General features: G+C 39.7%; 2 protein-coding genes and 1 pseudogene across 2 annotated transcripts; all 3 read left to right on the top strand.

Annotated features, from left to right (window-relative positions):
• The first annotated feature begins 40,134 nt into the window (after positions 1–40,134).
• LOC115681139 (probable glutathione S-transferase) lies at positions 40,135–41,723 on the top strand. The gene is made up of 2 exons (XM_030604984.2): positions 40,135–40,569; positions 41,135–41,723. Exons 1-2 carry the CDS (start codon positions 40,261–40,263, stop codon positions 41,480–41,482), a joined length of 657 nt encoding a protein of 218 aa, XP_030460844.1. The 5' UTR covers positions 40,135–40,260; the 3' UTR covers positions 41,483–41,723.
• Positions 41,724–41,874: 151 nt separating this feature from the next.
• On the top strand, positions 41,875–43,903 carry LOC115681137 (glutathione transferase GST 23-like). The gene is made up of 2 exons (XM_030604983.2): positions 41,875–43,179; positions 43,355–43,903. The coding sequence occupies exons 1-2, from the start codon at positions 42,871–42,873 to the stop codon at positions 43,718–43,720; spliced, it is 675 nt and encodes a 224-aa protein (XP_030460843.1). The 5' UTR covers positions 41,875–42,870; the 3' UTR covers positions 43,721–43,903.
• A 766-nt stretch (positions 43,904–44,669) lies between these two features.
• On the top strand, positions 44,670–46,815 carry LOC115681135 (probable glutathione S-transferase; annotated as a pseudogene).
• Positions 46,816–72,089: the final 25,274 nt, after the last annotated feature.

Below are 72,089 nucleotides of genomic sequence, written 5' to 3'. Positions count from 1 at the left end.
CATCCATATGAAAGGGCAAAGCTAAAGAGCTTCTCTATCATTAGATTTGCATCAAGAAAACTTTTCCTGGACCTTCCAAGCTACTTCAAGAAGAAGACTTACATGCAGACGAAGAATCTGTTCGGTCAAGTTTATTCGAAGAGAATACCATTGACGTTATCATAACTGAGGTAGAAGATACCTACGCACTGGAGTAGGAAGATTCTCTTGAACCTTTATTACTAGTTTTTTCCATTGCATTTTGTTGATTGCCATTTCAAATTTCTTATGATTTCATTTGCAATTTCAGTTCAGTTGCAATTTACATTCCTTTTGATAGAGATGTAATCGCATTTTTCAATTCAATAAAAGTGATCAAATGTTTTGTTAAGGACATGTAGAAACAAAACCAAACCTATGATGAACATTATCCTCATTCGTGAGGCTTGAGGCTCTGGGTTTCTATATTGCTTCTCATTGCGAAAATGATTTTAAGAGCAAGGAAGTCTGATGATATGAGGACTAGCTTTGTCTTTATGTTCTTTCAAAATAAATTTCAAAATGAATTTCTAAAAGGTTTTTCATAGGACCGCGTGTGTTACTTACTTTGTATGCAATTACTAATCATGTTTGTTACATGTCAAGCATGAGCATTTACATATCCATAATAGGTTCATATGTGACCCAAATCTTTCCAAGGAGATCACTTGCGATATTGAAGTGGATAATGAGGATGGGAATGGATCAGAAGGGAATGGATCCGTCATGAAGAATCAAAGCCACTCACGTTAGAGAAAACAATCACTATTAATAGGGGTGTCCACAAAACCCACGCCGACCCGGCCCGACCCGCGCTGGCCCAGCCCGACCATAAAACTTGAGGTATTTTGGGGTCGGGCCTAAATCTTCTTTGAATATGGCCTTAAAATTTAGGGTATCAATGGGTAAGGGTAGGGTCGGGCTGACCCATTGACACTCTAGGCAGACCCATTTCCCTATCTCTATATCCCTCCCATTCTCTCTCCTCTCTGCGCGCGGACTGCAGGGATGCAAAAACCCTAGATCTAAGCGTATGCTCACGGCGATCTCGTTCCTGTCTTGGTGGATTGAAAAACTTTGTAGGGTATCGATTTGGTCGCCGGAGGCAAGAGCAAGAAGATCAAGCGTACGGCGCTGAAGTCCGACGATTTCGTCAAGTTCTGTCGGTGACTCGACAGTGTGGTTTTGTCTTCCTTTGCAAGTGGTTCGTTTCATGTGCAACAGCGTCCTACAGGTGCGGGGTTTCTTCCTCTCTCTCTCTCTCTCTCTCTCTCTCTCTCTCTCTCTCTCTCTCTCTCTCTCTCTCTCTCGATTTTCGATGGTGGTCGCTTCGAGTGGGTGATGTCCGTAATTGGGGTCGTTTTTGTTTCGAGCAAGGTCGGTTGTGGGATGGGGGTTTCGATTTTTTCGTCAATTGGAACGCGTTTATAATATCTTTCTTGCCTCACCCCTCTCGCTCTCTCGCCGAGGTTGAATGCCCTTCTTCTTCTTCTGTTATGGCCACCTAAGCGCTCCCTCCCTATCTTTCTCACTACCCTTTTTGGCCTCTCAATCATCACCGCTTCCTCCAAAGGTAAATTCCTATGCCCACGATTGATTTCGGGTCGGCTTCCGGAGATCCGATGAAATTCGTGTCCAATTCGTGTTCCTCCGTTCGTTGCATGGGTCAGCTGCTTTTTACCGGGTGTTCGTCTTTTTGGGTTAGCTCGTCGGGCTTTCAAATTGTTGTCCTTTTGGCGATTTTCTTTTAGCTGGTGATTATCTTCTCGCTTTTGTGTTTATTGTATTTTTTAGTCAGTTCGAAATGGTTACCTTGACACGCGATTCTGTACTAGTATAGCTGTAGAAGTTTTACTAGATACCAATAAATTCTTTTCTGTGAACATATCACCCATTCATCTTTTCTTCTGATAAATTCCTTGCTTTTTGTGTTATGCATGATACTGGTATCACTCGAATAACAAGTTAACGAGTGCCTTTTTCCTATAAATGTTAGCTGAAAAGTTTGGTTAAATTATATTATAGGGACTGATCATCCAATTCCACACTTGTATGATGTCAATACATTCCAATGCTATCTTTCTGCAAGTGTCTCAGAATTTGCAGTTAATGCGGCGATTAACCAGGTAGATCCCCTGCTTTGTCTTTTCTTTTCTTATAGTTTCTTATTGTACTGTGGCTGAATGGCAGACAATTAAGAATGTCGAGTTTATGTTCATGTAGGTAAGATATTCTTCTAGTGGTGGCATGTATGTTACAGCCTCTAAAGATGGTGCTATACGATTTTGGGATGGGGCATCGGCCAACTGTGTTCGCTCCATTGTGGGTGCACATGGGGCAACTGAAGTAACTAGTGCTAACTTCATAAAGGATCAGAGGTACAGACAACAGAGACTTGTTTTGTAAAACTATTTTAGTGGCTTCTGGATATTATAGTTCACAACTATTTTGGGGGTGGCAGATCCTTTAAAACACCCTTTTGTTGTGTGCTTTTGTTTCTTTCTCTGCTATCTGTTGAGCATCATTCAATTCGTTTAATAGAAATATGACATGTAAATGGGTGGGCTGTGAACAGAATAATAGGATAATCCCTGAAGCTTGAACAAGATAGGAAGCTGAAAGACAGTGCGAGAATTAAGTCTTCTGGTCCTGTTATTCCTCGATGTTTGTTTACTGTAGAGTACAACTTTTCGTGCAATATCTAGAAAATTTGGGAGCAGTCATTGTTCTAATGTGGTAATTTTTTTGTATTTTGTGTTGTTAGGTTGTATCTTGTTGCACTGGGCCGCATTAAGGGTTTGCTAGGGATTTTCAACACCAATCAGCAACTTAGTGACCTGGAATAACATAACATTTAATCTTTTTCCACCAAAATCTGGTGAGTTTTTTGTTCAATTAACAACAGAAAGTGCTATAAAGTGCTATGATGATGGTTTACCTAAGACTTTCCTACTTCAGATGTTTTAGATTTGCATGATTTATCTGCTCTAGAACCTAGTTGTTAAATATGTTGGCAAGTATATGAACTGTAGAAGGCATTACTACACCATTTGTATTTGTCAAGAGTATGTTTAGGACTATATTTCTGATTGTGATAATACTTTCCAGGTTCTAAGTGTCATAGATAGAAGGATTACTAACTGTCTGAAGTGAGTGATTCTAGTGTCACACAAAGAATGATGAGATCTTCAGCATGGGAACACTTTAAACATATTCCTGGTGAAGAAAAGGCTAAATGTATATATTGTGGGGCATGTATTGGTTGTGCTAGTGGTCAAGGAACTAGTTCGATGCATCGTCATTTAGCTAGATGTAAGGAATTCCCATATGCAAATGTCGAGAAAAGGCAAAAAAGTGACTCGGGTCCTTGGAAATTTGATCAAGATGATAGTGGAAAAGAACTAGCGATCATGTTTATTCTTCATGAATTGCCTTTCAAGTTGGTAGAGCATGAGGGATTTCGGCGATTTGTGAATAAAATCCAGCCAAATTTCTTAATCTCGTCGCGCAACACTTTGAGGCACAAATGTTATGATTTATACATGGATGAAAGACGTAAGTTGAAGAAATATTTCTTGGAGACATCTCCAAGAGTGTGTCTTACAACAGACACATGGACTTCTTATCAAAATTTGAGCTATATGTGTCTCACTGCTCATTTTGTTGATGCCGATTGGAAGTTGCATAAGAAAATATTAAATTTTTGTCAAATCCCGGGTCATTCTGCCGAGATAATTGGAAAAGCGGTTTAGAAATGCTTGATTGATTGGGGGATTCAAAATATTTTTTCTGTCGCCGTGGATAATGCTAGCTCAAATGACTTAGGAATTTAATATTTGAAGAAGAGACTTAACTCTCGGAATTTTTTGATATTGAGAGGTGAGTTGCTTCACATGAGGTGTTGTGCTCATATATTGAGTTTAATTGTGAGAGAGGGGCTGAAAGACATAAATGATTCGATTGTTAGAATACGTTCAGCTGTGCGTTATGTGAGGTCTTCTCCTACAAGGCTGAGACGGTTTAAGGGTTGTATTGAGCTAGAGAAAATTGAGTCCAAGAGTCTTGTATGTTTGGATATTGAGACTCGTTGGAACTCGACATATATAATGTTGGAAGCAGCTTTGAAGTTTTAAACAGCTTTTAGTTCATTGGAATTTCAAGATGGCAAATTTGTTGAAGAGCTTTCCAAGGTGAAAGGTTTGCCCACTAGTGATGATTGGGAGTATGCTCGTCACTTTCTTCCTTTTCTAAAGTCGTTTTTTGATGCGACTTTAAAAGTTTCGGGTTCTTCTTATGTCACTAGTAATGATATGGCGAAGGATGTGTATGGGATTTATATCATGATTGACATATGTTGTGAAAATGAGGACCCGACTTTACAGAAAATGGCTAAGAGAATGAAGATCAAATTCAATAAGTATTTTGGCAATGTGAACAACATCAATCTTACTTTTTTCATTGCTTGCATACTTGACCCACGGCATAAGTGGGAATATGTGAAGTGGATGATTAATCGTGTTTATGAAAGCAAGCAGGCGGAAACTTTACAAGATAAAGTAATAACATCTCTGACATCTTTGTTCGAGCAATACCGCACTAGTGTATGCCCCCAAAGCAACCAGAGGCTAAAGAGCACAAGGATGATTATCGTGTCAACGTCTCCGATGGTTGGTGTTGATATTATGACTGCAATGTATCTTAGCGAAACCGGACAATATTATTTGGAAGAAAAATCTGAATTAGACAAGTATTTGGAGGAAGGATGTGAACGTTATAGCGTTGGGTTTGATATCTTAAGTTGGTGGAAAATAAATTCTTCAAGATATCCTATTCTTTCTTCCATTGCTCGAGATATTTTGGCCGTGCCCGTCTCAACTGTAGCATCAGAGGCTGCATTTAGCATAGGAGGTCGTGTTCTTGATGTGTTTCGTAGCTCTTTAACCCCAAACATGGTGGAGGCTCTTATATGTGCTCAAGATTGGTTACGATCCGCGCCACTTTCACGTTCGATTAAAGAGGACTTAGAAGAACTCGAAATCTTTGAGTCAGGTGAAAAAATATGGTTGTAGAATATTAATACCCTTCTATGTTTCAATAGATACGTTAATTCTCATTTTCATCGTGAATTTAATGCAGAGTTGCCAACTACAACCATGGAGCCAAACTCGATATCAATTTCTCTAGATGATTGATGAAGTTGGAGATTGTCATTTTAGGTAACTTGTTAGTTTTAATGTCCTCATTTTTTCAATTTAGCAGATGAACAGTACCTGTGCACATAAAGTGTTACTAGTTGTCTTTATAAGCCACTGTTTGGGAGGCAGCAACTAGAGCTCAGCTTGCTCTAGATATTTTATACGTTGATGAACTGAACTTTGGGTTTCAGTTTGTCCATCTACTTGCACAAGTGGTAATATAATTAAATACATTACTAGATTTCCTCCAATGCTCTTCCTATTTGCTTTGCTGTGTTTGTTCTATTTTTCTTTTCGAGGAAATTTTGGATTCTGGAATGTGTTGGGTGTTGTTAGTAACCCGGCCCTATCTTCCAATCAAAGAAATTAAATTTGTGATGGTACTTTTGAAATTTTCCATATTATGTGTTAATTTCATGTGGTGCCTTCAATTCCTGATGATATTCGTTTTGAATTGTCTAAGTTGATTGATAGGGACTAAAGCAAAATTATCACTACCAAGAGAGGAACTCCTGGTTATTGTGCCCCATAATGGCTGAGTGCTGTAATTACTGAAAAGATGGATGTGTACGGGCCGAAGAAGAAAGATGGTTGGACATTTTTTACCAATGTAGTGAGGATATGTAATTAGATGGACAACAGGCTACCAACATGGTAGAAATTGCCGAATGGCATTTGAAAAGTGATTTCACAAAGAGGCCTTCAGTGTCAGCAGTCATCAAGGTATTGGATGGTGCTATGGAAATCCAATCTGATCTGGCTTGCAGCTTCGAGGCTCTGCTATAAGTCAAAGAAACTCAAAGTGTATACACGATTGATTTAAAGAAGAATTTTCACTGAAAAGTTTTTGAAAGTTGTAGATAATGAATTTGGGCTCCGTAGTCTGATTTATGTTTACTTACTTCAGTAAAAGCTCACATGCAACATACCAATGACGTGATTGAGTAAAGAATCACCTCGATTCATTTTCTATATCAAAGTTGAATTGCTTACTTGCAGTTTCGTGCTCAGCTATGTCTAGTTAGCATTGTAAGAATCATGCAGCTTGATGCGTATGCTTAGCCAGCAGAGCACATGGATTGTTCTCGAGAAAGTTTTCCGTCAACCTCTTCACTGAGTCTGCTAGGTTAACTCACGTATTTTATGTTCTGCCAGGCGAAGACGAAAAAAGAGCGACAAAATTTGTTGCTGTGCAATTAGACAAGATTTTGTAATCTAATTAACAATTCCAAAACGAATATAATATGGAAAATTTGCGGTGGGTTCACAATTCCATATTATCTGTATTTGCGGTGGGCTCAAAATTCCAACCTATCCCAAAAAAAAAAAACAAACCCGTGACCCAGCCCGGTCCGACCTGACCTGACCTGAGCCTTGGCGTGTATGTTGAACAGGGTATTAGGCCGGGTCTGGGCTGGTCTAGTGTGACCCTATTGGTTTCGAGTCAAGTCGAGTATCATGAAAGCCCGACCTGACCCGACCCATTGACACCCCAAACTATTAATCTGGGTGATAAAGAGAATCCCAAAGAGGTTAAGATTGGAGAAAGTCTTCCCTCAGCAAAAGTAGAAAGGATCACAAATTTGCTCAGAGAATATCAAGATATATTTGCATGATCTTATGCTGACATACCAAGCCTTGATCCAAGCATAGTTGAACATGCTTTGTCAATCGATCCAAGTATTCCACCAAAAAAGCAAAAACTGAGGCGAACGAAGCCGAACTTGGCAAAGAAAATAGAAGAAGAAGTGATGAAATTACTCAAAGTCGGTTTCATTGAAGTAGTACCTTATCCAGAATTGGTTGCCAACATAGTACCCGTAATGAAGAAAGATGGTCGAGTACGGGTGTACGTTGATTATTACGACCTAAATAAAGCAAGCACTAAGGATGATTTCCCGCTTCCACGTATTGATGTATTAGTGGATAGCACTGCTGGGTTCGAAACATTTTCATTCATGGATGGTTTTTCAGGATATAATCAAATCCTCATGAAGAAAGAGGATAAGGCGAAGACGTCTTTCATAACACCATGGGGCACATTTTGTTATAAGGTGATGCCTTTCGGTTTGAAAAATGCTGGTGCCACATATCAGAGGGCAATGGTAACTTTGTTCCATGACATAATGCACCAAGAAATCGAGGTATATGTGGATGACATGATTGCAAAATCCAAATAAGGAGAAGATCATGTTGAGGTACTTCGCAAATTGTTCGAAAGACTTAGAAAGTACAAGTTGCGATTGAACCCCAATAAGTGTGTATTTGGGGCAAAATCTGGCAAACTGCTAGGATTTGTGGTCAGTAGCAGGGGCATCGAAATAGATCCTTCCAAGATCAAAGCAATATACGACTTAAAGACTCCTTCTACAGTAAAAGAAGTGATAAGCCTGTTGGGGCGATTAAATTACATTGCTCGTTTCATCTATCAGCTTTTTGAGACTGCTAAACCATTATTCAAATTGTTGAAGAAAAATGTCAAAGTAAAGTGGGATGCGGAATGTCAACAAGCCTTTGATAAGATCAAAGAATATTCGGTATGCCTACCAGTGTTGGTACCATCAATTCTTGGAGTTCAGCTGATCTTATATTTGACGATTCACTATGAGTCATTAGGAGTGGTGTATGTACAAAGAAGACCAAATGATGGTAAAGAACAAGTCATTTATTACTTAAGTAAGAATTTTACAATATCATAAGTGAATTACCCAGCAGTCGAGAAGACATGCGTTGCATTGATTTGGGTATTACACAGATTAAGACAATACACCCTTCATCACCAAATTTTGCTAGTGACTGAGAATGATCTGATCAAGTACCTTCTTGAGAAATCCTCCTTGGTCGGGAAATTGGCAAAGTGGCAAGTCATGTTATCTAAATTCGATATCAGAAGTTCATCCCAAAAGTCAATCAAAGGACAAGCAATAGCAGACATGTTGGCAGAAAATTCACAGAATATTGCCAGTCTTGAAGAATAACTTGATGATCATATATTGACACTGGTCGACGATAAATAGACCATGTATTTTGATGGTGTAACTAATTTATTTGGATCAGGAACTGGGGCAGTACTGATCTCTCCAGAAGACCAACACTATCCAGTATCTGTAAAATTGGTATTTCCATGCACCAAAAACGTCGTTGAATATGAAGCATGCATTCTCGACTTATAATTAGCCCTTTCAATGAAGGTAAATAGGTTGTAAGTCTATGGAGATTCTATGCTCATCATATTGTAAACAACTGGTGAATGGCAAACTCGAGATGCCAAGCTAATTCCTTATCACAGTACTTAGAAGAGATGATAGAAAACTTTGAAGAAGTAACATTCGATTATCTCCCAAGAACTCAAAATCATTTTGCAGATGCTCTTGCAACTTTGTCACCCTTACTACAAGCTGAAGATGGTATGGATATAAAACCATTTAGAATCAATATTCTTGAACAACCAGCTCATTGCATGATGGTTTAGGCAGAATTTGACAACGAACCATGGTATCATGACATCAAAAGATATCTTTAATCGGGAGAATTTCCTAAAGAAAGCCGACCAGGTGATAGGAAGTTTGTAAGAAAGATAGCTAATAAATTCTTCCTCAGTGGTTAAATCCTCTATAAGAAATCATTTGATTCAACCCTACTAAGATGTGTGGATTCTACAGAAGCTTAATATATCATGAAAGAAATTCATGAGGGTGAATGTGGACCGCACGTGAATGGACATCTTCTAGCCCGAAAGATTATGAGATTGGGATATTATTGGATGACAATGGAATCAGATTGCATCCAATACGTGAGATATTGTCATCAATGTCAAGTTTATGGAGACAAAATCAATGCACCACCAAATGAGCTATATCAAATGTCTGAGCCATGGCCATTTTCAATGTAGGGCATTGATATGATTGGTCCAATCAACCCCAAGGCTTCAAATGGGCACCGGTTTATCTTGGTTGCTATTGACTATTTCACTAAATGGATTAGAGCAAACTCCTACACGAATGTTACTGCCAAGCATGTTGCAAGATTCATCAGGCCGGACATCATTGCTAGGTATGGAGTTCCAGAAGCAATAATTACGGACAATGGCTCAAATCTAAAGAACAGGATCGTGGATGATTTACTCGAACACTTCCACATCCGACATCTGCACTCATCTCCATATCGTCCAGAAATGAATGGATCAGTTGAAGCGGCAAATAAGAATATCAAGAAGCTATTGGCCAAGACAGCTGAAAACTATCGTGATTAGCATGAAAGGTTAATGTATGCTCTGATGGCATACCGAACTTCAATTCGAACATCAACTGGAGCAACCCCATTTTCATTGGTTTACGGAATGAAAATAGTGTTACCTGTTGAAGTAGAAATTCCTTTATTAAGGATATTATCCCAATTGAAGCTTTCAGAAGTTGAGTGGATTCAACAAAGATATGAACAACTCAACATGATCGATGAAAAGAGATTAAGATCTATATGCCATGGACAAGCCTATTAGAGGAGAGTGGCTAAATCCTTTAATCGAAAAGTGAAATCGAGAAATTTCAAAACAGAGGATTTAGTAGTGAAGAAAGACATCTTCAACAATTTAGATCTTCGTGGCAAATTCACTCTGAATTACGAGGGTCTATACATTATCAAGAAAGTTCTTCCTGGAGGAGCATTGATTCTTGTAGATATGGCAGGAACAGAATTGGCCTATCCTGTGAATGCAGATGCTGTCAAGATTTTCTACCCATGAAATGAAGATGAACATTCAAGAAGAGATTTGGGTTACTTCAGATTATGTGCAATATCATGCATACCATGCATTTCATGAGCATGTTTATCTGTTTTGCAGAAGAAAGCAAAAATAATCCGAACCAATTGATGATTTCAGAATCCCCAATGGAGTTATTAAATAGTAAAAGGAAGTATTATTTTCAATTGATATTCCCTAATGTACTTTCTTTTTTTATCATCCCTAGGGAAACAAAGAAAAGGGAGCAACAAAAGAAAAATCTCCAATGGAATCAAAGCAAAAACACGCAAACAAGAGGGATCTTGGTAAGTTGATCAGACAAGTATCCCTAAATTGTGAGTGCATGTGTCGAAGAAATTGCCTTTTTAAGAGAAAAACGAACTTCTTTTTCCCTAAGTGGAATGACACTAAATTGAACAAAATAAAACAGATTGTTTTGAAAAGGAAAATACCTCAGAAATGTTTCAAATCAAAAGTTTTGAAACATGCTGTCTTTGAAAATGCACTAAACATCAAAATTCCCTAAAAGGGATAATTTGACAAAAGATTTTGAAAAATTTCATAGAAAAAGTTTGGATTAAATCGAATGGAAAGACCTTCAAATGATGAAAGGTAAGCCATATCCACACACGTCCCCTATACACTCAAAGTCAAAATGTAGAGGTGAGTGAGAAAAACTCATTCGAAAGGAATAGGGGATGTTCGCAATGATTACATGGATTGAAATGATGAAAGGCAGTCATTTCACTATCCCAAACACATGCTTATCTCTTGCAAACCAAATTTAAGCCGAAACAGTGGAGAAGTTTTTCCAAAACAACCCTGTTAAGAATCACCCTACATTGGGGCAAATCAGGAGATTTGTGATTGTTAGCTATGGAGAATAGGATCAAGAAAGATTTTATTGCATACTCTTGCATCAATCTTTCTGTGATAACTCCAGATGAAGTCATATGGAAGCTCAAGACATCCCAAGAAGAGGAAGAAGAGCACTTCATTTCCTATACCAAAACATATTACCTTTGGCAAAGCCCAATTGAACCTGAATATTCATTTCAAAATCCTAAATTGGTGATCATCCCTTCACACTGGAGCATGAGCATATGATCCACTTTAATAGATAAGAAACAAAAGGGAATGCCACTGAGTCCTTAGAATTCAAAAAGGTCAAAGGCAAAGAATCAGGGGCATGAAAAAGCAGTGTGCCTAATAAAAGCAAGGCCAAATGCCCAAGGAAAATGAGGAGGAAAAGAGAGTTCAAAAGAAAGATCCAAATGACAAAGCAAAGTCAAGATCATGAGAGATCATAGATCACAACAAGTGAGAATGAGCAAAAAAAAAGAGATGGTAATGAATGTTTAGGAGACTCTGATATTCATAAAAGAAAGACCCTTAGTAAGCAAAAAAAAGAAAAAGAGAAAAGGTGGTGATGCCAAGAAGATCACCAATTTCATAAAAATCCTGAATTCAAACAAATGAGCCTTTTGAGCCTACCCAATACCAACAATACAACTTCTCCCCAAAGACTCTTCAGATTGGGATGTTGAGAGTAGAAACATAACTTTATGACAAGAAGTCATCACTCAAAGAAGTGTATGCAATAATATTTTGTCTTGTCCTCGAGGTTCTTAACTTGTAGACCCGAAGTCAGATATGATAAAATCCTATTTCTTGGCCTCCAAATGTCTATCCTTTGAATAGCCATTGACCAAGTCAATATTACAACCTTTTAAAAGACCTTATCGGATCAAATGGATTGTATACATTGCGAACATCTCCGAACACCCAAGGATTGGTTAAGAAAGATAAAATTGAAAGATATCATACTAGTCCCCTTTCAATCAAATAAAGAAAAAACCAAGTTCATAGATTGAAATAAATCCTTTCTAATGAAAATCTTCCAAATGATCATTTCAAGCATTTCTTGAAAGATTACAAGCATTTTGTTCAAATAATTCCTTGAAAAGGAAATTTGATTGTCTGAAATGCATTAATGCAAAGAATGCATATTTCCATACCAGGTTTCAAAAGTTTTTGGTTAGCTTAAAACCAAAATTTCAAACAGTTTGTGGTAAGCTAGGAAAAAACCATGCTTCAAATAGTTTTGATTAATTTCAAAAACTACTTTTCAAAATAGTTTTTGGTCAACTAAAAAACCATACAAAGGTTAGTAAAACCTCAAAATCACATAACTCATGGTCAAGGCATTCATTGTTTGAAGTCTTCCCAAAGTCCTACAGGCGAGGAGCCACTAGGCAAATTCAAAGTCGTACAGGCGACGAGCCCCTAGGCAAATTCAAAGTCCTACAGGCGAGGAGCCCCTAGGCAAATTCAAATTCCTACAAGCGAGGAGCCCCTAGGAAAATTCAAGTCCTACCGGTGATGAACCACTAGACAAATTCAAGTCCTACAGGTAAGGGGCCCCTAGGCAAATCCAAAGTTCTACAGGCGAAGAGCCCCTAGGCAAATTCAAGTTCTGCAGGCGAGGAGCCCCTAGGTAAATTCAAGTCCTATAGGCGAGGAGCCCCTAGGTAAATTCAAGTCCTACTGGTGAGGAACCACTATGCAAATTCAAAGTCGTACTGGTGAGGAACCACTAAGCAATTCAAAGTCCTACTGGTAAGGAACCCCTAGGCAAATTCAAAGTCCTACAAGCGAGGAGCCCCTAGGCAAATTCAAAGTCTTACTGGTGAGGAACCACTAGGCAAATTCAAAGTCCTACTGGTGAGGAACCACTAGGCAAATTCAAGTCATATAGGCGAGGAGCCCCTAGGCAAATTCAAAGTCCTACTGATGAGGAACCAATAGGCAAATTTTCAAATCCTCCGGCGAGGAGCTCCAGGTGTTCATGGTTTGTGGATTCCTCCTTAAACCACGAAATCAGAATAACCATCCTAATCATCACCACCACCAATTTACGCCCTTGGATAAGCAACAAAGAGACGCTCATAAACAGGTAAGTTTCTCTCCCTCAATCATTAAGAACCTTTCAAAATATGTTTTGAAAACAGAATCTTTGGATTTGATCATGAATTTCAAAAGCAAGATCCCTAATCAGTTATTGTGAAATTTCCATCTTATCTTGTTCATTGAGTCGACTGAAAACTCAGGTGTCACCTTGTCTTTGAGATCAACCTTTAACGAGCTCAATCTCAAATAGGGGCAGCTGTTGACACTTGATTTTTAGCTCATTTTTTTAATATTTTCAAAAATCTCAAAATTAGGACTAGGAATCTTGGCCAAGCCTAGAAACCTATTTCTAAACCAAAAAATAATAATTTTTTAGCATTTTTCCTTAATTTCTTTTAGTCAAAATAAGTAAGAAAATCAAGAAAAATAGCAAATGGAATCAGAAAATTCCATAAAAATAGTCATTAATCTTATTTCAAATCCAATTTCATGAACACATCATCAATTTTGAAAAATCTCAATCGGGTATATGTTTTTCCCAAAATTGGGCAAAATTAAACCCGAATTGAACAAAAAATGCAATTAAATTTTTTCTAGTCATTTTTAAGTCATAGTGTCTTCACAACAAATGATTCTGGGACCTTGAATTACATAATGGTCAGTCCAATTGCACAATTTGTCAAAGAAATCAGAAAATCCCAAAATTTAATTGAAAATTAAGAATTTTGAGCCCAAATTGGGAATCGTGCCCAATATGAAATTGTCGACCATCATTTCTAGGGTTAATCAGATGTGGGTAATTCAATTTTGGCATCAATTTTGCCTAATCAGGTCATTAGGACATCAAATTGAATAAAACTCTATTAACCAGAATACAAAAAATGTGAAAATCTTAGACACAATTATAACAAAATTTGGGGAAAATCACATATTTGGGTTCAGAATGTGATGAACAAATCAATTTTGGGGTTTAATTTTGAAAATTGGGTCAAAATTGAGCTTAATTTGAGAATTTAGACCAACCTGGGGTCTGCCGGGTCGAACGGGTCAACCCGACTCGACCCGGGTTGTTTATCTTCCTTACCCGACTCACCCAAGGCGCAATAAACCCAAAAAATATCTCTCACACCCAAGACTTTGCCAACCTCCCCCGATCAAATTAGCACGTTTTAATCGACTGGGCCAGCTAGAGAATCTCCAGCTCGCACCAGTGAACCGATCTAACCGATCGTAAATCGGTTCCAACAAACTTTGGGCGGGAAAAATCGATGAACAAAAAGGAAAAAAAACTGAATATTGCGAAGGAGAAGTGTTCGACGAAATTACTGAGAGAGAGGAGAGAGAAAGGGGCGAAACCAAAGAGGAAAAGTTAGAGAGAGAGGGTCTGAGGTTCCCACCCGAGTGTCCGATGCTGCCCTAGATGGCGGAGCACCGGCAAATCGGAGTTTGGCCGAAACCTCCCCTCACTGTTCTAGTCAGCTCGGCTGGTCTTGAAGGCCTGAAACCGAGCCTTTTTCGGTCAATCCAGAGCTCTTCCGGCGAGGGCAAGACCACCAGGTGGAAGTACAAGTGTCAGGGAACAACCTTATATGCGCAGATCAATTCGACAATTTCTTCTGATTATCGAACGAAGCAAGTAAACATTGTTCATAGTCATGGTTTTCCCAAAAATTTCCAGAATTGAATCTTATGCTCGTGTGATTTCGTTGATGATTTTTTCGCATTTTTTATGTTTAAAACATGTTTCTAATCACATTTTATGTCGTTTGATTGCATTTTGTTAAATAAACCTGCATAAACCCAACCGGTTGTCCATGAACCATCTCACCGGAGTTCATTCAACCCTCGCCGGAGCATTGCCGTGGCCGTAGGGCCATTCAAGTTAGCTTCCTTTACCTTGTTTGGTGTTTTGTTAGTCATTAGAACCGAGTTAGACGGCTAGTGCGAGTAGGATAGTTATTCAGATTCTAAAAATGTAAAACCTAGCTAATGAAAGTTAGTGTTTTGGAGACTGGATTTCACCGGCTGGCGAAGGTCCGGCGATACTTCGGTTGGGCTAGATTGGTAATGGGTAATGTGGACTTTGTAGTGAATTAATTGGAATAGCAAAATACTCACCGGAGGGTCGTCGGAGACGGGTTCGAACCGGCGGCCCCCCGAAAATGTTCAATACAGAAAAATGCACACCAGGTGCTCGGGGAAATGCCCCAATGAAATTCCTCTGAAACAACACCGTTTTGGTACTGTACCCGCCAGAGAAACTGATCGGCGCCAGTACCGGCGACGCCCGGTTCGGCCTAGCCGAATCGGGTTGAACCGAGCCGGTCTGGTACACCACTTCGGCGGAAATTTTAAAAAATAATAAATAAATAAATAAATCTAAAAAATTCATAAAAATAAAAAAAATTCATAAAAAAACGTGAAAAATCAAAAAAATCTAAAAAATGTTGGAAATTCGAAAAAATTCCAAATAAAAATTTCACAGAAAAATAAAAAGTTAGAAAATTCATAAAAATTCAAAAATATTCAGAAAATTCATAAAAATTCAAAAAATACAAATAAAAATTGTGGAAAATTTAGAAAATCACATAATGGTCCAAAAACACCGTGGCCAATCATAAAAAGTGAGATTTGAATTTTAGGAAGTGTCCAAGTGGCTTTTTTAGAAAATCCCAAATTCAGGGGTTATAACCCCTAAAAAATCCTAAAAAATGGAAATCATGAAACGAATAAGCTTCTAGAGCTTCATTAGGGTTTGAATGTTTTTGGTTGATTTTCATTTTTAGAGACCATTTAGTATTGATTGATCTGATTGACATTAATTGTACATTGAATACTTAATTGGTTTTTCCTGCTATTAGAATGGATAAAATTAGTGGGTAAGCCTCGGAAATTTGCATGACACGTTAGACATCGTATCATTCTTAGGTACCAAAAGGGCGTTAGGGATTTCGATTCGGGATCAATAACGTAACCAAGTTCCCATACTCAGAATCTCTGGTTCGTAGAATCATGATATTTCTCCCGTACCTCGATTAGATTTCTAGTCTACCTACCAATAATGACTAGTGGCGACTCCAAAATTACAAACTTAGACTAAATAGGAAATTACCATCCACTGTCACGTGAGGTATGGTCTGGGAGAGACCCTTACACAAAAATACCTCCTTAGCGCGTAAATCCCGAAAGCCAAAAAAAAAACATGACGCGACAATAAATCAATTCATCATATCATTACCATCACTACCATCAATTCACACTTTGGAGATATAAATAAGGAAACTGCTCGTAAACAGATAATTTCTCTATCCCTAAATCATTAAGAATCTCTAAGATGGATTCAAAAGAGGAAAATTTGGATTGGATCATGAATTTCAAGGAAGATCCCTAATCAGTTGTTGTGAAATTTCCATTTGTTTGTCCGTAGAGTCTATTAAAAGCTCAAGTGTCACATTGCATTTGAAATCAACCTCTAATGAGCTCAATCTTAAAGAGGGGCAGCTATTGACACTTGATTTTTAGCTCATTTTTCAAATTTTTCCAAAAATCACAAAATTAGGATTAGGAACCTTGGCCAAGCTTAGGAACCTATTTCTAAATCAAAAATAATTTTTTATAATTTTTCTTAATTTCTTTTGATCAAAATAAGGGTAAAAATCAAGAAAAATAGCAAATGGAATCCAAAAATTCCATAACAGTAGTCATTAGTCTTATTTTAAAACCCATTTCATTAATACAATGTAAATTTTAGAAAATTTCAATTGGGAATGTGTTTTTCCCAACTGGGTAAAAACAAGCCCAAATTGAATAAAAAATTCAATTAATTCATTTCTAGTCATTTTTCAGTCGTAGTGTCTTCACAACAAATGATTATGGGACCTTGAATTACATTATGATTAGTCCAATTTCACAATTTATTAAAGAAATCGAAATTCGCCAAAATTCAATTGAAAATTAAGGATTTTTAGCCCAAATTGGGGATCATGATTAATTTGAAATTGTTGAACCCTAAGACCATCATTTCTAGGGTTAATCAGGTATGGGTAATCTAATTTTGGCACCAAGTTTTCCCAATCAAGTCATTTAGGTATTGAATTAGATAAGAACCCCAATGATCCGAATTTACAATTTGAAAATCTTGGGTTTAATTGTGATAAAAATTAGGGCAAAACACATATTTGGGTGCGGAATGTGATAAGGAATTCAATTTTGGGGTTAAATTTGAAAAATTAGGTCAGAATCAGGCTTAATTGGCAAATTTAGACCAACTCGGGTCTGTCGGGTTGACCGGGTCGACCCGAACTGACCAGGTCAGTCTCCTTCTTCGCCCGACTCGCCCAAGATATAATAAACCTAGAAAAATATCTACTCCGGCTCGAGACTTTGCCGACTTAATCCGAGCAATTTAACACTTGATAAACTCCGATTCTAGCTAGAGAATCTCCGGCTAGCATTGGAGATTCGATCCAATCGATTCGAGGTCAGTGAATAACAAACTTTAGGCGGGAAATCGAGCTACAAAGAGAGAAAAAATCATTATCCAGGGGAGGAGAACTGCTCGACGAAATCACAGAGAGAAAGGGAGAGAGAACCAAAGGGAGAAAGAGAGAGTCTGAGCACTGAAGTGAGTTGAGATTCCCTGAAGTTGATTGATCGGTGCTTTTCCGACTGGAAAAGTACCGGCAAATCGATCTCGCCGATGAGTTTCCTCATCGGTAAACTTGCAACCAAGCTTACTGTGAAGGTCTGAAAATCGACCTCGATTGATCGATCCAGAGGAGTTCCGGCAAAGCTGAATCCACCAGCAAAAAGCTCAAGTGTCGAGGAGGAGTTCTATAGTTTTTGATTAGCTCGAAAACTTCATTTCAAGCCTCAACGAAGCAGGTAAAGTTCAATCGTCATCACTATTTTTCCATAATCCCTGGTTGAACTTCATCGTGTTAGAACTTGCACTATCTTGATTGTTAATGCTCAAAACTTGATTATGATCATGTTTTACATTATTTGATTGCATTTTTTATCATCGAATCTGCATTAAACAAAGTCAATCGCCATTGTTGTACCTCGCCGGAGCACCCCCATGGCTATAGGCTGTCCAAGTTAGCATTTTCTCACATTGTTTGATGATTTTATATTGATTGGAACCGACGTAGATGGTTAAAGCGATTTGTATGATAATCTATGGGCTTGAATAGCTGGTTTAGGATAGTTAACAAGTTAGGCTTTTTTGATCGGTTTTACGCCGGCCGGCGGTGGTCCGACGAGGAGTCAGTTTAGTTAAGTTGATAGGAGGAAACATGATCTTCATATTCAAACAATTAGAACAACAAAGAACTCACCGGAAGGTCACCGGAGTCGGGCTCAAACCGGTGACCTCAACAACTTAAAATGGAGAAACATGCACACCAAGTGTTCGGTAAAATGCTAAAGAGAAAAAGTGCAAAACGGCGCCGTTTTGGCATTGTGCTCGTTGGAGAGTCGGCTGGCGTTGGCGACATCCAATTCGGTTCGGCCGAACCGGGTTAAAGTAACCGGTCCGATTCATTCCCTCGGCAGGAAATTTTTTTTAAAAAAAATAATAATAAATAAATAATCAGAAATTAGAAAATAAAAAAATCCTAAAAATATAGAAAATTCATAATATTCATAAAAAATTCGAAAATTCAATAAAAATTTCAAAAAAAAATTCATAGAATGACTCAAAAACATTGTGGCCAACTTTTGCAAGTGAAATTAGAATTTTTAGAAGTGCCTAAGCGGCATTTTTAGAAAATCCTTAGTTTGTAGGTTTTTACCCCTAAAAACCCTAAACCCTAAAACGACATATATCATCGAATGAATAAGCCTTTAGGGCTTTACTAGGATTTGGGTGTTTCCAATTGATTTTCATTTTAGAGACCCAAATTAGGATTGTTTGTTTGTTTGCAATTAGTTGTGCTGCTTATATTGATTGATTGATTTCCCGCGATTAGGATGGCTAGAATTAGTGGATAGATCTCGGAAACTCATGTGACACGCTAGACACATCATATCGTTTTAGGTACCGAAAGGGCGTTAGATATCTCAATTTAAGATCATTAGCGTAACCGAGTTCCCGTATTCAGAATCTCTGGTTCGCATAATCGTGGTATTTCTCCTGTACCCCGATTAGGTTTCTAGTCAACCTACCGATAATGACTAGTGGCGACTCCAAATCAAAGCTCAAACTAAATAAAAAGATAAAAAATCACAACCCGCTGTCACATGAGGTATGGTCTGAGAGAGGCCCCCGTTTGTCTAGTGATGGGATGTCTGTGGGACGTTTGAGCGAAATATCCGCATCAGACTTTAGTAGCTCATTCGATGATAGTTTCCCCATTCGTGACAAATGGAAGTACCTTCTTAGCATGCCCAAAAAGGTGCGGCGCGACAACGGGAGAGACGATATTGCAAATATGTTTGCAATCGAATTGAGTCGGGTTGAAATTAAATTAAATGTGATTGAATTTAATTTGAATTTTGTCATGGGTGTGTGTATATGATGCTCATGAAATACACATATGGTGGTCATGCACTTTTATATACACATAAAATTAAATTAATTGAAAGTGCATCACACAATGTGAGCTTAATTTTTTTAAAAAAAAATTGGCTCATGCACAATGTCAGAAATTGTTGCTGACCGTGTGCATGACACACGATCAACAACCGTTGCTGACCGTGTGCATGACACACGATCAACAATCGTTGCTGATCGTGTGCAATGTATGTTGGAAATATGGGATAAATTGATGGGTGAATGAATGAGAAATTGATGCTCAAAGAACACCCTTGAGTTGGAAATGGGAAGTGGAAAAGCACTAGTCCCACATTGGAAAAGAAAGAAGGCTATGGAGTGCTTTATACACAGTTACATTCATTTGAAGTGGTAACTATCATAGCACAAACACTATGCCTCGCGCGCAGGCGCATAAAGGGTGCAAATCCGACGCCCGACAAGCTGAAACTTGGGCGCGAGCGCATGTCTCGTGTACACGATTGCAGGGCTGAAAAGTGGGCCTCGCGACGAGCCCAATTTTGCCTTCTGATTTATTTTTCAACTCAAGATGTTACAAATTTTAATTTGTAACGTATGATTAATAGCAGGTTAATGGCGTTAAATTGTGTTGTTACAGAATTAATTTTATAACAACATATTTAATCAGCCGTTATTCCCGATACGTATTAATTTTATAACAACAGATTCAATTAGCCATTATTATTCCCAAAACGCTCCCCCCTGACCTTGTAAATAGCTTCCAATTCTATTTTAAAAAATAATCGAATTATTCCTCTCTTTCAATTCTCTGCAATTTTGCACTGTTTTTCAATAGTGTTCGGTTCATGTTTGTTCAAGTTTGCCAAAAGCTTTGAAGTTCCAATTTCTTCTTAGCTGTCAACCGTTGTATCCTGGGAGACAGACGTTCACGAAACCTCATACGCGTGCTGGAGGGAACGAATCTGTTTTAAGGAAACTGTGTCGAACACAGGCCTCAGTATCCATTTGTATCGATTCCAATTATGTTATTGTAATTTTATTTCTTTACAATTCTGTATTGTTCGTAATATTTATACTAATGCCAATTTGAATTTCGCAACAATCTTAAAACAGATTCGTTTCGATTCGTGCTTAAATTCAAATGGCTACTGGAAACGAAGTTGTGGATGTGGTTGCTGACAATATCGCCAAAGACTCTGCCTATGCCTCAGCTGTCCAACTGCCTGGCTCATCCTCTATTCCTTCTGTGGTTTCTGTCTACCATGGTGAGAAACCTGAAAAGTTTGACGGATCGAACTTTAAAAGGTGGCAGCAAAAGATGTTGTTTTATTTAACAACTTTGAATCTTGCGAGATTCTTGACTGAGGAAGCTCCTAAGTTATCCGATGGAGAGACGGATAAGCAAGCCTTCAACGTCGTTGAAGCCTGGAAGCACTCTAACTTCCTGTGTAGGAACTATGTCATGAATGGTTTACATGACTCATTGTACAATGTCTATTATGCAATAAAGACGGCAAAAGAGTTATGGGAAGCCCTGGATCGGAAATATAAAACAGAGGATGCCGGAGCAAAGAAATTTGTTGTCGGTCAATTCCTTGATTATAAAATGGTGGATTTTAAGACTGTGATAAGTCAAGTGCAAGAAATTCAAGTGATCTTGCATGAAATTCAGGCTGAAGAAATGAACTTGAGTGAAACCTTCCAAGTGGCTGCTATTATTGAAAAGCTACCTCCTGGGTGGAAGGATTTCAAGAACTATCTCAAGCATAAGTGAAAGGAAGTGAACCTGGAAGAGCTTATTGTTAGACTTCGAATCGAAGAAGATAATAGAGGATCTGAACGCAAAGGGTTCAATCCTACTACAGCTAAGGCAAATGTTGTGGAGCTTAGGCAAGGCCACAAGAACAAGAAGATTGCCAAGCCAAAGTTGGGACCAAAAGGAGGAGTTTCCAAGAACAAGTTTCAAGGAAAATGCTTCAACTGTGGCAAAATGGGGCATAGATCTGTGGATTGCAGACTTCCGAAGAAGAAGAATTATGAGACAAATATGGTGAGTGGCATTGCTCAAGACGTGTTAAACATAAACTTTTCTGCAATGATTTCTGAAGTAAACTTAGTTGGGTCCATTCCAAAGGAATGGTGGATTGACACTTGTGCCACTAGGCACATATGCTCTAATAAAGACCTTTTCACAAATCTTGAACCAATTAATGGGGAAAAGGTTTTATGGGAAACTCTGCCTCTTCTGCTGTCGAAGGCCAAGGGAAGATGCTACTGAAGATGACATCTGGAAAAGAGCTGACTCTGAACAATGTCCTATATGTGCTAAAAATTCGTAAGAATCTGGTCTCTAGGTCTCTGTTGAACAAGCATGGATTTCGTATGGTGTTCGAGTCAGACAAAATTATTTTGTCTAAATCTGGAATGTATGTGGGGAAGGGATATGTATCTGATGGGCTTTTTAAGCTCAATGTAATGACAATTATCAATAAAGATAATAAGTCTTCCGTTTATTTGCTTGAGTCTTTCAATTTATGGCATGGTAGACTAGGACATGTTAATTATGATACATTGCGTAGATTAATTAACTTGGAACATATACCTTCATTCCAAATTGATTCAAAACATAAATGTGAAATTTGTGTTAAGGCAAAATTAACGAGATCATCATTTCAAACAATTGAAAGAAACAGCGAACCCCTTGAATTAATTCATAGTGATGTTTGCGATTTGAAATTCATATAAGCGAGAGGTGGTAATAAATATTTTATTACCTTTATCGATGATAACACTAAATACTGCTATGTGTATTTGCTTAAAAGCAAAGATGAAGCCTTAGAGAAATTTATTCTCTATAAGAATGAAGTTGAAAATCAACTTAATAAGAAAATTAAAAGATTGAGAAGTGATAGAGGTGGCTGTCGCGCCGCGCTTTTGGGGGCTTTCAGGATTTGCGCGCTAAGGAGGTATTTCCGTATAAGGGTCTCTCCCAGACCATACCTCACGTGACAGTGGAAGGTAATTTTTATTTTGCCTAGGTTTTTTGATTTTGGAGTCGCCACTAGTCATTATTGGTAGGTAGATTATAAACCTAATCGAGGTACGGGAGAAATACCACGATTCTACGAATCAGAGATTCTGAGTACGGGGACTTGGTTACGTTATTGATCCCGAATCGAGATCCCTAACGCCCTTTCCGTACCTAAGAACGATATGATGTCTAACGTGTCAAGTGAATTTCTGAGGCTTACCTGTCGCGCTGCGCTTTTTTTGGGTTTTATTGGGATTTGCGCGTTAAGGAGGTATTTTCGTATACGAGTCTCTCCCAGACCATACCTCACGTGATAGTGGAAGGTAATTTCTTAATTTGTGATTTTTGGAGTCGCCACTGGTCCTTATTAGTAGGTAGACTAGAAACCTAATCGAGGTACGGGAGAAATACCCCGATCCTACGAACCAGAGATTCTGAGTACGGGGACTTGGTTACGTTATTGATCCCAAATTGAGATCCCTAACGCCCTTTCGGTACCTAAGAACGATATGATGTCTACCGTGTCATGCGAATTTCTGAGGCTTACCTGCTAATCCTATCCGTTTTAATCGCAGGAAAGACCAAACAAGTATTAAGTGCACAATCAAAATCAATCAAGTCAATCAATCTAAAGTGGTCTCTAAAACAAAAATCAATCAAAACAACCAAAACCCTAATGAAGCTCTAAAAGCTTGTTCATTTCATGATTCACACATTTTTAGGGTTTTAGGGTTTTTTAGGGGTTATAACCCCTGAATTTGGGATTTTCTAAAAATGTCACTTTGGCACTTTCGAAAATTCAAATTTCACTTTTTATGGCTGGCCACGATGATTTTGGACCTTTCTGTGAATTTTAAAAAAATTTTAAATTTTTTGAATTTTTTAAATTTTTTTAGGGAAAAAAACATTTTTAAATCGAGAATTGATTTTTGGGAAAATTTCAATTAAGGACCCCAGGAGGGGACCTTTTCTCAAAAGAGGACCCAAAATAAACATGATGTCAAATAAGGGCCGGAAATGCCCAATCAGTCTCAAATAGGGGCCCGAAGTGCTCAATTCGTCTCAGGTAAGGGCCTGAGTTCGCCGGCCGGTGAGCACAGTTACTGTTCCGGCAACCGGAACAGAACATTTCATCTATGTTTTTTTTTTTTCCTTTTTCTATTTTTTTTTCTTCTCTTCCCTCCGCCGGCCATAGCCAGGGCCGGCAGAGGTCGCCGGCCTCAGGCGAAGGCCGCCCTCACCGGTGTCGGAGGAGGGCCACCCTCGCCTGGGGTGGGCGGGCGAGGGTCGCCCTCGCCCGACGCGGGCGAGGGTCGCCCTCGCCCGACGCCAGCGAGGGCGATCCTCGCCAGATCCGGTGAGGGCAACCCTCGCCCTCGCCCGCCCAGCCCAGTCGAGGACCGCCCTCGCCCGCCCAGCCCAGTCGAGGACCGCCCTCGCCGGCGTCGGGCGAGGGCAAGGGTTACCCTCGCCGGCGTCGGGCGAGGGCAAGGGTTACCCTCGCCGGATCTGGCAAGGCTCGCCCTCACCGGCATCAAGCGGGCAAGGGCAACCCTCGCTAGATCCGACAAGGGCGAGCCTCGCCAGATCCGGCGAGGGCAACCCTCGCCCTCGCCCACCCAGCCCAGTCGAAGGCTGCCCTCACCGACGTCGGATCTGGCGAGGGTTGTCCTTGCCGGATCCGGCGTCGGGCGGGCGAGGGTTGTCCTTGCCGGATCTGGCGAGGGTCGCCCTTGCCCGCACGACCCCGGCGTGGGCGGCCCTCGACTGGGCCGACGTCCGGCGAGGGCAACCTCCGCCTAAGGCCGGCGACCTCCGCCGGCCCCGGCTATGGCCGGCAGAGGGAAGAGAAAAAAACACAGAAAAAGGAAAAAAAAAATAGAGACGAAATTTACTGTTCCGGTTGCCGGAACAGTAACTGTGCTCGCTGGCCGGTGAGATTTGACCGGTCGGCGAACCCAGGCCCTTACCTGAGACGAATTGAGCACTTCGGGCCCCTATTTGAGACGATTAGGCACTTCAGGCCCTTATTTGACACTATGTTCACTTTGGGTCCTCTTTTGAGAAAATGACCCCTTAATTGGAATTTTCCCTTGATTTTTTATGGTTTTCTGAAAATTTTATGAATTTTCCAATTTTTCAATTTTTATTGATTTTCTATTTTTTTTAAAAAAAATTATTTTTATTTTCTGAATTTTCGGAATTTTTATGAATTTTTTGAAATTTTTGGATTTTTATGAATTTTCTACCTTTTTTTTAAATTTTCTGATTTTCTAAAAAAATCTAATTTTTTTTATGATTTTTGTGATTTTTTTTTATTTTTTAGAATTTTCTGATTTTTTTATTTTTTTAAAAAAAATTTTAAATTTTCCCGGCGGGGACAAACCGGACCGGTCTAGTTCAACCCAGTTCGGCCGAGCCGAACCGGGCGTCGCTGGCGCCGGTCGCCGGTCATCATTTCCGGCGGGCATGGTGTCAAAACGGCACCGTTTCGGGCCAACTTCTTTGAGGCATTTTCATAAATGGGTGGTGTGCATGATTTCTAGTTCAGGGTTCTTAAGGCCGCGACTTTGGATCGAAATCCGGCAACCTTCAGGTGGTGTTCCGGAGTTGATTTTTGGTTCTGGATATTCTCCATGTTACCAGCTATTGATCTAACCTAACAGGAACTCCGCCGGCCGGCGAGAACCGAGTTCAAAAACGTTAACCTAAACTAACTAAAATCAATATTTCTAGAACTTAAATCATTAATCTACGCCGCCCTAGCCGTTTATCTCGTTCAAAATAACATCAAGACATCAAACAAAGTAAGAGAAAGACTGACTTGTGTGACCTATGGTCACGGCGACGCTCCGGCGAGGCAAAAACGGCTCTGGCGAGGGGATTCTCATATGTGGCCGACTCGATTTGATGCATTTTTAGTCATTCAAATGCAATCAAACAAGCAAGACATGATTAGAAACTAGTAATGAACATCAAAATACCAAGATTCATTAATGAAATCACTCAAATATGCACATTGAGGCCAAAACCAAATTCTGGAAAATTTTTGAGAAAACTGGCCGTGAACAATATTTACCTTCTTCGTCCGATGAATCAAACTAAATTGTTGAAGTGATCCGCGCCCCAAGGATCGTTCCCTGACACGTGGTCTTCCTCCTGATGCTCTTGGATTCGCCGGAACAGGTCTAGATCAGCCGGACCGAGCTTGTTTTCAGGCCTTCACGGTCAGACTTTCCCAACTAGAACAATGAGGGGAGGTCTCGATCAACTCACGATTCACAGGCGCTCCGCCGTCTAGGGCAGCGCCAGACACTCGTGGGAGGACCTACAACCCTCTCTCTCCGATTCTCTCTCTTTGGTTTTGCTCCGTTCTCTCTCCTCTCTCTCTCTTTGGAATTTCGTCGAACACCTCCCTCTCTTCTCCCGTCAGTTTTTCTTCTTTTTTGTTGATCGATTTCCAGCTCGAAATTGGTTGGAACCGACTTCCGATCGATTAAGGTGGTTAACCGGTGCCAGCTGGACATTTTCCAGCTGGCCAAATCAATTAAAATGTGCCAAAATAGCTGGAAGTGACTGGTGAAGTGGCGGGTTTAATTTGGTTTTCTTGGTTTATTGTGCTTCGGGCTAATTAGGGCGAAGAAGATGCACTGTTCGGATCGGGTCGGGTCGACCCGCCCGACCCGGCAGTTCTAGTTTTGACCAAATACTCAATTTGGACTCAATTTCACCCGATTTTTCAAATTAAACCCCAAAATTGAATTCCCCATCATATTCCGAACCCAAATGTATAATTTGCCCTAATTTTTATTATAATTGTGTCCAAGATTTTCTCATTTTTATATTCGGGTTAATAGGGTTTTGTTCAATTTGATGTCCTAATGACCTGATTAGGCAAAATTGATGCCAAAATGGAATTACCCACATCTGATTGACCCTAGAAATGATGGTCTCACATTTTGAAAATTTCATATTGGGCACGATTCCCAATTTGGGTTCAAAATTCTTAATTTTCAATCAAATTTTGGGGATTTTTTATTTTTATGTCAAATTGTACAATTGGACCAACCATTATGCAATTCAAGGTCCCAGAATCATTTGTTGTGAAGACACTATGACTTAAAAATGACTAGAAAAACTTTAATTTCATTTTTGGTTCAATTCGGGTTTAATTTTGCCCAATATTGGGAAAAACATATACCCGATTGAGATTTTTCAAAATTGACAATGTATTTATGAAATTGGATTTAAAATAAGACTAATGACTATTTTTATGGAATTTTCTGATTCCATTTGCTATTTTTTTTTATTTTCTCACCTATTTTGACTAAAAGAAATTAAGGAAAAATGCAGAAAAATGCTAAAAATTTATTTATTTTGTTTAGAAATAGGTTTTCTAGGCTTGGCCAAGATTCCTAGACCTAATTTTGAATTTTTTGAAAATATAAAAAAATGAGCTAAAAAGTAGGTGTCAACATTACCCACTAATCATATCCGTTCTAATCGCAAGAAAGACCAAATAAGTATTAAATGCACAATCGAAGTCAATCAAGTCAATCAATCCTAAGTGGTCTCTAAAACAAAAGTCAATCAAAACACCCAAACCCTAATGAAGCTCTAAAAGCTTATTCATTTCATGATTTACACATTTTTAGGGTTTTAGGGTTTTTTAGGGGTTATAACCCCTGAATTTGGAATTTTCCAAAAATGCTACTTGAGCATTTCCGAAAATTCAAATTTCACTTTTTATGGTTGGCCATGATGATTTTGGACCATTCTGTGAGTTTTTAAAATTTTTGATTTTTTTTTTAGAAAATTTTTTTAACCGAGACTTGATTTTTTATGATTTTCGAGAATTTTTATGAATTTTCCAATTTTTCAAATTTTTATTGATTTTTTGAATTTTTCACATTTTTTATTTGTATTTTCTGAATTTTCTGAATTTTTGAAATTTTTATGAATTTTCTGATTTTTTTTGGAATTTTTATGAATTTTCTAATTTTTCAATTTTTTCTTATGAATTTTCTAATTTTTCAATTTTTTTTATGAATTTTCTAAATTTTTTGTGAATTTTTTTATTTTTTATTATTTTTTTATTTTTTCCCGCCGGGAGATGAACCGGACCGGCCCGGTTCGACCCGGTTCGGCTTGGCCGAACCGGGCGTCGCCGGCGCCGGTCGCCGGTCATCGTCTCCGGCGGGCACGATGCCAAAACAGCACCGTTTTTGGCCTTCTTCATTGGGGCATTTTCACAAACACTTGGTGTGCATGGTTCCATGTTTCAAGTTTTCAAGACCGCCACTTCAAGCCTTTCTCCCGCGACCTTTCCAATGACCATTTGGTTTGATTTTTGACTCTATGTCTTCTTCATATTGCCGATTATCAACCTTAGTCTATAGTTTCACTGTCGGATGCTCACCGGCCGGCGAAAAATTAGTCTAAACATCCTAGTTTGTAAACTGTTCAAGCATGGATTTTCCAGAATACAAATCTTGATCCTGATCGCCCTAGCCGTCTATGTCGAGTCTATGGCTATCAAAACATCAGACAAGGTTAAAGGATGCTAACTTGGTTGGCCTATGGCCACGGTGATACTCCGGCGACGTCACTTGAGCTCCGGCGAGATGGTTCACGAGGAGGCCGACTCAAATTGTGCATTTTAATGCCCAAAAATGCAATCAAACAACACCAAAAATGATTATAAATGAGTTTTGCACATCCAGGAATACAAAATCACAAAGAAAATTCCAAGAACAACAGGATTGAATCAAATCATATTTTTTTGAATTCTGGAAAAATCGTGACTGTGAAGGGATTTTACCTTCTTCGTTCGATGACGAATCAACGTTCTCAAGCTAATCTGTGCCTGTGAAGTTTCTCCCTGACACTTAGGCTTCAAGTTGATGGCTTTGGATTCGTCGGAGAGGCTCTGAACGGTTCTGCCGAGGTCGATTTTCAGGCGTTCGTGAACAACTTCAATTCTGGTTTGCCGGCGCTTTTCCAGCCGAAAAAGCGCCGGTCACTTGGCCTCAGGGAGTCTCTACCCACTCCTCTCACTAGAAATCGCTCTCTCTCCTTCTTTCTCTCTCTTCTCTCTGTCGGTAATTTCGTCGTACAGGCTTCTTCCTTCTCCTCCAGTTTTTTTTTTAATTTTTTGTTGATCGATTCCCGCCCAAATTCAGTTAGAACCGACTTATAATCGGTTGGGGATGATTATCTGGTGCCAGCTGGATATTTTCCAGCTGCCAAATCAATTAAAACGTGCTAAATTGATCGGGAATGATCAGTCAAATCGCGGGCCTGAGCTGATTTTTTGGGTTTATTATGCATTCTGGCAAACCAGGTGAAGAAGACAATCTATACGGGTCGGGTCGGGTTGACCCGGCCGACCCGGTAGACCCGGGTTGGTCTAAATTCTCAAATTCGACCCGATTTTGACCCAATTTTCGAAATTTAACCTCAAATTTGAATTCCCCATCACATTCCGAACCCAAAATATGTAATTTGCCCCAATTTTTATTATAATTATGTCCAAGATTTTCTCATTTTTATATTCGGGTTAATAGGGTTTTGTTCAATTTGATATCCTAATGACCTGATTAGGCAAAATTGATGCCAAAATTGAATTACCCACATCTGATTAACCCTAGAAATGATGGTCTCATATTTCAACAATTTCATATTGAGCACGATTCCCAATTTGGGTTCAAAATTCTTAATTTTCAATCAAATTTTGGGGATTTTTTATTTTTATGTCAAATTGTGCAATTGGACCGACCATTATGCAATTCAAGGTCCCAGAATCATTTGTTGTGAAGACATTATGACTTAAAAATGACTAGAAAGTTAACTGCATTTTTGGTTCAATTCGAGTTTAATTTTGCCTAATTTTGGAAAAACATATACCCGATTGAGATTTTCAAAATTGACAATGTATTCATGAAATTGGATTTAAAATAAGACTAATGACTATTTTTATGAAATTTTCTGATTCTATTTGCTATTTTTCTTGATTTTCTCACCTATTTTGACTAAAAGAAATTAAGGAAAAAAGCAGAAAAATGCTAAAAAAATTATTTTTTTGGTTTAGAAATAATTTACTAGGCTTGGCCAAGATTGCTACTCCTAATTTTGAAAATTTTGAAAATATGAAAAAAATGAGTTAAAAATTAGGTGTCAATAGTAGCGAGTATGAAGTACCAATTGGTGAATTCTGTGCACAACACGGAATTATACATGAAATAATTGCGCCTTACTCTCCTCAATCAAATGGTGTTGCTGAACGTAAAAATCGCACATTGAAAGAAATGATGAACGCGATATTACTAAATTCAGGTTTGCCTCAAAATATGTGGGGAGAAGCTTCGAGCAATTACCTTTTAAATAAGGTACCTCGAAAGAAAGAGGATAAAACCCCTTATGAGTTATGGAAAGGTAGGATACCATCCTACAAATACTTACGAGTGTGGGGGTGTCTTGCAAAAGTGGCGGTTCCAACACCAAAGAAGACAAAGATAGGTCCTAAAACGGTGGACTACATCTTTATAGGCTATGCACATAACAGTAATGCATATTGATTTCTTGTACATGAATCTAAAATTCTAGATATACACAAGAATACAATCATAGAATCTAGGAATGCATCATTCTTTGAAAATGTATTTTCTTGTAAATCCAATGATGGATCAAGTTCATCTAAACGAAAGAATGAAATTATGAATGAAGAAAGTCATGATTCGGTTCATGAAATTCATGACTCAGATCATGAACTAGAACCGAGATGTATCAAAAGAGCAAGAGTGGAAAAATCTTTTGGAAATGATTTTCTAACTTATTTGTTAGAAAAGGAACCATTAAATTATGCAGAAGCTGTGAATTCTCCTGAGGGACCTCTATGGAAAGAAGCAATAAAAAGTGAAGTTGATTCTATTTTGCATAATCATACTTGGCAGCTAGTGAATCTTCCTCCTGGTTGTAAGCCTTTAAAGTCCAAATGGATTTTTAAAAAGAAAATGAAAGGAGATAGCTCCATTGATAAGTATAAAGCTAGACTTATGATCAAATGATACAAACAACGAGATGGCTTAGATTACTTTGATACTTATTCTCCTGTGACGAGAATAACCTCCATTAGGATGATACTTGCAATTGCAGCATTGCGAAATCTAAAAGTACATCAAATGGATGTAAAAACAGCTTTCCTAAATGGTGATTTGGATGAAGAAATCTACATGGAACAACCTGAGGGTTTTATAGTTTCAGGACAAGAAAGGAAAGTCCGTAAATTGGTGAAATCATTGTATGGCCTAAAACAAGCACCAAAGCAGTAGCATGAAAAGTTTGATAATGCAATGATTACCAATGGATTTAAGATCAATGAATGTGATAAATGTGTCTACATTAAAGAGATAACAAATGGCTATGTCATTTTGTGTCTTTACGTAGATAACATACTAATTGTTGGTAGTGATGATAAAATGATCAAATCTCCCGAATATATGTTGAATTCAAGATTTGACATGAAAGATATGGGACCTACTGATATGATTTTAGGAATTAAAATTACAAGAATGTCAGAAGGTCCTATTTTAAACTAGTCACACTATGTGGACAAGATTCTTGAAAAATTCAACATGAATGATTCCGGTATTGCTAGAACACCATTAGACAATAGTCTTTATCTGTCCAAGAATAGAGGAGATGGTATTTCTCAAGTAGAGTACTCTAGAGTTATTGGAAGTCTAATGTAGTTAATGAGTTGTACTAGACCAGACATTGCCTCTACGGTTAGTAAATTGAGTAAATATACGAGCAATCCGAGTGCTGACCATTGGAAAGCAATAGCGAGAGTATTTAGGTACTTACCATATACTCGGAATTATGGCCTGCATTATACCAGATACCCAACTGTTCTAGAAGGATATAGTAATGTGAACTGGATATCTAATATAAAAGACTCAAAATCTACTAGTGGATATGTATTCACACTAACAGGAGCAGTCGTACCTTGGAAATCCTGTAAACAAACTGTTATAGCCAGATCCACAATGGAATCTGAATTTATAGCTTTAGATAAATGTGGTGAAGAGGCTAAATGGCTATGCCATTTCTTAGAGGATATTCCAAAATGGCAAAAACCTATGCCACCAATAAGTATACATTATGATAGTCAATCTGCGATTGGAAGAGCACAGAGTAATATGTATAATGGTAAGTCTAGACATATATGTTGTAGACATAATATCATTAGACAACTACTATCAACAAGAATTATCTCTATTGACTGCGTAAAGTCCAGGGATAATATTGCGGATCCGCTAACCAAAGGGTTAAACAGAGAGTTAGTTGATAAATCGACAAGAGGAATGGGACTGAAGCCCATGAAAGAATAAGTTGGTATAAAGGAAACCCAAACTAGTTGATTGGAGATCCCAAGATCTAGGTTCAAAGGGACAACCTAATTATATAAACTTAGTGATGTCACTGTGGGGGGTTATCCCTAAAACCATTCCTATAAAATATCAGTGATATTGTAAAGAGAAGGATATCAATTTTGCTTTAATGATTCTTAAGTAGAGTAAACAAATTACTCAAAAATTAATTAATCACCTATGTGAGAGAGAAGTGGGGCCGCTTCAAAGGAGAATTATTTAAGGGCTAAATTCTTTAGAAACTCTTGCAGAATCAGGCTGATGTTCATGGCCAAAACGAATATAACTATGAGAATTGAACAAACGTTTAGATGATTCCTGTGTAAAGTGTATGATTCATTTACATAAGAAAGCTGGATAGTTCAAGGACATCATGTCTACTAGACAACTAGTAAAGTAAATATACTTTCACAGGGGAAGGTTCAAAGGGTAATACCTACCTATCCTATGCAAGTTATAATTGTTGAACACTATCACAGAGTCAAAACTAAAACAATTTTCATTCATGTGGGGGATTGTTGGAAATATGGGATAAATTGATGGGTGAATGAATGAGAAATTGATACTCAAAGAACACCCTTGAGTTGGAAGTGAGAAGTGGAAAAACACTAGTCCCACATTGAAAAAGAAAGAAGGCTATGGAGTGCTTTATACATAGTTACATTTATTTGAAGTGGTAACTATCATAGCACAAACACTATGCCTCGCATGCAGGCGCAGAGGGGGTGCAAATCCGACGCCCGACAAGCTGAAACTTGGGCACGAGCACACGTCCCGTGTACACGATTACAGGGCCGAAAAGTGGGCCTCGCGACGAGCCCAATTTTGCCTTCTAATTTATTTTTCAACTCAAGCTGTTACAAATTTTAATTTGTAACGTATGATTAATAGCAGGTTAATGGCGTTAAATTGTGTTGTTATAGAATTAATTTTATAACGGCATATTTAATCAGCCGTTATTCTCGATGTGTATTAATTTTATAACGGCAGATTCAATCAGCCGTTATTATTCCCAAAACGCTCCCCCTGACCTTGTAAATAGCTTCCCATTCTATTTTAAAAAATAATCGAATTATTCCTCTTTTTCAATTCTCTGCAATTTTGCACTGTTTTTCGATAGTGTTCGGTTCCTATTTGTTCAAGTTCGCCGAAAGCTTTGAAGTGCCGATTTCTTCTTAGCTGTCAACCGTTGTATCTTGGGAGACAGATATTCAAGAAACATCATACACGTGCTGGAGGGAACGAATATGTTTTAAGGAAACTGTGTCGAACACAGGCCTCGGTATCCATTTGTATTGATTCCAATTCTGTTATTGTAATTTCATTTCTTTACAATTCTGTATTGTTCGTAATATTTATACTAATGCCAATTTGAATTTCGCAACAATGTACACACATGCACGATCAGCAACTGTTGCTGATCGTATATATAAAAACGCGATCAGCAACAGTTGCAGGATGACGATGAAAAGTGTGTATGCAATTATTATGTGTTTATGAGAGTTAAAAATATGTTTTCTCTCTTCCGGCGTTGTAACTGAAATATCGAGACTGCGGAGAATTGTCGCCATGAGATTGCTAGTACAATTATAGTGGTGATTATCCACAAGTTCTTTCTTTCGTTCGTCGTGCGATTGGTGGTGTGTCTGAACTAGAGGTCCGACGGTTGCGGAGCTCAAACCAAAGAACATCCGATTGACATCGTCTTTGGACATGCTACGAAAGGTAATCCGTTTAACACCCTACGGTCTTCTGATTTTTTATTGAAACGCACAAACAACACCTTTGGAGATATATGTATGGTTATATCTTTCCGATGCGTTTATATTTAATTTTAACTATGCATGTTCCTTAGAAAACCAACACCACCTAGAGTTGAAATTGAACCGGACGTCCCATGCACATGTCTATGTGATTGCCATTTCTTCTGTTGATGAAGGAAGTCTTTTGGTCATTTGCTTTGCAATTGACTTACTTTATCATACTTTTGGTCGCTCCATGACAATTAAGTGGATAGTGAATCTTGGTCAATATATAATGGGAGGATTCGACATTCAATTTATTTCCGCTCCCAAGGACGAGCTTGACATATGGTGGAACAAACTATAGACCAAATCGGCCGCGACTTTGTGCAATCCATGGCATGCTGAATGGTTTTAACTCCGTGAGGCGCAGCTTGCATGTGAAGGTAGTGGATCGATCCCTTTGTTGGGATTCACTGGTGCTACTGAGTACTATCCGTCTAGAGTGAGTTGTCAGTATCAAGTCGTGCAAGAACTTCCATCTGCATTGCAGACGGACCCGCTCCGGGTTGATTTCACCTGTGAGAATCATGATTACGAAGATGCCATTAGCTTGATCCAGTTGAAGTGGGAAAATGTGCCGCCCGTGGACGCTGATATGGCCCGAGAAGGACTTGGAAGGCAAAGAGAGGATATATTACGCCTCGACCGAATACATCCGCCAACAAAAGATCGTAAATGAGTTGCTTCTCAAGATACCTAAGGTGCCTGTGAAGTCTGCTAATCATGCGGAGATTAAGCGCCTAAAGAGGAAAGCTGAAGCCCTCAATATCGTATCTCACGTTTGACTCGAGCGAACAAGTGATTACGTTAGGATGTAGTCTCCCATTTGTATATAGATTGGGTCAAGTGAAAATGGCTCGAATCTATCATCTTTTTTTCGTTCCAAGTTCGTCGTTTAGGGAATTGAGTTGTTTATTTTCTAGTTTATTTGTTTAGGAAATCTCAAAGTTTCTACTTTTGTAGCCTTTGTCTAGGAGTTCCGTTTGGATTAAGAATTATTTCATCAATGAATAAAATAAGGCGATTAGACCATTGTTATGGGCCGGTGTTTCATTCGTACTTTGTGCTTACCTGTGCTTATTCGTTTGAATTAGGTGATTGTAGATCGTCCGCGTTCACCTATTTGTACACGGTCCAAAGCAAAAATGGCCGAGCAAACCGAAATGCATGATCGTATGGCCAATATGGAGGAGCAAATGAAGCAGTTTTTTGTTGCTATGCGGCAAATGTCGGCCCAAATCGAATTTCTCTGGGTAAACCCAATTCTTGTGTCCGCACCTCCTGATATAGCGGCGTCGAAGCAAATGAACAAAATTGATGAGGATGACATGCTTGAGTTAGAGGATGATCCACCGCAAGTCACGATCGAGAAAGCTAAGTTTGATAGCTTGCCGAAGACCTAGCATGAGAAGCGCTTCACGCAGCTCGAGGAAAAAGGGAGACAGTTGCAGGGCTCGTAGAGTTTGTCCCCGATGGACTTGTTTATTTACGCAAAGGTCAAAGTGCCGAAAAAGTAAGATGCCGAAGTTTGAGAAGTGTGACAACACTTCTTGCTTGAAGAACCACTTGCACATGTACTTCGTGCGGATGATCCAGTATGTTAATAATGCACCTCTCATGATCTAATCATTCCAAGCAAGTTTACTGAGCCCACACTAAAGTGATATATTATGAAGAATATAAACTTTCTTGAAACCTGGGACGAAGTAGTCGATGTGTTCACCAAACAATACAAGTTCAATTTGGATATCACTCCCTCCTTTGTGGATCTCAAGCGTACTAAAAAGAAGAAGAGTGAGTTGTTCAAAGAGTATGCCACAAGATGGAGGAACCTGACCACTCAAATTAGTCCCGAACCAACTAATAAGGAATTGATGAACCAACAGCTGGAATTCCGTGTTTTTATCTTTATTCTAAAAAAATCTATTGCTTGTGACCAAACCTCAGTCTATGGATTTACCTAGGATGAGCGTGTAACCAATAACGTAATCCAATAATGTGGAAATACATAATCGGGGAATCTTAGATCTTCATAATTTTTCACAAGAAGAGGAATGAAAACATACCTTTATCCATAGAAATGCCCTTTGAAATGATTGTTGCAGAAACAGAAGAAACGAAGAAATCTGATTTCTATTCATTAACCCACTTTTCTCTTAACGTATCTAATCTAATGGAGGAAAAAAATGTCACGCCCCGAACCCCAACGGGCTCGCGACACCCCTTCCACGGTCGTATTGAACGCGACGTCCCAGGACGCGTCGCCGACCCAAACGAACTACGCAAGCGGAAGCGAAATAAAACAACCCAGACAGTAAAATATGACGAAGGGATAGCACAAAACAATAATTCCAAATACACAACATTAAAACGGAGTAGTGGTTGGATATCCTACTTCGCTATACAAAAGAGGGGCACACAAAAATATGGGGCAACTTGACCCGTACTTGATCTCCGAGATACCCTTGCAGCGTCTCCAGTCATTCATGGTCGCGGATCTGAAATGGTTATATAATAACCGTGAGAACGAGTCTCAATAAGCAACCCCCTATACCCCACGTAGGCCAATGCGTACCCAGACAAGTCGTACATGCAATCTACCCCATAACATATAAAGTTCACGTCATTGAACTTGCCTCGCCATCAAGTCCATGCCAACTCTACACGTTAGTCGTCACGTGATAAGGCAATAATAGTAATTAAATAACATATCACAAATCGCTCAAACACCAACCACGCTTTCACTCAATCACTCCAACTAATTCAACCAGTCAATTCAATCACACTCAATTCGCATGCGTGGCCGAGCAACTTTCTCACGACCTCCCAGGTCCTTTCACACGGCCCGCGTCAACACGCCTCAGGCCAGCCCTCAGATCAAGCCGGGCTCAGTCCCGCGTAACCACGCCTCAGGACATTTCTCTCGACCCGCGTAACCACGCCTCAGGTCATTACTTGCCTTTCTAGCCACACCCGCGTAACCACGCCTCAGGTTGGCAGCCCTCAGATCAAGCCGGGCTCAGTCCCGCGTAACCACGCCTCAGGACATTTCTCTCGACCCGCGTAACCACGCCTCAGGTCATTACTTGCCTTTCTAGCCACACCCGCGTAATCACGCCTCAGGTTGGCAGCCCTCAGATCAAGCCGGGCTCAGTCCCGCGTAACCACGCCTCAGGACATTTCTCTCATGCACATGCACCACCACACAATCTGTCATCTAACACGTCGTACATTTCACAATCAAATTACCAAGCTCACACCAATATCAATCTGACACATTATAACAACCAATTTAATTCACACTCCCCACATCAATCCACCGATTCGACATTCATGTCGGCACATTCAAATAATCCAATTCACCCACAAGCGCCACGACAATTCAGTCAGGCATATTTATCTCAGTCAATCACTAAATTAGCCGCACAATTATCGCCACAATAATTCACCAATTAAGCACAATCAGTCTAATTAGCCCACGTCTAATTAAATTCCTAAGCCGGTACTAAATTTCACCCTAAACAAGTCTAAAAATACCCAAAGTACTAGGTAGGGTTTAGGAAGTCACTTACCTAAGTTTGGCCCGGGAAAAGTCGGCTCGGGCCCAAAATGGCCTGGGTGAACAATCTCGGCCGGGCGCGGGCGCGGTGGCCGGCCAATGCGGGCACAATGGCCGATCGGCGTGCCTGGCGCGCGGGCGCGATGGCCGTGCGGCGTGCCAGAGGGCGCACGGGCGAACAGACGGGCGACGCGCCTGGTCGGATGGGCGACACGCCTGGTCGGACGGGCACGGCTCCGAGCGAGCTCGGCCACGGCGCTCGGCCATGGGCACGGCCTTCGGCCACGGGCACAAGCACGGGCACGGGCGCGGGAACGGGCACGGCGACGGGCGCGCGGCTTGGTCGCGTGGGCGGCGAGCCGGCTACGGCTGGGCTGGCTGGCTCGGGCTGGCCGGCTGGCGGGCGGCGGGCGCACCGGCGGCGCGCGGCGACGAGCGGCGGTGGACGGCACGGAACGGACGAGCTCGAGATCGGCGAGCTCCCAGTGCGCGGACAAACGAGCGGCGAAGGCGACGGCCGAGCTCCCGCGGCGGCGAGCTGGACGGCAGAGCGGAGCAAGGCGGCCAGCTGGGTAGCGACGGGCCGAGACAGGCAGTGGCGGCGAGCCGAGCTCGCGCGCTTGGGAAGGAAGGGAGGCGGCGTCGGGGCGGGGCTTCCGGGCGACGCGGCGGCGCGGCGACGGCGCGAGGAAGACGGCGGCGGCGCTCGGCGGTCAGGCGGGCTCGGGCGGTGGTCGGCTGGGCGAGCAGGAGCGGGGCGAAGCAGAACCAGACGCCGGCGAAGAACAAGGAAAAGAAAGAAGAAGAAAGGAGAAGAAGGAAGAGAGAAGGGAGGAGAGAGAAGAAGTGTGTCGGGGGGGGTTGGTCTGCATGGGTATGGGCAGATGGGACGCAAGCAGGGGGGGAAAACGTGCGCGTCCGGCGACCAGAGAGGGAAGAGAGAGGGAAAGAGAGAGAAAGGGAGAGAGAGGGAGAGAGAGAGAGAGAGAGCAGGACAGACGTGATAATGGGGGGGGAGTGCGTGCGCGGGCAGAGGAGAGAGAGGAGAGAAAAAGAGAGAGAAAAATTTAAATGTTCAATCATATAAATAATGCGATTAAACGGCCCATAATAAAAACTGACAACGATTTATCGGTCCAAATTAAACCTCGAATATAATAAGGGACAAAGGCCAAATCAATTAAATCAAACTATAGCGAGGGATGTCTACTAGTCCAAATTTGCACCTGGTCAAAAACTCCCCTTTTTCCATCATTGCTGACAATCTCAACGCTGGCTACGATAATATTGATACCGTCCAATTTATTTCGTCCTGAAACTCCCGAAAATCGACTGCCAAGTTCGAGGTCTAAATAACAGCCAGATTCGATCGAGTGCGATTCTAGCGAAATCTCTAATTTAAAATGATAACCGGGAGTGATCAGTTCCCGGGCGAGATTTTACTATAAGCACATTGACAAATTACGCGTTTTATAAAACCCAAAAATGGGCCGAAATTCGGGATGTCACAAAAAAATACAACATTCATTGTCTTGGATGGAGAGGAGACTAGACTCTATTTATATAGGCTATCAATTGGTGTCTTCCATCAAAGCACATTCCACTTCGTAAGAGTCGTACCTCTTTGGAGGAATAGTAATTTCTCAATAGAATTGCTTCTTTTCATCTTTTACATAGCCAATACGTTTTAGTACTTAAATATTTATTAAACCATTAATTAATAATATCATGTGGGCCACAATTATTTTTACGGAGTGGGCTAAGGTGACTCATGAAGCCATTGCCTCCACTCAGGTTGGATTGTCCAAGTGACAGTTCTCAGTCACAGACCTAAAATTTCTAGGAAAACGAATGATCCAAGAACACGGCAGACTTCTCCGGAAAACAAAAATCTGCAGGATCTCATGGACTGAGGAACAAAAATCTCAGAAAATGTTAAACTTACGTCGAAGTTCTCTAGAATCAGGGGGAGGTTAGTTTGCTAGAGCAGCCAAAGACTATTTTATTTATCTTGAGAAGAACTCTCTAAGTAGCATGTTTGCCGAGTGGATGAATAAATCCAGTCAGTGCAACAACGACTGAAGAGCTAAATGGAGAGGATCTTTTTCGTGATGCTTTGAATTGGATGCATCCCTACTCTGGGAAAACAATTGATGAGGTTAGATCCATTTACTTCCCTTAATTTTGCCAAAGCTGACATTGCATAGAGTTTGTTTTCCTCAGCAATGCAAAAGTTGGATCAACATTTGAGACACGCTCTATCTCTGGTTCGTCTTTCGTCCCTTTTCATATACTTCTTGGTTTTTACTATCTCCCATTAGAAGGTCTTAATTTTCACCAGAGCATATGTATCTTTTACTTATCTGCGAACTTCGGCAGTCTATATATGGAGCAGGTATCGAACCACTTTCTGTTTTTTTCTTTTTGGGTTGGTGGTCGGCCATTTTGGACGATATACTTGGCATTTTGAAGAAACATCCTAAAAGTAGGACCACAAATAATGCTATGAAAGTTGCAGTTACCAAGAATCTACAAGAAAATTCATTAGTATTTTTTCCATCGTTTTGGTCCCACACTGTTCCATAGGTTCAACAAGGAAATGGGCAGGGTTGACCGGCAATGAGGCTAAAACTTTTAATTCCCTTTTGTTTTAAGCTGCTACTTCAGCCAAGACTTTACTTGTCGAAATTGTCCTACTCAATTGATTTGCTTCTCTGGAGTCATGATCTTTTCAGTGTGTCCTTAAAGCCACAGCCTGTCAAAGATGCTTGTGATGGCTTTTCTCCTTGGCTTGTCCGATGAGTTTGCCAAATTGGACCGGAGTTTTATCGGTCAAAAGACAGGTTGTCAACTTTACAAAATAATTTAAGTAGTTCTTTTCATCTCCTCCGTGTGATCGGAGTGTGATCGGGACAATTTATGCGTGCTACAAGGCAGAGAACCATATCCATGTTTCCTTGGTTTGACCCATCTTCTCAACTGTACATAAAGCGAGCTCTTTTCGCACCCTCTGTTGATTAGGCTCCTCTCAACTATTTCTTTCACCTTTGGCAATGGAAGAAGTGAAGTTGCATGGTTTCTGGGCAAGTCCGTACAGTCACAGAGTGATATGGGCTCTGAAACTGAAAGGCGTGGAATATGAGTACATAGAAGAAGATCTCTCCAACAAGAGCCAATTGCTATTGCTGTACAACCCAGTTCACAAAAAGATTCCAGTCCTTGTTCATCGCGGGAAACCGATTATCGAGTCCCTTGTGATTCTGGAGTATATTGAAGAAACATGGCCCGAGCCTCCCTTGCTGGCCAAAGATGCTCACGAGAGAGCCTCATCTCGGTTTTGGATGAACTTTATGGCGGAAAAGGTGAGAGTACACCGTTGTTTCTGTTAGTATTCAACTTTTGCAGCTTCAGCAGTAGATCTCCAAGTAATTGATTGGAAGAAGAAACCTAATCAACCATATTCATTGCAGTTATTGCATTGATTTTGTTTATTTCATGCTATAACAAAAGATCTGTCAGTTTTACAAATTAATGTAGTTTATATCTTTAATGATGGATGACCTCAAGCATACTTAATCCAAGTGGTCTGCTGCCCAAGCAAATTGACATTAATTGCAATTTTTTAATTGCACCGGTTCCTCTCCCTTTTAGTGTTGAAAATTCGTTACATTTCTTGCTGCCTTCCGATTTCGGCGTTGCTCTCCTTTTCTTTGGGAAACTTCTACTCTATTTAACCTGTGAATAACCAAGAACTTCATCTTCTTGCACAATCTGATTGGCAAATACTGATTCCCACTTCTATTACTCTACCCAAATGTTAGTCCACTTAATCAAGATGCCAAATATCTACATAATTGCAAGGATCCTGTGAGATTAGCTAACATCAGATATCTTTTTTTCCTTTTTTTTTCTTTTTCACTCTTGTAGAGTCTTACCTTTTTCAAGTTCTTCCTAATGTCCCAAGGAGAAGAGAGAGAGAAGGCAACTGAGGAAGTGCTTGAAGTCTTGAGGACTTTAGAGCATGAAGCTCTTGCGGACAAGAAGTTCTTTGGAGGAGACAACATAGGACTGGCAGACATCACATTTGGATGGTTGGCTTATTGGTTCGAATGTACAGAGGAAGTCGTTGATGTGAAATTGCTAAGTCCCACCACTTTCCCTCGTTTGCATTTATGGGTTGAGAACTGGAAGGAGGTTGATGTGGTCAAAGAAAACCATCCTGACTCTGAGAAATTATTGGGCCATTTTAGAAGGTCTAGGGAGAGGTTCACTTAGGAAGAGGGAAAATAAAGTCACGGTTAGTATTATGATACTGGGAGAAGTGATTGAACCAATGTGGAAAATACTTGTTGGTCAGGTGAGATCCTCTCATTTGATATGTGACGACAGATTTTTTCGCACTATTGGGCTCAGTATTTAACCTGCTATAATCTTTCTCTTGATTTCATTCCTTCGAAGGAGATTTTCCTGTAAGAACAGATTACTATTGGTGAGTCGATGCCCGACAATTAGGAAATCCCATTCCATATTTGCTCAGGGTGGTTATTTTTTCTCACATGACCGCTGAATATTGGGAGAGAACAAAAAATACAGAAGAACTAGGATGAGGCATCTTAAACTAGGGAAGGTTGGGTGTTGGTGCCCAGAAAGAAAGAAAACGAGCGTCTGAATCTGTTTTCATACTCAGAAAACCGAAAGAGAAGAAAATAGAATTCTGGAAATGCTTATATGCACATCTAACTCAGCATGTTAGTTGCAAAATTCTGTAAGTTTTTACTCGAAGAAGCATCACATTTTCTTCTTGCTATCTTCAGAGATTTCATTCTTACTCTCCTTTATCCGAACTGCTTTTAGGATTAAAAAACCAAACCTGAAGCCATATTTTGGTAATACCAAAACCAAACCAGTAGACCCAGAAGCATCTGCCTCAGTTACAAGTCTCTACAACTATATTAATGCAATTTTTCATTAGACATTGAACTCGAGTGCGCAGCCGTTTCATTCTATAAACTCAAGCTACTTGAAACCCGATAGACAAGTATAAACAAAGGGATACACATTATTAGGCAACAGGAAGTACGACGAATTGAACTCGAGAGAAGAGTAATGCTAGAACTAACTAAAATCGTTTTACAAAGTTGATTTATTAATTGATGTGTAGACTGCAATCGGTTTTTGAATTTGGCCCATTTATTTAAAATGTTGCTCATAATCTGACACACCACGTAATGAACCAAAATTTTCAACCGGTTTAATTAAATTAGCATTGCCCGTACTTTTGATACCATATTGAAATCCAGGCGAAATTCTTTCTTCTAAAGACTTAAGCTATCCAAAGAAATGCGATACCTTCACCTAACAAAAGCTACACCAGGTAACACGTCAATACATGTGGGTTGAAACTTTAAAAATAGCATGATGTCAATACAATCAATCCCGGGCTGGCCCGACTGGCGTGTTTGACCTTTCTTCCAAAGAAATCTAAATGTTTTATCATGTTGGGTTGAAATTTAGGTTGTCCAAAAACAAAAATGAGATATGAATTCGACCTTCTGAGTTTGTTTGACCAGAAACCCGAAACGTAATGCCCAAGCAACGTGACTCCACCAAACGCCCTTTAAATTGAGCTCACAAAAGCAAGAAGTATCACACTCTTGAGAGACATGGATGGAGTGAAGTTGCATGGAGTTTGGGCGAGTCCATTCAGCACCAGAGTCGTATGGGCATTGAAGCTCAAGGGCATACCATTTGACAACATTGAGGAAGACCTCTCCAACAAAAGCGCCTTGCTTTTGCAATACAACCCAGTGCACAAGAAGATTCCCGTGCTCGTCCATGGCCGGCGGCCCGTTTGCGAGTCCATGGTCATCGTCGAGTACCTCGAGGAGACGTGGCCGCAATACCCCCTGTTGCCCACCGATCCTCACGAGCGAGCCGTGGCCCGTTTCTGGGTCAAATTCATCGATGAAAAGGTTTGCTATTCTAACCTTCTTCTACTTTGGCAATTCATCTTTTAGAAAGTCAGTCATTCAATTTATAAGTTCCATTTGTTTCGATACCCAACCCTAAATTGCGGTGGTTGGGTGAGACAAACATAAGGCGGAGTTGGTTTGCATCTCGTTTATGTTTCGAGTGTGCGCGCTGCAGGGTCTTAATGTTTGGATGGTGTATCGGAGTGTCGGCGAAGAGCAAGAGAAGGCCATGAGAGAGAGCCTGGAGATGCTGTCGATCCTAGAGGAGCATGGTCCGAACAAGGGAAAGAAATTCTTTGGAGGAGACAGCATCAACATCGTGGACATTGCATTTGGTGGGGTGGCATATTGGATGGGAGCCATCGAAGAGGTATCGGGAGGCAAGATGTTCGATGCCGTGAAGTTCCCTCGCTTGAACGCTTGGATGGCCGACTTCGAGTGCTTGCCCGTGATTGCCGAGAACTTGCCCGATCAAGGGAAGTTGCGCAAGCACCTCGCCCGCCTAAGAGAGAAAAGGTTGTCATTGTCCGCACACAAATGATGAGCGGCCTCGATGATCGATGTTGTAAGCTTGGGTACTATATAAAAGTACGATTATCAACTGGATTCCTGTCTATGTCTCTTTGTAATAATAAGACTTCCAAGTGAAGTATGTACTTTGGTCGGAAGTTTCAAGTTGAAGCTTACTAATTAGCATATGCAATAAAGTAAAATTCTATTTTCATTTTCTTTTCTTTTTCATTTTATCTGATAAATATTGTTTCAGATTGTAAATGGAATTGATAAGAGTATTCTCATAGGTTTCTTGTGACAAGTGTAAAGCCAAATATTGTATTTACAAAAAAATAATTTATAGACTCATTTTATGAATTTTTATTAGATTGTGTACAATGATTAAGCGCCGAATTTGGAGGGAAGAGAAGAAATTTTAATATGAGGAGCAGATAAGTGTCACTGGCCAAAAGTTTTTCAATTGCAAACAAGGCCGTGCGGTGTTTGGTGAGCCGGAATACTTGATCAGCCTCTCTTCAATAGATCGTTTTTTAAGGACAGTACGATGAATTGCATCCTCATAATTGACCCTACCACGCCCATGATATCCAAGCTCTCAAATAGGATATATAGATCACTTGAGCACAACAATTAATTTTGGCTTATAACTATAATTTTATTTAACGAATTAGGAATACCTTTTTTTATTTACATTTAACCTAAGGATATATAAAGTGCATATGAACAGATGTTACCAAATTTCATCCCTCTCTCTAACATGTAAAAACATGAAGATAATTTGACATATATTTCCATATCCACTAGACTATCTTTCTTTCCTCATCGAAAGAGTCCTTAATGTAAATGACTAAAAACACTGTCGCTTTTTGCAAGAAACGACGCCGTTTTGCCGTGCTGACATGGCTCTTGTACAAGTCCACGGTATTAGACATGTCGACACACAAGTTTGGGTCCCTTAAATGAAGTTTGTTCAATTCCTAAACTATTAAAGTGAGGAAATTTCCATGCAGGATGCGTAACCAAGAACAAAACCCCAACAAAACCAAGTGAGGTTCGTCGATGGTCAGAGGAAAACGTTGACCATCATCTCCCACCAACCCTGTGTTCAGTGCAATTTAGACTATGTATTAGTTTAAGCACGTAGTCAACAGATACCGTCCTGCTGGGCAAGAGCGAATTGTTGAACCAAACCTTCCAACTGTTTGATGAAATGCCTCAACGTCTTGCCCAAGCAATTTGACTCTACGAAGCTTTAATAACTGCCCGTGCATAGCGGCCCAACAAGAAGCAACATCAATCTTCGGACCCTCGAGGCATGGAAGACGTGAAGCTGCACGGTGCTTGGACGAGCCCGTACAGTTACTATGTGATATGGGCTCTGAAGCTCAAGGGCATTCCGTTAGAGTACATCGATGAGGATCTCTCCAACAAGAGTGACTTGCTGTTGCAGTACAATCCGGTGCACAAGAAGATCCCTGTGCTTGTCCATGGTGGAAGGCCCATTTGCGAGTGGCCACAGCATCCTCTAGTGCCAAGTGACACTTATGAGAGAGCTGTGGCGCGGTCCTGGGTCAAATTTGCCCAAGAAAAGGTCTCTCTCTCTCTCTCTCTCTCTCTCTCTCTCTCTCTCTCTCTCTAGTGCGCGTGCGCGTGATCATACAATTTGTGGGTGATAAATAAATTTGATAAAGCTTATGTACCATAAAAGTTATAGACGCTTGGCAGCTGAAATCAAGGGGGTCAATGATTTTTGCAAGCAACAAAAAGCAAGGAGAAAAGGAACAGACACTGTATTGGTTCTGTTAACAATTTGGATACATCAGAAATTAAACAGCCTTATCCTTGAGGGAGTTCTAAGTGTATTTTTTTTTTTTGGTGGAGTTATTTTGTTACGTCTTGAATTTATTTAGCACCCAATTCTGTGTTAGCGTGTAAGTGTACATTATCATCCGGACAGTTTTAATAGGCTAGATTTTTTTGTAATAACATTTCATGAAAACTTATACTTTAACATGCCTATGGCAGGTTCTTGGGTAGACAGACGTTACCTGTCGGTGCATAAAAATCACATTGTCCGTCTCCTTTTTCTGTGAGAAAATTAAAAATTCTGCATGACTTGTGAGTAAGATTGATTTCATACAATTTTGATTATGACTTAAGATGTTTTCTTTCAAGAACTTCTTTCCTTTTCTTTCCCTGTTTAGTAAGTGTAACCTTTGTTTTTTCCTCTCAATGTTTTTACTATGGTCAGGGCCCTAACCTTTCGCTGCTGTATCGAACTGCGGGAGAAGAACAGGAGAAGATCAAGAAGAAATATTATGGAAATGCTGACGATGCTCGAAGATTATGGTCCTGATAAGGGAAAGAAATTCTTTGGAGGCGACAACATCAACATTGTGGACATTGCCTTCGGTAGTGTTGCTCACTGGATGAGGGTCATAGAGGAGGTGTTGGGAGTGAAGCTGTTTGATGCGGAAAAGTTCACGCGCTTGCAATGTTAGATGGAGAGTTACAAGAAAGTGCCAATCATATGTGAGAACTCACCTGATCATGAAAAGCTTTTGGCATGCCTGAAGTGTCGAAGGGAGTCTTTATTTGGAAGTCCATGAAGATCATGGATGAATTCAACTCTGTACTTCTGTTCCTCCATTTACTATCGGTATCACTTTTTTGTTTTACATGATCGTATTTCGTAATGAGTCCAATTGCTTCCTTTATGGGGAAAAACGGTGGGACTTTTTTCTGCTGTGCTGTCATGTTTTCAATTCTACCTTAATTATGTTGTGTTGTAAAGACCTAAATGGGGCAACCAGAGAAGGATAGTGACTGAAGTGATTATATGCTTAATTTACTTCTTTTCTTCTTCGTAGGAATGCATTCGGTATAAACCCAATCGGCAATACACGCTTGTTACCTCTAGAATTTAAGGATCACACATATTTTGCTGCTACTGGCTGGAATTCCATGATTGTCTCTTTATTCTAAGAATCTATCGCTTGTGATCAGACCTCAGTCTATGGCTTTACCTGGGATGAGTGGGATGAGGCGATTCATGTAAGTCATTCCCTCCACTCAGTTTAGAATGTCCAAGTGACGGTCCTCAGTCACAGGCCTAAGTTTCTAGGAAAACAAATGATCCAAGAATATGGCGGGCTTCTCAGGAAAATGGAAAGGTTAGTTTGCTAGAGCAGCCAAAGACTGTTTTTCTGGAGAAGAACTCCCTAAGCACCATGTTTGCTGAGTGGATGAATAAATCCAGCTAGAGCAACAAGGACGGAAGAGCTGAACGGAGAGGATCGCATTCGTGATGCTTTGAATTGGAGATCCGTTTACTGTCCTTTTGAAAGAAACACAAGAGAGGCTATATACTTGCTTTGATTTGCATGTAATTTTTTTTTTGTGTACTCGCCCTTCTTTTTTTCAACTCTTTCTCTCCTCTCTTTTAATTTATTGTTGCCTTTTCTTTCTTCTTGTCCATCTTCTCCAAATCCCTCCCTCCATCGATTTTTCTTACACTTGCATAAGCAAGTGAGGGCACAAAAGGACGTCTTCACACGTTGGCACCATAGAAAACATATACAACCATCTTTATTTCATCCAAAAGGAAGCTTACAATAACATCTTAACCATAACCAAATGTCGAAATATTAGAAACCTTTCAAGCACAAATTTCTTCAGTGCTGTAGATTTTAGGATTTCCTATTTTCGCATGGATTATCACGTAAACACGCACCGGTAGGTACTATAGACCACACACAAGTAGTGCATCGTTCAAAATCTCTTGGCTAATGATATGTTTCAAAATAGTCAGACTCCCTATGCCATTGCATGTTGCAAAAGAATAGAGTGCCACCAAAAAATCGGGGATTGAAAGCTAAAATTCCAGAAGGCACCAGGATTGATCTGATGAATGCCAAGATCGTCTTGTTTAGATTTACAATGAACCGTAAGCACCGCTCCTTCCGGTAAATTGTTGAAAATTTGGACTTCAGTTTTATGGAAAGCATCGATGGAGCTAGGTTGTTGGAAGACAAGAGTGATCATGAACACCATGAACACTGTGTTTTTCTTAAACACATACATTTTCGTCAACTGTGTTTTTCTTTGGGAACATGAACACAGTCAAGTATGGTGGAGAAACCTATTTAAGGATGATTAAAGCTTCATTTGGTAAGAAATGCATCCGTACAAATATGAAGGTCACTTATGTATAGTCTGGGAAAATCTAGTAATGTATTTATTAAGATATCTATTCTTGTAACTTAATAATCTTCGAGTCTATTTTTTTTCTATATATACATACATCTATACTTATATGTAGAAATTAGATGCAATCCATTTATCAACATATTTACACTTGTATCTTTTTTTTTCTTTATACATCTATACTAATACCTAGAAAGTAGATGTAATGTATTTATTAAAATATCCATACTTGTATCTTTTTTCTTTCGCATTGATATTTCTTTCTATTTATTGTTGACACTTGAATTTTAGTCGATAATTCAAATTTTTATTCTTGTAAAAATACAAAAAAAAAATGAATGTTTGAAATAGTAATGAGTCTAATGACTCATCAATTAGGACCAACACATCCCATTTACATAGTCTAATTCACCTAAGCCATGTCTCAGCTGAAGGTCTTCAGTCGCAGCCCATGCTCCGAACTTAGCCTCATAAATTCAAGTCCATCACTTGAAATTGACTGATTCAAGCCCATAAAAAAATAAAGACCCATAGAGGAAGAAAAATCAAAACTTTGAATGACTAGTTTATAGGGCGTGCAATCGAGCCGGTTTTGTCCAAGAATCAAACTGACCCAAATAAGTTGGCTCCAAATTGGTTCACACAAGGTCAGTTTAGTTCTTGAGTAAAAAATTTAGAAACCGGTATTGATCAGATTAGGGTTCAATTCTCGGTTCTTAAGTAGAATCGATTTCAAGACCGATTCTCGAGTGGAACCGATTTTACACTAGCTGAAAACCAAAACGTAAAACCCTAAGACTCTTCACTTTCATTGTCTCATTCAAATAAAAATAGGAGATCCAACTTCTCGTCGTCAGATTTTGTCATTGTGGGGTTTTAAAAGAAGCATGGGAATCAGAAGCTGGTGGTTGTGTTATTATCAGGACACCAAAAAGGGCCAAAATTAGTCTAGTTCAGTCCATTCTTAAATAAGCAACAAAGATCACTTGGTAAATAGGTCAAACATGACAATCGATTGCATAGCTCACTCAAAACTTCCACCTGAACAGCATCAGCTTTAGATTTGAATAAAGAGGAATAATAAAAGAAAGGGATAGAAGAGTCGATGAAACATAAAAAAGGTGGGCTCGTTCTAAAATTGACTAGCTCGGTTCCCAGTTCCAAAAACTTGAGAACTGATTCTGACATAATAAGTTTTTAATTCTTGATCTCAAACCTATCCGCCCTAGAATATCAACCCTACTAGTTACCTAGCATAAGCGCAATTGATTACACCATAGAATATTTGTCTAGCATTATGAGCTAGTCGATTTTAGAACAAGTCGACTTTTTTGTGTTTCATCGACTTTTCAACCCCCGTTTGGGGATTTTGCGGATCTCGGCATACCCGAACGTCAAACACACAGTGGGTAGACTTAGCTCCAATGCCTCGAAAAATATAGTGGCGGGAGGTTCTCCTCCGTAAGAGAGGGGACTTGGGTAAGTCCTTAAATTGTGCCCAGCTAGGTCTCTTGGACCTCGGCATCCTTAGATGTTAAACACACGGGGGGTAGAGGCAGCTACCATGCCTAAAAAAAATAGTGGTTGGAGGTTCTTCTCCGTAAGATTACGTCCTATGCAAGACGTTACAAGGCTTCATCTCAGTTTTCGTCCGGATGTCGGGGATCACCTTTTCTGAAATTTTTATGAATTTTCTCAAATTTTTACGATTTTGTGAATTTTTTTTAGAAGTTTTCTGAATTTTCTATTTTTTTTTTATGAATTTTCCAAATTTTTCTGATTTGTTAGGATTTTTCTGAATTTTCTTTTTTTTTTTTAATTTTCTATGATTTTTTTTCTACTTTTTATGATTTTTCTATTTTTTTTTTAAGTTTTGAATTGTCCCGTCGGAAAAACAAACTGGACCGAACCGGTTCGAACCGGCCTAGCCAGCACCGGTCCAGCGCTCCGGCGAGCGCGGTGCCAAATGGTATTGTTTCTGTCTCTTCTTCTCTTCGGCATTTCGCCGAACACCTAGCGGGCATGAATTGTTTTTAATGTTTCGAGGCCGCCGTTTTGGACCAAGCTCCGGCAAACTTCCAACAATTATCCGACCATCATCACAGCTCTTAGATCTTCTATTCTACACCTTCTAATCAACTAGCACAACTACATCGCCATCGGACCACCTTCGGCCGGTGAAAATCGGGCCTAAACACCCTAACTTGAAACTAACCTATTCAAGCTTTTCTAACATTCAGATTATCCCACTGATCGCCCTAGCCATTTCTATTGCTCAAAACAACAATTAGAACATCTAACAAGATCGGAAATCACTAACTTGGGTGACCTTAGCCACAAATGACGCTCCGGCGAGGGTTTGCAAGCTCCAGCGAAAAGGAATAGAAATGGCCAACTCGGTCAAATGCAAAATGCAATCCAAGATGCAACAAATAATGAAACTTGTGATGAAAAACATGTATAGGATGGTAAAAATCACAAACACGAAAAGAAAATCATCAAATCATGCACTAGGAATCTCAAACGATCATTCGGGCATTATATCAAACAGACGGCGAGAGGTAAGGAAGCATGTTTACCTTCTTCAACATAGGTTGAATCAGTAATTCCGAGCTAAACACTGGCTATAGAACAATGCTTCGACACTTTCTCTTTGGACTAATGGCCTTCGCTTTGCCGGGAAACTCCTTAACTGATCGGAAGAGCTTCGATTTCAGGCCTTCGCAGTCAATCGACTCGGCTGAAACTAGGAAGGGAGGTCACAGCCGGGCTCTGATTTGCTGGTGCTCCAACGTCTACGGCGATGCCGGACGAGACAGGGACCTCTAACCTTTCCTCTTTCACTTTTTCCTCTCTTTCTCTCTCTAACTCTCTCTCTTTTTCTCTCTGGACTTTCATCAAATAGTTGGTCTGTTTGGATAATGATCTTCCTGCTCTTTTTCTAACCTTCACCGGAGTGATTCCCGCCTCTAACCGACTCATGAGTTGGTTATAATAGATGAGGATGGACAACTGGAGAATCTCCAGCTGTCCAATCCGTTTAACATGTGCTGGATTCACCGAAGTAAGTCGGTGAAGGGTTGAAGAAGATATTTTCTCCTCTTTCCTGCGCGTGTAAGTTGGTCGAGTAAGGAAGAAGGCTAACCCGGGTCAGTCGGGTCAATCCGACCGACCTAGCAGACCCGAGTTAGTCAAAATTCAAAAATTAAGCCCCATTTTGACTTAATTTTTCAAATTTAACCCCAAAATTGGATTTCTCAGCACATTTTACATCCATATATGAGATCTATACCTATTTTTGTCATAATTAAACCCAAAAATTCCTAAATTTGAATTCGGATTAATAGGGTTTTCGTTCAATTTAGTGTCCAAATGACCTAATTAGGCAAAATTAATGCCAAAATTGAATTACCCATGACTCATTAACCCTAGGGAAAGTTTGCGCCTTGTTCGAAAATTTCAAATTGAATGAGATTCCCAATTTGGGTCTTAAAATCCCTAATTTTCAATTAATTTTTGGGGTTTTTCAATTATTTTGTTAAATTGTGAAATTGGACCGACCAATATGCAATTCAAGTTCCCATAATCAATTTTTATGAAGACACTATGGCCTAAAAATGACTCAATTGAATTTTTGGTTCAATTAGGGTATGAATTTACCCAATTTTGGGAAAAACATATCCCCAGCTAAAATTTTCCAAAATTGAAGCTGCAGTGATGAAATTGGAATTAAAAGAAGGCCAATGGATATTTTTGTGGGATTTTTGAGTTCCATTTGGTATTTTTCTTGATTTTTCACTCATTTTGGCCAAAAGAAAATAAGAAAAAATTCACGAAAATTCTAAAAAAATTATGTTTGGTCTAGAAAAAGGTTCCTAAGCATGGTCAAGGTTGCTAATCCTAATTTTGTGATTTTTAGGAAAATTTAAAAAATAGGCCAAAAATTAAGTGTCAACAGCTGTTTCTCTTTGAGATTAAACTCGTCAGAGGTTGATCTCAAAGACAAGGTGACACGTGAGTTCTAATTTACTCAACTATCATAACAATGAAAATTTCACAATAACTAACTAGGGGTTGTTGACACCTGATTTTTAGTTCATTTTTTTTTTTCATATTTTCAAAAATTTCAAAATTAGGACTAGGAATCTTGGCCAAGCCTAGAAACCTATTTCTAAACCAAAAATAAATTTTTTAGCATTTTCCTGCATTTTTCCTTAATTTCTTTTAGTTAAAATAAATGAGAAAATCAAGAAAAATAGCAAATGGAATCAGAAAATTCCATAAAAATAGTCATTAGTCTTCTTTTAAATCCAATTTCATTAATACATCATCAATTATGAAAAATCTCAATCGAGTATATGTTTTTCCCAAAATTGGGCAAAATCAAACCCGAATTGAACCAATAATGCAATTAAATCTTTTCTAGTAATTTTTAAGTCATAGTGTCTTCACAACAAATGATTCTGAGACCTTGAATTACATAATGGTCGATCCAATTGCACAATTTGTCAAAGAAATCAGAAAACCCCAACATTCAATTGAAAATTAAAAATTTTGAGCCCAAATTGGGAATCGTGCCCAATATGAAATTATCGAACCATGAGACCATCATTTGTAGGGTTAATCATATGTGGGTAAGTCAATTTTGGCACCAATTTTTCCTAATCAAGTCATTAAGACATCGAATTGAATAAAACCTTGATAACCCGAATACAAAATTTTAAAAATCTTGGACATGATTTTATCAAAAATTGGGGAAAATTACATATTTGGGTTCAAAATATGATGAGGAATTCAATTTTGGGGTTTAATTTTGAAAATTCGGTTGAAATTAGGCTTAATTTGGATTTTTAAACAAAATCGGGCCTGCAGGGTTAGCCGGGTCAACTCGACCCGACCCGGCTACCCGCCTTCTTCGCCCGACTGCCCAGAACGCATTAAAAACCCAGAAAATTTCAGTTCGTGCCCGCGACTTCGTGAATCTTCCCCGGTCAATCTAGCACGTGTAAATTGACTTGGCCAGCTGGAGAATCTCCAGCTAGCACCCGAGAATCAATCCTAACCGATTCTAAGTCAGTTGGGCGGGAAATCGAGTTACAAAAAACTAAAAAAACTGATCACAAGAGGAAGAAGCTATTCGGTGAAATGCCAGAGAGAGAGAGAAGAGAGAGAAACAACGCAAAAACAAAGAAAATCTAGAGAGAGAATAGAGAGTTGAGGTCCCCTAATCGAGTGTCTGGCGCCGATAAACGGAACGGCGCCGGCAAATTGATCGTTCAAGGAGGACCTCCTCCTCTTTTGATCAGTAAAGAACTGATCGTGAGGCCCTGAAAATCCTGCTCCATCGGTGAATCCAGAGCTCTTCCGACGAATCCAAGACCATCGGGTTGAAGTTCAAGTGTTAAGGAACAACTCTATAGGCGCGAATCAGTTCGGTGATTTCTTCTGATCATCAAACAAAGAAGGTAAACATCGCTCATGATCACTGTTTTATCAAATTTTCCAGAATAGGTTTTAGCTCAATCGTGTGCGTTTCTTCGCGTTTTTGTTATAATTGATGCTCAAAACATATTCTGATCTACCCACCCCGCTGTGGGCGCGTTGGCTCGGGCGGACATCCCCCATCCCGCTGGGGGGGGTTCGATTCTCTACGAGCGCATATTGCACGACTTAAGTGCGGCGCCGTGGGTGGTGGGTCCCTGCGCTAGCGTCGCCCCGGGTTTACGTCGCCGGCTGTTGGCTGTACGGCGGTTCCTGGGTCACAAAAAAAAAACATATTCTGATCTCATTTTCATTGTTTGTTTGCACTTTGAATGAATAAAAACGCATTAAAACCGAGTTGACCTTTTCTGGAAAATCTCGCCCGAGCTTCCACGCCTCGCTGGAGAGTCGTCAAGGCCATAGGCCATTCAAGTAGGCTTTTCAGTATGATGATTTGATTGTTGTTTTAAACGATTTAGAAGGCTAGGGCGATTAAAATTAGATTTGCATTCTGGAAAAACTTGCTAAAAACAGTTGCGAATTAGGTTTTTTGACTGGTTTTTTCGTCGACTAGCAGGCTTCCGCCGGTGTTATGAGCAGGCTAGATTTAAAATAGAACATATGGACATCATAATGGTGCAATTGAAATGGCGAGATAGTCGCCGGAAGGTCGCCAGATTCCAATCCAAAGTCACAGCCTTGAGAATGTTAAAGAAGGATGCATACCCACCACCTATTTGGCATAATGCCTCAATGATCAGGGGGCAAAACGGTGCCGTTTTGGCGTTGCGTTCGCCGGAGAAGAAGACCGGCGCCAGCGCCGGCGACGCCCGGTTCGACCAAACCGAACCGGGTTGAACCGGGCCGGTCCGGTTCATTTCCCGGCGGGAAAATTTTAAAAAAAAAATAAATAAATAATCTAAAAAAATATAAAGAAAATTGAAAAAATCACTAAAAAATTCATAAAAAAATAAAAAATTCAGAAAAATAGGAAATTCACAGAAAAATAAAAATTTTCAGAAAATTCATAAAAACTTCAAAAAAAATTATGGGTAAATCCATAAAAATTCAAAAATTTTCAAAAAATTCATAAAAATTCAGAAAATGTAAAAAAATTTAAAAAATCTAAAAAAAATTGGAAAATTGGAAAATTCATAAATTTTTTTAGAAAATCATAAAAATTGATTCTCGGTTAATGAAATTCTCAGAAATTCAATTTCCGAAAAAAAAAATCAAAAATTTCAAAAATTCACAGAATGGTTCAAAAACACTGTGGCCAACCTTAGAAAGTAAAATTTGAATTTTTGAAAGTGCCCGAGTGACATTTTTAGAAAATCTCAAATTCAGGGGTTATAACCCCTAAAAAATCCTAAAACTCAAAAAAATGCAAATCATGAAATGAATGAGCTTCTAGGGCTTCATTAGAGTTTGGATGTCTTGATTGATTTTTATTTTTAGAGACCATTTAAGATTGATTGATTTGATTGACATTGACTACGCATTTAATTCTTGATTGATTTTCCCGCGATTAGAATGGATAGAATTAGTGGGTAAGCCTCGGAAACTTGCATGACACGTTAGACATCGTATTGTTCTTAGGTATCGAAAGGGTATTAGAGATCTCGATTTGGGATCATTAACGTAACCAAGTCCCCGTACTCAGAATCTCTAGTTCGTAGAATCGTGGTATTTCTCCCATATCCCGATTAGGTTTCTAGTCTACCTACCAATAATGACTACTGGTGACTCCAAAATCAAAAACTTAGACTAAATAGGAAATTACCATCTGCTGTCACGTGAGGTATGGTCTGGGAGAGACCTTTACACGGAAATACCTCCTTAGCGCGCAAATCCCGAAAGTCCAAAAAAATCGCTGTGCGACAGCTTCGGATTTTTTGAAATAAAATAGAAAATGTACCAAAAAAGAGTTAGAGTAATCTAGTGTAATCAAGTTCTCGAATTCATAATCTCTAGCTCAGAAGTAAGTAATTCTCCTGATACTTTAATTGGGTTACTAATCGACCCACCATAAATAGATTATCGGCAACTTCGGATTTAAATAATCTTACATGTTAAGGACTTGAATTTAAGTTGCAAATATGTATGTGCTTGGGAGAGTTTGAGCTAAGTTTTAGCTTAGCAATCCATTAGCCAAACCCTAAATAGTGCACCCTGAGGTGAGGTCGCGACAGCTTGGCGACTCCGCTGGGACTTGAAAAATTCTTAGTGGACTTAGGCCAATTTTCTCTTTGTTAAAATATATATATATATATATATATCTTCGCTTGGCAACAGGGACTCCAAGTAAGTCCCTAATGCGAGTGTTAAATCTTATTGCAAATTGGGAGGTATAAGGGAAGTAGTGAAAACTAACCCTTGTCTTATAGGGAGCTGTTGAAATGAATGTCTTAAATTCAATATTTGAAGTGGTGTTTGCATATAAACTGTTATGCATGCATTATTGTCTTAGTACAACACTTTAGTACACACAACCTACCGCCGGTCTTGGGCCGCATATGATCACTTAGAATGGTATTGAGATGGATACCACTCTGATTATAATTGCGTAGTACGAGTCACCCATCTCAATACTAAAATTTCTTTCTTGGTGTCAAGAATCGCCAACCCTGTTTGCAATCCTGCGACTCGGGTTGGCTCTTTGACCATGCGGGAGTCACGAGGACCTGACTTAGTATGTGATCCTGCGGCTAGTCCGATCATCCTCTTGGCTCCACTTTATTAAGCCACATGTTAGATGTATGCCCTAAAGTTACCATGTAATAGTTACATATTAAGGATTTAAGTTGTACTATCAATTTCATTATTTATTTAATGACAAGGACGTATTTATGTATTTATCCAATTATTTAAATATATGAATGATTCCATAAGATTAGTTGTGACGATAATTATTCTTGAGACAATAAGAATATGTGTGATAGGTTCACAGTTAGATTGAATCTTTAAATTATTCTTGGTCAATGGATCAATGAGTGGATATTAATGATCCTGTTGAGACCAGTGTATTCTTAGCTTCACCATTAAGTATTGGATACTTAAGGGAATGATGAGTCACGAGTCATTGGGTATTGAGATGCACGAGTTAGAACACAGGTGCTTGTACCAGACAAGTTCACTGAACATGACACTCATAGAACGATTAGCAACATTGAAGCTTTTAGCGTGGTCAATGTCTAATCGTTCATGCTCTGACCTTGTGTAAATAATCCTTAGACCTAAGGCACAGTGTTGATTTGTGTGTTGGATGGCTACGACTCACAGGGGCGCATATTGCCAGTTCGTTGATCCGTCTCTATACTTGATGGTCAAAGTTCGTTTATATACGAAGTTACACATGTATGCAAAATGGAATCTATCTCCTTGTTACATGTAAGGTACAATAATGATGTCATATGCAGTCTAATCTTGACACTGCATTGAAATCCTCGGTCGGGGTTGTAATCGAGAATGAGCTATTCATGTCTCGTATAAAATGCATGTCAATTAGGTTTGTGCATATGATCGAATTGGCGGCTTGACAAATATTCCAATGTCATAGTAAGATAGAGGGATTGAATTACACTGTAGCTAAAGCTTCACACTGTTTGGGTAGCCATGACATATTGTTAGATGTCAATCATGGCTTGTAGGACCTAGAGGTTGATTAGGACAATCAATTCTCTTGGGAGTACTAATGGGTTAGTGCAAGTCTTACTGCCAGCTCAGTGATGAACCTAAGGATGTCACACACCATAACCAATTTAGGATAACGTTATACGGGTGTTGACACTTGATTTTTAGCTCATTTTTTAGATTTTTCCAAAATCACAAAATTAGGATTAGGAAACTTGGCCAAGCTTAGGAACCTATTTCTAAATCAAAAATAATTTTTTATAATTTTCCTTAATTTCTTTTGGTCAAAATAAGGGTGAAAATCAAGAAAAATAGCAAATGGAATCCAAATATTCCATAAAAATAGTCATTAGTCTTATTTTAAAACCAATTTCATTAATACAATGTCAATTTTAGAAAATTTCAGTTGGGAATGTGTTTTTCCCAAAATTGGGTAAAAACAAGCCCAAATTGAATAAAAAATTCAATTAATTCATTTCTAGTCATTTTTCGATCATAGTGTCTTCACAACAAATTATTCTGGGACCTTGAATTACATATGGTTGGTCCAATTTCACAATTTATCAAAGAAATCGAAAAGTCTCAAAATTCAATTGAAAATTAGGGATTTTTAGCCCAAATTGGGGATCATGATCAATTTGAAATTGTCGAATCCTGAGACCATCATTTCTAGGGTTAATCAGGTATGGGTAATTTAATTTTGTCACCAATTTTGCCCAATCAGGTCATCTGGGTATTGAATTAGATAAGAACCCCAATGATCTGAATTTACACATTGAAAATCTTGGGTTTAATTGTGATAAAAATTAGAGCAAAACACATATTTGGGTACGAAATGTGATGAGGAATTCAATTTTGGGGTTAAATTTGAAAAATTGGGTCAAAATCGAGCTTAATTGGCGAATTTAGACTAACCCGAGTCAGTCTCCTTCTTCGCCCGACTCGCCCAAGACACAATAAACCTAGAAAAATATCTACTCCGGCCCGGGACTTTGCCAACTTAATTCGAGCAATTTAAAACATGAGAAACTTCGAATCCACCCAGCGTCGAAGATTCGATCCAACCGATTCGAGGTCGGTGAATAACAAACTTTAGGCGGGAAATCGAGCTACAAAGAGAGAAAAAATCATTATCCAGGAGGGGAGAACTGTTCGACGAAATCACTGAGAGAAAGGGAGAGAGAACCAGAGGGAAAAAGAGAGAGTCTGAGCGCGAGAGTGAGTTGAGACTCCCTGAAGCCGAGCGATCTGCGCTTTTCCGACTGGAAAAGTACCAGCAAATCGGTATCGCCGGTGAGTTTGCTCATCGGAAAACCTGCAACCAAGCTTACTATGAAGGTCTGAAAATCGACCTCGGTTGATCGATCCAGAGGAGTTCTGGCAAAGCTGAATCCACCGGCCTAAAGCTCAAGTGTTGAGGAAGAGTTCTATAGTTTCTGATTAGCTCGAAAACCTCATTTCAAACCTCGACGAAGCAGGTAAAGTTCAATCGTCATCACTGTTTTTCCATAATCCCTGGTTGAACAGTTGAACTTCATCGTGTTAGATCTTGCTACTATCTTGATTGTTAATGCTCAAAACTTGATTCCGATCATGTTTTTCATTGTTTGATTGCATTTTTTTTTATCATCGAATCTACATTAAACCGAGTCGATCGCCATTGTTGTACCTCGCGCGGAGCACCCCCATGGCCATAGGCCGTCCAAGTTAGCATTTTCTCACATTGTTTGATGATTTTATATTGATTGGGACCGACGTAGATGGTTAGGGCGATTTGTATGATAATCTGTGAGCTTGAATAGCTGGTTTGGGATAGTTAGCAAGTTAGGCTTTTTTGATCTGTTTTACGCCGGCCGGCGGTGGTCCGACGAGGAGTCAGTTTAGTTAAGTTGATAGGGGGAAACATGATCTTCATATTCAATCAATTAGAACGACAAAGAACTCACCGGAAGGTCGCCGGAGTCGGGCTCAAACCGGTGACCTCAACAACTTAAAATGGAGAAACATGCACACCAAGTGTTCGGTAAAATGCTAAAGAGAAAAAGTGCAAAACGGCACCGTTTTGGCATTGTGCCTGTCAAAGAGTCTGCCGGCGCTGGCGATACCCGGTTCGGTTCGGCTGAATCAGGTTGAACTGACTGGTCCGGTTCATTCCATCGGCGGGAAATTTTTTAAAAAAAATAATAATAGTAAATAAAAAATCAGAAATTAGAAAGTAAAAAATCCTAAAAAAATAGAATATTCATAATATTCATAAAAAAATTCGAAAATTCAATAAAAATTTCAAAAAATAAAAAAATTCAAAATTTCACATAATGACTCAAAAACATTGTGGCCAACCTTTGCAAGTGAAATTAGAATTTTTAGAAGTGCCTAAACGGCATTTTTAGAAAATCCTTAGTTTATGGGTTTCTACCCCTAAAAAACCCTAAACCCTAAAACGACACATATCGTTAAATGAATAAGCCTTTAGGGCTTTACTAGGATTTGGGTGTTTCAAATTGATTTTAGAGACCTAAATTAGGATTGTTTTGTTTGTTTGCAATTGGTTGTGCTGCTTATATTGATTGATTGATTTCTTGCGATTAGGATGGCTAGAATTAGTTGATAGACCTCGGAAACTTGTGTGACACGCTAGACAAATCATAACGTTTTAGGTACCGAAATGGCGTTAGGGATCTCGATTCGAGATCATTAGCGTGACCAGGTCCCTGTATTCAGAATCTCTAATTCGCAAAATTGTGGTATTTTTCTCGTACCCCGATTAGGTTTTTAGTCAACTTATCAATAATGATTAGTGGTGACTTCAAATCAAAACTCAAACTAAATAAAAAGATAAAAAATCACAACTCGTTGTCACGTGAGGTATGGTCTGGGAGAGGCCCCCGTTTGTCTAGTGATGGGATGTTTGGGGGACGTTTGAGCGAACTATCCGCATGGGACCTTAGTAGCTCATTCGAGGACAATTTCTCCATTCGTGACAAATGGAAGTACCTTCTTAGCGTGCCCAAAAAGGAGCGGCGCGATAGGCTTGGCGACTTCGCTGGGGACTTGAGAATTCTAAGTGAACTTAGGCCTAGATAGAACGATATGCATATGTTTTGTGCTCGCGCAAGGATCCCAGGTATGTCTCACTAATGATCGTGTTAAATGGTTTTGTAGGTGGGAGGTATAAGGGGTGTTGTCTTTGTTGACCTTTGTTTTGCAAGATGGTGTTGGGATTGAATGTGATTCGATTGAAATTTTGAAGTGCTGTTTGGCTATTAAATTGCTATGCATGCCTTTAAATTGTTGTAACACTACACCATTCGCACACACCACCCGTGGCCCAACCCCGACTACATTTAGGATTACCCTTAGGAGGTATGTATTTAGGTGAAATTATGAGCCGATTGCTCATTGGATCGTTTAAATGCAATACCGATCACTGAAATGGAATAATATTCCATTACTTTAGGCCGATTGCCTATTGGAATGAAATCCCTTGTCCATTAAGGTGGTGATCTCGAGCCTTTAGCATACCCTATCACTTTTAGGTGTCAAAATCTCACTTGTTGCATCTACATGTCTTTGTGGTTGGTTTACCTAAAATCATACAAAAATGTCCTGGTGAGTAAGTATCGTTCCATTCCTTTCTCTTTCAATTATGCAAGTTAGTTGACACAATTTGAATAAAATGCCTAAATGACAATCAATGTTTGATCTAAATGCCCTTTTTATACTAGAATGAATGATTAGGGAAACATGCTCCATTTGACCATTTTTTTTTAGATGGAATGTATAAGTCCATGGAGAATTTTCAATATAATTCGAGTGACGATGTACCCAAAATGTGACATGTACAATTCAATGAGCCGAATGTTCATTTTGATGTATTCAAAGTTGTAATCCATAGGTTAGGCCTTTATGGTCTAAATGGAGCATGACAAAAGGGTATTTGCATCAAACAATGATTTCATCCCCATTTTCAAGTATATGCTCTTTTAAGGCTTAAATGGATTAAATGTGGCATTTGTATCACTTTCTAAGTATGCAAATGTACTTTACCTCCATTTTACCCTAAAATGACATATGATTGAAATGGAGGCATTAAAATTAATTGGCAATCTATGGTGATTGATAAAAACCTTCTTTTGAATGCTTTAGATCAAACATGAGAAATTAGATATACAAGTCATTCCAGTCCCCCGAAAGGAGCTTTTGACATGGTGGGGAAATATGACCAAAGACAACCAGGTTTATGTCAGGGAGAGACTTGGATACCTATTTGAGCTTATCAACCTTAAACCTTAAGTGAGCTTAATTCAGGCGTTAGCCCATTTTTGGGAAGTTACCACTACGATATTTCAACTTGGAGAACATGAAATGGTGCCAACGTTAGAAGAGTATAAAGCTACCATTTGGATTGATTTCAAACCAAGAATCATAGAACCTCCGATTGGATTAAAACCTGCAAGTGTGATAGCTGAATTCCTCAACTTGAAGACTTTTCAAGTGGAAAAGCTGATTAAGTTGAATACTGGGAGATTTCCCTCATCCTTTATAATGGCAAAGTACTCCAAATTGCCAAAGGAAACCGGGAATATTTCTGTGAAGATTTTCATTCTTGCTTTCTTTGGGTTCGTCTTATTCCCTACATCAAGAAACGAGTTGAATCCTCTAGTTGCAGTAATTGCTAAGCAAGCTTGTCTAAGGTGGGACTTCTCCAATATGCTTTTAGCGGAAACTATCATCTCTTTGAACAAGTACCAAAGCCAAGAGAAAAGGTGTACTCCAAGCTTTAGCCAGATTGCTTTCTATATGGTTCGTTTCACATATTCAACCTTGGGAACGACACATGCGTATTCAAGAAATTGGTTCAGCCGTCAATCCTATTGAGAGATACTTTAAAATCCAAGAGAAACTACCAAAATACTCCTTCCATGAATAGGCTAACTTTATCAGGGCATTGACTCTCGATCAATTCTAATGGAGGATCAAGTGGCCAAAGATAGTCAAAGCTCGGATTACTTGTCGAGAAGGCAATTTGGTGCCATTGCTTGGTTTGAATGGTGGAACCGCCTATTGCCAATTAAGGGTTGTGTGACAATTTGGAATGATCCAACATATACCACCTGGTTGGCATCCCGAGGAGTTCACATTCACGATACCACAAGGATCCCTACCGGAAGAAGAAAGTAGAGAGTTGCAAGAAGGAGTTGACAAAATTGTCGATTCTTTGAAGAGATCAATTGAGCAAATGGTGAAATGGGCCGAAGGTTTGAAAGGAGAGATGAAGCTCTACTTAGCATCCAATGAATACATAAAGTGGTTGAAGGCTAAGCGTCCAATTGAGGTTGAACAATATATGCCATTGAGCGTTACCATTAACCTCGATGAGCCATATGTACCAGAGTACATTGTGCCGAATACACCTAGTGTGGTAAAGTGTTTAATGTTTGTTAAAGACATATGGAAACAAAACCAAACCTATGATGAAAATTGCCTTCACTTGTGAGGCTTGATGCTTTGGATTTTTATATTGCTCCTGGTTTCAAAAGTAGTTTTAAGAGTAAGGGAGTCCAAGGTTATGAGGACTAGCTCTATCATTCCATTCTGTTAAAATGGATTTCAAAATAGATTTCAAAATGGATTTCTAAAAAGGCTTTTCATGAAAACCCATGCATTGTTATACCTTATACGTGACTAACCATGTTTGTTGCGTGTCAAGCATGAGCATTCGCATATTCATAATAGGTTCTTATCTAACCCAAATCCTTCGGAAGAAATCACTTGTGATATCGAAGAGGATAACGAGGATGAAGAATGGGTCAAGAAGGAATGGATTCGTCAAGAAGAATCAAAGCCACTTACATTAGAGAAAATAGTTACCATCAATCTGGATGATAAAGAGAATCTCAAAGAAGTTAAGATTGGAGAATGTCTTTCTTCTGTAGAAGCAAAGAGGATTATTTATTTACTTAGAGAATATCAAGATATATTCGCATGGTCTTACGCCGACATGCTAGGCCTTGATCCGACCATAGTTGAACATGCTTTACCAATCGATCCAAGTATCCTTCCGAAGAAATAGAAACTTCGGCGAACTAAGCCGGAATTGGCAAAGAAAATAGAAGAGGAAGTGATGAAATTGCTTAAGATTGGATTCATCGAAGTAGTACTATATCCAAAATGGGTTGCTAACATAGTTCCCGTATTAAAGCAAGATGGGCGGATACGAGTCTGCGTCGATTATCGTGACCTGAATAAAGCAAGCCCTAAGGATGATTTTTCGCTTCCACACATCGATGTACTAGTGGACAGTACTGCAAGATTTGAAACATTTTCATTCATGGATGGCTTTTCTGGATATAATCAAATCCTCATGAAGAAAGAGGATAAGGTGAAAACATCCTTCATTATGCTATGGGGCATGTTTTGTTACAAAGTGATGCCTTTTGGTTTGAAAAATGCTGGTGCCACATATCAGAGGGCAATGGTAACTTTGTTCCATGTTATAATGCATAAAGAAATTGAAGTATATGTGGATGACATGATTGCAAAATCCAGACAAGGAGAAGATCATGTTGAGGTGCTTCGGAAATTGTTCGAAAGACTCAGAAAATACAAGTTGAGATTAAACCCCAATAAATGTGTATTTGGAGCAAAATCTGGCAAGTTGCTAGGATTTGTGTTCAGTAATAGGGGCATCGAAATAGATCCCTAAAAAATCAAGGCAATATATGATCTTAGGACTCCTTCCACGGTAAAAGAGGTGAGAAGTTTATTGGGGCGATTAAATTACATTGCCCGATTTATCTATTAGCTTTCTGAAACTGCAAAGCCATTCTTCAAATTGCTGAAGAAAATGCTAAAGTGAATGGGACGAAGAATGTCAGCAAGCCTTTGACAAGATCAAAGGATATTTGGTATGTTCGCCAGTCCTTGTACCATAAATCCTTGAGATTTTATTGATCTTATACTTGACAATTCATCACGAGTCGTTGGGAGCAGTGCTTGTCCAAAGAAGACCTGACAATAGTAAGGAGCAAGCCATTTATTACCTAAGTAAGAAGTTTACAATATCAGAGATGAATTACCCAACAGTTGAAAAGACATGTGTTGCATTAATATAGGTGTTGCATAGACTAAGGCAATACACTCTTCATCACCAAATCTTACTGGTAATCGAAAACGACCCAATCAAGTATTTACTTGAGAAATCCCTTTTGGTTGGAAAGTTAGCAAAGTGACAAGTCTTGTTATTAGAATTTGATATCAGAAGTTTACTACAAAAATCAGTCAAGGGACGAGCAACAACGTACATGCTAGCAGAGAATTCCCAGAATACTACTAATCCTAAGGATGAACGATTTGACGATCGTATTATAGCATTGGTTGATGATAAATGGACTATGTATTTTGACGGTGCAACCAATTTATCTGGATCAGGAACTGGGGCAGTGTTGGTTTCCCCAGAAGGCCAACATTATCCAGTATCTGCAAAGTTGACATTTCCATGCACTAATAACTTTGCTGAATATGAAGCATGTATTCTTGGCTTACAATTAGCCCTTTTAATGAAGGCAACTAGATTGCAAGTATATGAGGATTCTATGCTCATCATATTGCAAACAACCGGTGAGTAGCAAACTCGATATACTAAGTTGGTATCATATCACAAATACTTAGAAGGAACGGTGGAGGAATTTGAAGAAATAACATTTGATTATCTTTCAAGAGTTCAGAATCATTTCGCAGATGCTTTTGCAACGTTTTCGTCCCTACTGCAAGTTGAAGATGGTATGGATGTAAAACCATTGAGAATTGACATTCTTTAACAACCAACTCATTGCATGGTGATTCAAGCTGAATTTGAAAACGAACCGTGGTTCCACGACATTAAGAAGTATATCCAAACTGGAGAATTTCCTAAAGGAAGCCAGCCAGGAGACAGAAAGTTTATAAAGAAAATAGCCATTAAATTCTTCCTCAATGGTCAAACTCTTTACAAGAAATCACTTGATTCAATCCTATTAAGATGTGTTGATGTTAAAGAAGCTACATAGATCATGAAAGAAATCCATGAAGGCGAATGTGGGCCACACATGAACGGCCATCTCCTAGCCTGAAAGAACATGAGGTTGGGATACTATTGGATAACAACATAAACATATTGCATCTAACATGTGAAATGTTATCATCAATGTCAAATTTATGGAGACAGAGTCAATGCACCGCCGAATGAGCTGCACCAAATGTCAGAGCCATGGCCATTTTCGATGTAGGGCATCGATGTGATTGGCCCAATCAACCCCAAGGTCTCAAATGGGCATCGCTTCATCTTGGTTGCAATTGATTATTTCACAAAGTGGATTGAAGCAAATTCTTTCATAAATGTCACCGCCAAGAATGTTGCAAAATTCATTAGGCGAGACATCATTACCAGATATGCAGTTGCAGAAGCAATCATTATTGACAACAGTTCAAATCTAGATAACAAGATTGTGGATGATTTGCTTGAACATTTCCACGTTCGACATTTAAACTCATCCCTATATCGTCCACAAATGAACGGAGCAGTGGAAGCAGCAAACAAGAACATTAAGAAGATATTGTCCAAGACAGCTGAGAATTATATTGACTGGCATGAAAGGTTGTCATATGCTCTAATGGCATACTGAACTTCAATTCAAACATCAACTGGGGCAACTCCATTTTCCTTGGTTTATGGAATGGAAATGGTATTGCCCGTTGAAGTGGAAATTCCTTCATTAAGGATTTTATCTCAATTGAAGCTTTCGGAAGCTGAATGGAATCAACAGAGACGCAAACAACTCAACATGATTGATGAAAAAGATTATGGGCTATATGCCATAGACAAGCCTATAAGAAGAGAGTTGCCAAATCCTTTAATCGAAAAGTGAAACCGAGTCATTTTAAGGTGGAAGATTTGGTGGTGAAGAAAGTCGTTCCCAATAATTCAGATTCACGCGGGAAATTCACTCCAAATCATGAAGGTCCATATGTTGTCAAGAAAGTTCTTCCAGGAGGAGCGTTGATTCTTGTAGATATGGTTGGAACAGAATTAAACCATTCTATAAATGCAAATGCTATCAAGATATTCTTCTCATGAAATAAAATGATCTGGATCACTCTAGAACATGTGCATATCATGCATTTCATAAACATGTTTGTTATTTTTGCAGAATAAAGTAAAAGGAGTTTAAGATGACCAAAGATCTCCCAAATCCCCAACGGAGTTGATAAAAGATAAAGGAAAGTATCGTTTCCAATTTATTTTCCTTGATGTCATCTTTTAATATGTTCTTCCTTTTTGTCATCTCTAGGGAGCTCAAAGATAGGAAGCAACGCAAAGAAAATCCCCAATAGAATCAAAGTGGAAACATACAAGCGAATTGGCAGTAATCGTTCCAATTGTTGTTAAGAATTGCTCAAATGAATTTTAGCACTTGATTCCTAATTTTGTAGGACTTTCATCAAGTCAAAAAGGAATTTCATTAAAGCGATCGGTATTTGAACAAAAAAAATAAACAAAACAGTTTGGGTTTTGAAGAGTTTACCTTTCTGGAAAGATTGAACTTCTTTTTCCCCAAGCGGGTTGACGTGAAAGCTAAACAAAACAAAACAGTTTATTTCAAAGATCATCTCAAAGAGTTTCAACCAAAAAAGTTTTGAAACATGCATTCTTTAAGCATGCACTGTGCATCAGAATTCCCAAAAAATGATTTGACAAAAAGCTTTGGGAAGATTTCAAAGAAAACGTTTGGATGAAACAAAATGGAAAGACCTTCAAATGATAAAAGGTAAATCATGTCCAAATACGTCCCTTAAACACTCGAGTGGAATGAAAGAATAAGTGCTAAAAGTGAGAAAAACTTCATCCTAAGGAGATAGGGGATGTTCGCAATGATCACATGGATTGAAATGATGAAAGGCAATCGTTTCACTATCCCAAACACATGAATATCCCTTTGCAAACCAAATTTGAGCCTAAACAGTGGAGAAGTTTTTCAAAACAACCCTATTAAGAATCACCTCACATTGGGGCAAACTAGGAGATTTGTGATTGACATTTATGGAAAAATGGATCAAGAAAGATTTTATTGTATGTACTTGCATCAATCTTTCTGTGATAACTTTGGATAAAGTCATATGGAAGCTCGCAACATCCCAAGAAGAAAGAAGAGCATTTAATTTCTTATCCCTAAACACATTACCTTTTTGCAAAGCCCGATTTAGCTCGAATATTCATTTCAGAATCCTAAATTAGTGATCATCTCTTCACAATAGAGCATGAGAATATGATCCACTTTGGATAAATAAGAAACAAAAGGCATGACACAGAGTTCTTAGAACTCAAAAAGGTCAGAAGCCAAAAGATTTAGAAAATACGAAAGAAAGAATTAGAGGCATGAAAAAGCAGTGTTCCTGGTAAAAGCAAGGCCAAATGCCCAAGAAAATGAAGAAAAGAAAATGAGAGTTCAAAAGGAAGCTCAAAATGATAAAAAATCACAACAAGCAGCACTATAAAAAGAGAAAAGAAAAAAGATCATGATGAGTGTTTAAAGGACTCTTGTGGTCATGAAAGAAAAAAGATCCCTAGCGAACAAGAGGAAAAGGGGTAGTAATGCCAAGAAGATCACCAATTTCACAGAAGCCCTAAATGTAAAAATAAATGAGCCTACCCAATACCAATATTACAACCACTCCCCAAAGACTCTTCGGATTGAGATGTTGAGAGTGAAAACATGATTTTATGATAAGAAGTCATCACTCAAAGAAGTGTATATAATAATATCTTGTCTTGTTCTCGAGGTTCTTAACTTGTAGACCCGAAGTGAGTTGAAGGAAAAAATATGATGAAATTCTTTTCTTTGCCTCAAAATGCCTATCATTTGCATAGCCATTGACCAAGCCTACATTTTAATCCTTTGAAAGACCTTATTGGATCAATTGGATTGTATACATTACGAACATCTCTAAGTAGCTGAGGATCGGTTAAGAGAGATGAATTGAGGGTCTCAATGTCACGCCCTGAACCTCATTGAGCACACAACACACTTCTCTGGTCGATTAATGCGATGTCCCAGGGTATCGCCGACCCAAATTGACTTATCAGAGATTTAAAACGATCAGCGAAAACCATCAATACCCGGACAATTAAAACTGGGGTAAATAGGGAGGATGCACATATTCATTTCTCATTCAAACTCATATAATATTCACAGTTTACAAACCACCATATACATATGTACACCGTACTATAAACCACCGATATTCAAAACGATCGATGACCTGGGTATTCTATCACCAAAAATGGAACTCCTCAAAAAGCCTATTATCAACCCCTAAACCTAGCCTCTACGCCCTCTGCTTGGCGTCTACTCTGAATCTGATTCTTCGTCGTCTGAATCTGAGTTCCCCTGAATAGTCTGCTCCTTCGAAGTCTCCGGTTTGGCCTTAATCTCAATCGAGTGGTTTATATCACCCGACTCCGCTGGAATCTCGTTTCGCTCCTCCGAGTCGGAATCCTCATCAGACTCGTACTCTGGTACAAATTCGGGGTCAATCCACTGCTCATACGGGGGTATATACTCCGGTTCTCCTTCAGGCTCAGCCTCAGGCTCCTCAGGTTCCGCCTCCGGTTCTTCCTCCGGAATTGCCTCGAGGTCCACGTCCATTGGATCGTATCCCGCTTGCGATTCCTTAGGTTCTGGCTCATGCTCGGCCTCCGAGGGCTCAGGTGCTGCAGGAGCTTGTTGCAATCCAGACAGCGCCAGACTAGTCTCCACACTAATCAACTCGCCATCAGGAAGAGGTATAGCAGACGGGTCCCAGTCCCCAACTCTATCAAAGGGGACGTCAAATCCACGGACGGGACCAAACTCATCTACCCCGTCCCGAAAGAACCAAGCGGTATAGGTATTGGCTTGCCAGAGGGGTAACCCTACGTCTACCCAAACTACTGTCGTATGCTGCCGTTACAAAATCAATACGAATAACGGACGATTAATTCTGCCGTTATAAAATCAATACAAATAACGGACGATTAATTCTGCCGTTATAAAATCAATACGCATGGGAATAACGGTTGATTAAATCTGCCGCACGTTACGAAATTCGTAACAGTTTGAGTTGAAAAAAATAAATCAGACCATAGGAAACTCTACAACGTTGTGATCGGTGTGCACCGGTACTCCAAAACGCTCTGGTGGCGGTGGCGGCGGCGGCGGAGGATTCATTGCTCAAGCCGGGGTTCTGAAATGTTTGGTTGAAACAACCATGAGAATATATCTCAGCAAGCACACACCCTAAACCCCACCTAGGCTATCACGTACCTCCAGACAATCACGACAACAATCACACTTAGCTATCACACCGCAGGCACACAATCAATACATACCTGGACCTTTCCAGCGTGCAACCTGCACGTTAGTCACAATAGCACCATTCCACTCACATGCATGTTCTAATTACGTTTCATGCATTCATTCCGATCTCATCACATCTTTTCCACACTACTCGCCAGTGACCCGTGTAATGGTACCGCCTCAGGTTCACTGCGACCATCTCACACTTGCCTCGCCAGTGGCCCGCGTAATAGTACCGCCTCAGGCTGACTGCGACTAACTCATATCAACACTTCAAGGCCCGCATAATGGTACCGCCTCAGGCCGTGTATCTTGCCCGCGTAGTAGTACCGCCTAAGGCTCAACACCCACCACCTACGACACAACCCGCGTAATGGTACCGCCTGAGGTTGGCCGTCCTCCGGTATTACCGGGCATCGTCCCGCGTGGTAGTACCGCCTCAGGACGGATCAATTCCTCGCGTAATGATACCGCCTCTGGGATTTCCGCAAACACATACATTGTGTCACACATGATTCCTCATCCGTTCACATGCTCAATACCCATTCGTCAATAAATTGGCCAATCACACGTGGCCCGTGCACGCACCAATTCACACACATCTCTCATGCTCAATAAGCATTCAACACGGCCAATCGACAATTGATTCAATTAGGCCCAAGCGTGCACATAACAATGCAAAGTCTAATCATACAATCCACCACTCGACAAACATACATGGCCACTCATGGGCCCACAATTACAGCCACATTACAAACACACAAACCACATACAAATTGCCATTTTTCCACACCCAAACCACCACAAATCAATTCCAGCCCTTCACGACATTTTCACACAATTAATCGCCGAATCCAAATACCCAATTTACATACCGGACAGCACATCACAGCACACATTTCAGCCACTCACAGTCCGCCTTTGGCCTCTAATTTTCCACCAAATTCTCCCAACTTCATTCCTAAGGCCCGCTAATAAATTCCGCCCCTAAAACCATACTAATCCACGTCTAATTAAACCCGATTTCACCTCAAATTTGTCCGTCGATACCCGAAGTCCTAAATAAAGTTTAGGGCGCAACTTACCGAACTCTAGACTAACTCGGCTAGAGCAGAAAACGAGCGGCGGTCAACGGTGAGCGGCGGCGAGCGGCTCGGCGGCGGTGAGCGGCGACTTGGGCCGGTTCCTCACGGCCACGGGAGAGGGGGAGAGAGAGAGAACCGAGAGGGTGAGGGGGACGACGTGAGGGTGGTGGTGGCTCGGTGACCGTGCGGCGGCGATCAGGCGAACGGCGGTGGCGCGGCCGAGAGGGAGGGATGGTCGGCGGTGAGGGGAGGGGGAGGGGGAGAGAGAGTTGGAGCCGAGAGATGAGAGAGAGAATGAGGAGAGAGAGAGAGAGTGTGTGTGTTTGGACTTAAATAGTCAAAAACCAATAATTGAGGGCAAATGACCATCATGCCCTTTCCTCACAAATCCAATCGACGGTCGAGATTCATTCTTATTTTGAGGTCGACGGCCCGGATTTAATCTTTTCCAAAAATATCCAAGGGCAATTTGGGAATTTCATAAAATTCCAAGGGCAAAATTGTCCAACTCAAAAATTAGGGCAAAATGACCAAAATGCCCTTCCCCATTAACACTTGCCCTTTATAATCCTTCAAGGGTAAAATGGTCACTTTTCCATTTTCTTGCCGAATTTAAATTTTTCTAAAGGATTCGAGAAAATCCAAAGCTGTACGTTCCAACCACAACGTCGTCCTAACGCCTCGTCCTGACTTCCTAATTTTCCGATGCCCAATTTGGACTCTAATTAATAATTGAATTTTACTTAACGTAACTCCAGCGTTTCTCAAACTAACGGGGGGTTTTTGGGGAAATTCGCATATTCGACCCGTGACTGATAATAAATCGAGTCACGTGCAAGTTCATTCGGTTCGTGACGACTTCAGTTGTCATGTAATCGCGAGGTTTGATCACTAGTTCCGTCGGGCACGATCGTTCGGTATAGGTTCTGGATCATTCGTTGATTCATTTCGTGGTTCAGCGGAATCACCCGCGATCCACTACTATGACAGTGGCGAACTGACCCCTGGCTATCCTCGGATCGGCCTACAGTGGCTCAAAATGTCACCTCATCGATTTTATGGTCGAAAATCAATTCATGATCGAATTTTCTTTAGTCGCACGAATTTAAATCCCTAATTAGCCTTTCCCTAATGGTTAGTATCCCAGGAATGATCAATTCCGGGCGAGAACTAACTACGAGTACATTCATAAAACCAGCATTTCATAAATCCCAAATGGGCAAATTTCAAGATGTCACAACTCTTCCCCCTTTACAAAAATTTCGTCCTCGAAATTTACAATCCAACTAACGACTCGAATAAATGGGGGTATTGACGTTGCATTATCTCTTCACTTTCCCAAGTCGCGCCTTCAGTCCCGTGATGCTCTCATACAACCTTGACCATCGGATCGTCTTGTTCCTCAAAACTCGCTCTTTCCGATCCTCGATCCTTATTGGTCTCTCGACATATGACACCTTGTCATCAACTTCTATCTCTTCATAATTTAACACATGAGTTGGGTCCGGTTTATATTTCCTTAACATCGATACGTGGAACACATTATGCACTTACGATAAATTCGGTGGAAGTGCAAGGCGATACGCTAAATCCCCGATCCTTTCTAGAACCTCAAAAG

The sequence above is a fragment of the Syzygium oleosum genome, unplaced genomic scaffold, assembly GCF_021117445.2.
Source record: "Syzygium oleosum isolate NSW1041296 unplaced genomic scaffold, Sole_v2.1 Sole_v2.01, whole genome shotgun sequence".
NCBI classification, from domain to species: Eukaryota; Viridiplantae; Streptophyta; class Magnoliopsida; order Myrtales; family Myrtaceae; genus Syzygium; species Syzygium oleosum.
Note: the sequence above shows the minus strand (reverse complement) of the source record. Positions and strands in the feature narration are given on the sequence as shown.

Coding starts and splice junctions, on each gene's coding strand:
- LOC115681139 (XM_030604984.2), top strand. CDS start 40,261: ATGGAAGAAGTGAAGTTGCATGGTTTCTGGGCAAGTCCGTACAGTCAC. Junction 40,570..41,134: donor TGAACTTTATGGCGGAAAAG/GTGAGAGTACAC, acceptor TCACTCTTGTAG/AGTCTTACCTTTTTCAAGTT.
- LOC115681137 (XM_030604983.2), top strand. CDS start 42,871: ATGGATGGAGTGAAGTTGCATGGAGTTTGGGCGAGTCCATTCAGCACC. Junction 43,180..43,354: donor TCAAATTCATCGATGAAAAG/GTTTGCTATTCT, acceptor TGCGCGCTGCAG/GGTCTTAATGTTTGGATGGT.